The 72,089-nt window shown below is 34.7% G+C and overlaps 2 protein-coding genes and 1 long non-coding RNA gene across 5 annotated transcripts in view; all 3 read left to right on the top strand.

Annotated features, from left to right (window-relative positions):
* Positions 1-31,774: 31,774 nt before the first annotated feature.
* LOC120084605 (mitogen-activated protein kinase kinase 1-like) lies at positions 31,775-32,823 on the top strand. The gene is made up of 2 exons (XM_039040413.1): positions 31,775-32,342; positions 32,720-32,823. The coding sequence occupies exons 1-2, from the start codon at positions 31,775-31,777 to the stop codon at positions 32,821-32,823; spliced, it is 672 nt and encodes a 223-aa protein (XP_038896341.1).
* A 5,804-nt stretch (positions 32,824-38,627) lies between these two features.
* On the top strand, positions 38,628-40,556 carry LOC120086728. Its single transcript, XR_005484301.1, has 2 exons — positions 38,628-38,805; positions 39,281-40,556. It is a non-coding gene; the product is annotated as an uncharacterized LOC120086728 (long non-coding RNA).
* A 22,198-nt stretch (positions 40,557-62,754) lies between these two features.
* The window catches only part of LOC120085510 (ATP-dependent RNA helicase DEAH13), an 11,840-nt gene continuing 2,505 nt past the window's right edge, over positions 62,755-72,089 (top strand). The window contains exons 1-11 of one of the 3 annotated variants that reach the window (XM_039041522.1): positions 62,755-63,159; positions 68,844-68,901; positions 69,058-69,136; positions 69,208-69,282; positions 69,361-69,410; positions 69,506-69,566; positions 69,662-70,036; positions 70,132-70,371; positions 70,495-70,725; positions 71,194-71,307; positions 71,432-72,089. The exon at positions 71,432-72,089 is cut by the window's right edge and continues 548 nt beyond it. In XM_039041522.1, coding sequence (XP_038897450.1) covers positions 68,852-68,901; positions 69,058-69,136; positions 69,208-69,282; positions 69,361-69,410; positions 69,506-69,566; positions 69,662-70,036; positions 70,132-70,371; positions 70,495-70,725; positions 71,194-71,307; positions 71,432-72,089 — 1,933 coding nt within the window. In that variant the 5' untranslated portion in view covers positions 62,755-63,159; positions 68,844-68,851. Of the gene's footprint in view, positions 63,160-68,843; positions 68,902-69,057; positions 69,137-69,207; positions 69,283-69,360; positions 69,411-69,505; positions 69,567-69,661; positions 70,037-70,131; positions 70,372-70,494; positions 70,726-71,193; positions 71,308-71,431 lie in introns of those variants that run through there. The other 2 variants (XM_039041523.1, XM_039041525.1) reach the window with 2 other exon arrangements.

Below are 72,089 nucleotides of genomic sequence, written 5' to 3'. Positions count from 1 at the left end.
ACTGAATAAGAGGGCACTGAAATGTATGTTTATTGGCTATCCTCAGGGTGTTAAAAGATATAAACTTTGGTGCTTGGAAGAGGGCAGAAATAAATGTATTATTAGTAGAGATGTGACCTTTAATAAGCAGAGATGCCATTTTGTGTCAAAGAGCAATAGAAATAGTAGACAGTTGATCAGGTTGAGATAGAGGTTAGAATTGATTCTAAAGCACGACCATCAGTTAGTTTAGACAAATCCAGTGATCAGTCATTCAGTTCTGATCGTAGAACGCCCCAACTGCAGAGGACTTTGATTGATCAGGGAGCTTTCGGTGAAGAAAGTTCAAGTAGCAATCACCTGCAGAACTATCAGCTTACATGTGACAGGCCTCAGCAGGTGAGGCAGGCTCCTACGAGGTATGGTTATGCTGATTTAGTTGCTTACGCTCTTACTTGTGAAGTTGATAATATTGAAGCAGAGCCTCTTACTTTTGAGGAGGCAATTGTATCTAATTCGAAGGAACAATGGAAGGATGCTATGGAATTAAAGTTGTTCTCATTGCAGAAGAATCAGACATGGTCATTGGTTCCAAGGCATCCTAATCAGAAATTCATTCAGTCAAAGTGGATTTATAAAATCAAGCCAGGTATTGGAGGTGATAGCAAGCCTAGGTATAAGGCTAGACTAGTAGCCAAGGGCTACACTCAAAAGGAGGGAGTTGACTTTTATGAGATTTTCTTTCCGGTTGTGAGGTATTCGTCTATTCGATTATTTTATCTATTGCTATTCACTTTGATATGTTTGTTGAACAGATGGACGTCACCACAACTTTCCTTCATGGAGAATTGGAGGAAGTGATCTACATGGCTCAACCTAAGGGCTATGAGATGAAAGGAAAGGAAGACATGGTTTGTCGTCTTCACAAGTCCATCTATGAACCGAAGAAATCACCGAGACAGTGGTATATCAGGTTTGACACCTTTATTCTGAAGTAGAGGTTTCACAGGAGCTCATACGATGCCTGCGTGTACTGGAAACTATCTCAGAAAGATACATATATTTATCTACTTCTATATGTAGATGATATAATCCTAATGTCTAAGGGTTATTCTGAAATCTATGATCTCAAGAAACGGTTGAGTAGTGAATTTGAGATTAAAGATTTAGGAGAACTGAAAAGGATCCTAGGCATGGATGTGAAAAGAGATAGGAAGAAAGGTTTATTAATCATTTCGCAGGAAAGTTATGTGCATAAACTGCTTAAGAAGTATAATATGTCTAGTTGTAAGGCAGTTTCGACACCCTTAGCATCTCATTTTAGGCTTTCTTCGTCTCAATGTCCTGTTACTGAACAAGAAAGGTTAGGGATGTCTAATATTCCCTATTGTAATGTTGTTGGAAGTATTATGTATTTGATGATTTGTACTAGACCTGACTTGGGATATGCTAAGAATATGATAAGTAGGTTTATGTCAAATTCTGGGAAGGAGCATTGGAATGCAGTTAAATGTGTGCTTCGATATTTGAAAGGTAGTGTCAGTATATCATTGTGTTTTAGCAGGGATTGTGATAAATCAGCATTATTGGGAGGCTTCACAGATGCAGATTACACTGCAGACCTTGACAAAAGAAGGTCTCTATCAAGTCACATTTTTCGTTTGTTTGGTATTGTGGTCAGTTGGAAGGTTTCTTTACAGTCAGTTGTTGCTTTGTCTACTTGAGCCAGAGTATATTTCAGTGGGTGAAGCTATTAAAGAGGTAGTGTGGTTGAAAAGGATAGTTGATGAGTTGTTGTAGCAGGAATTCATTCCTATTGTCCGTTGTGATAGTTAGAGTGCTATTCATCTTGGGAAGAATCCATCTCATCACAAATAGTCTAAGCATATCGTTGTCAAATTTCATTTTATCAGAGAAGTTGTCGCCCAGAAAGATGTTGAACTGGTCAAGGTTCATACAGTTGAGAATTTGTTAGATATGTTAACTAAGGTTCTTCCAGCCCATAGGTTTAAATACCTATTAGATGAGCTATATATTAAATTTGGATGATATAGAGATTGAAGAATCAACTTGGCACTTAAATAATCTTGATATGAGGGAGATTTGTAGAAAATAGCAAGGAATTTAAGTGGGCTTTATTGGTTTTTTTGTGAAATTAAAGGCCCCAGTGGCATTATGGTAATTATGGGAAAATGGCATTTTTGTAATCAAACCTATCTTCTTCTTTAGGGCTGAAAAAGTCGTGAAGCTTAAGAAAAGAAAAAGAGGCAGCCATTTGTTTTTAGGGAAGACGCACGTAGCACCCGGCTTCGTAAGAGACACACGTCCAGCGAGATTGACAGGTGAGTCAACAGTAGGTGTTGTCTAGCGTGGGTTTTCATCATCCATAGGTGGATGTCCGACGGTGTGAGCGTGGGTGTCTCGCAGTGTCCGGTCGATCTGGGCGGCTACCTTGGTTTCGGTTCATCGTGGGTTTGCCGGTTGTCAGCAACAGAGAGAGACGCGCGGGTCTGCGCGTGATTTTTCCGGTCAGAGGCAGGTAGTGCACTTGATTTGGGCTGTTTTTCAGCGGGTTCTCAGTTTCAGAGGCGACGTCGAATGCGAATCTCTAGGTATCAGTGGGTATCAAAATTACAGATTAGTGATTATTGTTGATTATCTGTAATTGTAAATTCCTCATTACTCGTAATAAAATTGATTCAAGCTGGTTCTCAAAGTGGATGTAGACCAAATTGGTCGAACCACTATATATCTTGGTGTTCGTTCTTTATTGCTTTCAATTTATTCTGCTAATTGTTTGCTTCTATTTGGCCATCTAAGTTAGGTTCAAAACTCTCACAAAGTTGATTTTTTTTAACTAAAAAAAAAAATAATTATAACTTACAATGAGTGTTTTAGCTCATTAAGTTTGTGAATTCATACTTAAATGTTAAGCTTTTGTTTGATTCTGACAAAAAAAGGGTTATTGCAGAAAAAATTAATGTTTTGCAACCATTCAAAATAATTTTTGCAAAAGAATATGCTTATGAAATTAAAGTTTGTTATTTGAAAGAAACACTTGAAACCAATTTTTTTTTTTTTAGGGGGGAAGGGGGGGAAACAAGATTACCTTCACCGGTTTAGAGATCGTCGGGTTTTCCATGAATCTAATTATTGATTAATTATGAAAATAATCTTGAATTAGCTATTTCTTAAGTTGAATCGAATATAGGGAAAGCCCCAACACTCCCTATAGAAAATTAACATGCCACCAATTCCCAAATTAACTAAGCTTGTTACAAGGCCTACATAGTTAATTGCATTACTTCTTGGATTGATTAGAACATTAAGTAAGATTGGCCAAATCTAACCCAATCTTTAGGTTTTGTTATCAATCAAGGGATCCTAGAAGACCAGAAATCATGCCATAATTGAAATTAAAACATATTACTACGGACTTATGCATACTTTCAATGTAATTAAGGACATTAAAATCATGCATAGCAAAGAAAAACATACAAAAAGTTGAGTTGTCAATTCAATCTACCTATTTGCTTGCTCTAGAAACTAAATCAAAGGAAGGAAATCAATAAGAAACAATAAGGTTCAAGAAGAGTTCATAATAAATCTCATAAAGTCCAAAGAAAAACCCTACAAACCTAAAAAAACCGACGTTATGGCATCCAATCGTTCATCAAATTCGACTCATGATGACAAAATTTACAATTACAAACTAAAATTGAAGAAAATCTCATGACTTTTGGCCTAGAATGGCCAAAATGGAGCAAAATGCTTTCTAAGATGGCTTAGCTCTCCTTTCTCTTTACCTAAATCGGAAAGAAATGAATTTATACTACAATCGCAACGTAGAGATGCTGATAGTAGCGTAACTATGCTCCAGTCGCAAATTAGACCTCGAGTGTAAGGCAAGCTTAGGGTGAGCATTGCTACTCTGATGTGTTTTAGGCTGGTGCACGAGCTCGACGGAATCCTATCAATATATGAAGCGTAGCTATGCTGAGTGTAGCTTCGTTATGTTGCCCTACATCCTCACATTCTGTCTTTTAGCGTAGCAATGCACCATAAGGCTATGGTAGCGACACTGCGAGCAATATGAAGATACTGCATCTGAGCGTAACTCTATGCTTTCCAGAGGGTTGCTACACTGCACACAAGTGCATTTTTGTAATTTCTCCTCCTTTGAAGCCTGGATGCTCATTTTAACTCAAAATTGCTTCAAATTAACCTCGATTGGCTCGCAATTGTTGATTCTACCTTTTTGGTGCTCGGTACCTACAAAATAGCATAATTAACATGTAAAATCCATTAACAAGCTTTAACTAAGCCTAAGTAAATAGTACTTTTATAGCTCTATCAAACACCCCCAACTTAATTCTTACTCATCCCGAGCAAGGTAGAAACATACATTCTTACAAAAATATGCTTGCTCAAATTGCAAAGCATTGTTACTCTAGTTTCAACCGTCAATTGGGATAAGATTTACAATCAAGAACGATATCCGATTACAATCAATCAATGAATCACATTTTTTTTAAAATGATTCTAAATCTATTCATGCATGAATGAGTTTAGAGTCTTACTAATTAAGCATGCACAATCCGGAAAGGTTTTATAAGGCTCTCAAACCCTTTTTCCCCTACCTAGCTCGGTTATCAGCTTTAGACATACCAAACTTGCAAAAAAAGAGGGCAACACTAAGACAAGGGTGTCTAACTCACACAAACAAAAAGTAGAGGGTATTTCTTTTATCTAGAGGGTTATATTTCACACACCCAACTGTAGGAAACTTATCCACTCTTTTCTCACGAGGCCCTAACTTATCACGGCAGAGGCTGATCTTTTCATCTCTATCCATGCACACACTCACAATTTTTTTTTATTTGCAAGCTAGTATTGTTTTTTTTTTTTTTTACTTTTTATTTGAAACTTACCCTTTTTTAAAAGAAACTATTTTTGTTCTCCTTTTTTTTTTTTTTTAACTTCACACTAGGCTTATTTATCCACTTTGTCTCGCATTACTCTAAACCAATAAAAGTTACTCTAAAGCCAAAAGTGGGCATTTTGAGGTGACAACAGAAATCTAAACCAAATAATACAATTCTAGGTATGCAAGATTTAATTTCATACAAACAATAACTTAAAGATGCATGAGAGGTACGAAAAATTTTAAAAAGTGGGCTAAAAATCATGATCATGCTATTCAAACATTATCTCATACAAATCTAATCATAGAGAGAGTGTGTCATCAACTATTCATAATAACAAACCAAGCAAAAGAGTAAGCAAACATTTCAAGCATACAAACATAGTCTGAGCACAACGCTCAAAGACCTCAAGTTATTATAAGATACCCCACCCCCAACTAAAATGACACATTGTCCCCAATGTATCCCTAATCTATGCTCTATGAAATAAAAGAATCAAGAAAACATAAAAACTCCCCTGATAATGTTCATGTGCACGGGATGGTGGTAAGAGGGCACAATTTGATTTTATCTTCTTTCTCTTGTTAGCACCAAGGAGAGGAACCTACAAAAGAAAAAAAAAAAAGAAGCTAAACTAAGATAACAATAAAAGAAATAAAGTAAAATTTGACACCTGACTGCCTTCAGGAACCGCAAATTTTTTACGTTGGTTACTCGACGTTGTTTTTCTTTCAAGGTACGAAAAAATTCTCATATTTCCCAGACCCTTTCTTCCTTGAATCCACGAAGCTGCTTAATGGAAATGAGCTTTTGAAGTGTTCAAGGGCTCTAGAGACAGAGATATTTTTTAATTGAAAAAGTAAAAACTGACTTGATTGACTCTACTGAAAATAAGGACTCGAACTTGTAAGGTAAAGACGAGCAATAATCGAAAATAAATGAGATGCTAGAAGGAAGAACAGAATGAGGCTTAGTAGCTTTTAACTCTATTACCTGAGGCTCCTCGAGATGAAGTAGGCTCATGCTTAACCTTACATACTTGTTCTTGGCATGACAGGTATATGCATAATCTTCATCATCGGTGAAAGGATAGAATTCTCAACGAACTCGGCCTCAATAGTATAAATGTTGAGCAACTCTAGTTTGCTCTCTAGTGGGGGCATGGAATTTACAAGCTGAAGAAATGGGTCATTCTCAACTAACAATGGGGATTGAATCTCCAGATTAGATTCAATATACTCTTGCTCACATCGAGAAGAAAAATTATCACATTCATACATTAAAGGATCTAACACCATACCTTGGCTTAAAGTTTAAGGAATCAGCTGCTCGACCTGATGATCGATGTATGTTATCTTATTGCTCAACTTGGTTGGATCAAAGGATGGTTGCAACAAGGATTTCTAATGCCTATGGATTTCCTGGGAGAACTTATAAGAGTTGTTAGAAATCTCCACAACCAAATCTTCTAATAACATACCTGAACTGCCAGAAAGATAATGCACCAACGGCAAGCTCAGGCTATGCATCTCCTAAGGGGAATAGAAACCGAAAATAGGACCGCGCAAAAGCTGAGGACATGCTTTGGATGGATGACCTTGAAACGAATATATTCTACATATCTCAAGCTCTTGCAATTACCTAGTAACCAAAACTTGAACAAGAGAAGTTAATTCAATTAGTTGTCTTCTAAGCTCACTAATTTCTTTTACCTCTTGTTTTTCTTTTCGTTGAGCCACTTGCCTCGTAAGAAGTGCATAATAGATGTTCATATCATGTGCCATAATAAAAACAAGTAGACCCAAAGATATAGGAAAATATTTTTGGTGTTTTTAAAGTTTACAAGTCAAATTTAACTAAAAGAGATTAATTGGCTTTGCTCCCCAACAACGACACCAATTTGTTAGCTCAAATTTATCGTGGCCTATAAACCCTTACTAAGCAAATAATATTTATAATTCACCAAACCACTACTTCTGCTACTAGGTAACAAAAGCGGCAAGTACGAGGTCGAACCACAGGAAACCTAATAATTAAATCTCTCTTAAGCTAAATTTAACTATGGAAAGCAATAAAAACAGAGGGGATGGGAGGTTTGTTGTTCGGTTGACAGAAAAACTAAATGTAGAAATTAAAATGTGGAAAAGTAAGATAGATTGAGAAAAAGAAAGATCGAACTTATGATGGGTTTTCTATGAATCTAATCATTGGTTAATTATGAAAACAATATTGAGTTTAACTATTTCTTAAGTCTAATCGAATGCAGGAAAATCCCTAACAAACTCCCTATGGAAAATCAACATGCCGTAAATTCCTAAAGTAACTAAGTTTGTTACAAAGCCTACTTACTTAGTTAATTGCATTACGCTCTTGGATTGATTAGAATATGAAGCAAGATTGATCATAACCAAATGCATTTCCAATCTTTAGGTTTTTTTTATCAATTAGGTGATCCTAGAAAACTAGAAATCATGCTATTATCCAAACTAAAACCTATTGTTACTGAATTAAGCATGCTTTCAATGCAATTACGAACATTAAAATCATGCATAACAAAGAAAAACATACAAGAAATTGAGTTGTCAATTCAATCTACCTTTATGTTTGTTCTAAAAATTAAATCAAAGAAGGAAATCAATAAGAAACAACAAGATTCAAGAAGAGTTCATAACAAATCTCATAAAATCCAAGGAAAACCCTACAAACCTAAAAAACCAACGTTGTGGTCTTCAATCATTCATCAAATCCGACTCATGATGCCAAAATTTATAATTACGAACCAAAATTGAAGGAAATTTCATGAGTTTTGACCTAGAATGGCCAAAACTGAGCAAAATGCTTTCTAAGATGACCTAACTTTCCTGTCTCTTTACCTAAATGAAAAAGAAATAAATTTACACTACAGACGCATCATAGCAATGCTGATAGTAGCATAACTACGTTTCAGTTGGAAATTAGACATCGAGTGTAAGGCAAGAATAGGGTGAGCACTGCTACGCTTCAGTTGGAAATTAGACATTACGCTGCTTTTCATCCTCACATTCTTCCTTTCACCGTAGCGATTCAGCGTAAGGCTAGGGTAGCGACACTACGAGCGATATGAAGATACTACCTCTGAGCATAATTCTATGCTTTCCAAAGGGTTGCTATACTGCACATAGGGGCATTTCGGTAATTTTTCTTCCTTTGAAGCCCAGATGCTCATTTCTTCAAGTTCAATATAGATAGCGTAATATCTTAAATAATTGAGATTCGATATTAGAACGATGAATATTATCAAATTTATAGAAAAATAGTATAAATGTTGTATTTATACTTAAATCATATGTCTGGGCACTAAGTTAAGCTTTGAAGTTTGAAGTTAATATATTGAAGTAAGAAGTATGCATTTGGGTTGTTGAGTTGTTTCGTAGGATTTAGAGGGAGAGAGAGAGAAATAGGGAAAGATAAAGTTTTTCGATAGATGTGCGAATTTCAATCGTGAATCCTATTGAAGTTGATCAAATTCATTTATTTTACACCGACTTTGTGAAGTCGGTGGGCTAAACACCCCATAGCGTATATGTGAATTTTAGATTTTATATTTATAGGGGATTATTTATTTGCAACAATTTGTTTCATGTGTTCTAAGTATTCTTATGCTTTCTTGGTTTCTTTTAAGATAAAGAGGAGATAGATTCCATTCAGATTAATTATTAGTTGAAAAAAAGGGGAGAACAATGGTCTTCTTTTCTATACTTGCTATTCGATTCTTGAACTTTTGAAATTATAAATTTAGTCTTTAAACTTTGATATTTCTTTTAAAATTCACTGATTATATTAGACACAAAATTGAAAGTTTATGATTTTAATATATCAAAATTTATTTCTATTTAATAGCTCAATTAATTTTAAAAAATTTTGAAAATTTCAACAATTTGGTAGATACAAAATTAAGGTTCATGAACATTAGACAAAAGAAAAGTTTATACATTTATTTGATACTTTTGATAGTGTAGGCACCATTATAGATACAAGCTCAAATTTCAAGATTAAGGGATTAAATTATAATTTAATCCACTCAAAATTAGAAATAAAAAATAAAATTTTGAAAATACCCTTTAGGTTCTTAGGTTTTGTCTCTTGTTTCTTTTTAGTTTCCAGATTTCAAAATATTACTCCTTTTACCTTTGAGTTTGGAGTGAAATTTATAGATATTCATTTTTCTTGTAGAGCTCGCCTTAGGGGATGTTTATCGGTTGAGTTTTGTACGGTCGAAACACCTTTTAAACTCAATCCCAATTGCCGATGGTAAGTTCCTTCAACCCCAAACAACCATTATTAAATAATGAATCATACCAAACCAAACCATGGATTGAGTCGGTTCAGGTAACTCGAGTTATTTATTTAAATTTTTGTTTAAAATAAGTAAAATTAAATAAAGTTATGATAAATACATGTATATATAATTGTATCTAAGTAAAAATATATATTACATTTATATTTAATTTCAAATCAAATTGGAGTAAAATTGAAAACTGAAATATATAACAAAAATGTTGGAATTTAAATCAAATTTATTATTCTTAAATTTTTTTTATTGAAATATAGCTCTAATCATATAGAATACATAAAAGAAAGTGAACATACGAATTCCAAAACTTTGCTCTGCACTCGAACACACATATTTCTTAAATCTCTACTAAACAAATATGCTCTCCAAACTCAAAGTATTTAGGGAATTTTTTAGAAATAGCCTCCTAAAGTTTTCACTTTTTAAAATTAGCACATTTTTTGAAATCTGGTTAAACTAGTTTTTCTCGATCAACCACCTAGATTTAGTTAAAAAAAAAAAAAAAATCAACTTTTTCTTACTTATCGGTTGTTTTGGGTCTTCTCGGTGAAATCTCGGGTAGTATTAACACTGAGATTTTACCAATCTTTCCAATTATTATATAATCTCAAATCTTATATATTTTCAAAATTTCTCTAAATTCGATTATTTTTACCAAATCTTATATCAAATTTTTACATAATATTTCTATTTCTACGATTATCTGAATTTCTAAATTTCCAAGTGAATTTACCAATTATGATTTTTTTAGATGGATCATATGTGCATTGTGATAATATTTAAAAATTTGATAAAATCATGGTGTTAACTGCCCGAGATTTCATCGAGAAAGTCCAAAACAATCGATAAGTTAGAAAAAGTTAAATTTTTATGTAAATCTCGGTGGTCGATCTTTGGCAAGATGGATCAAGAAAAAATATTGTAACTAAAGGAGTCAATTCGCATAGCAGAAGCGAGTGATCACTTGGATCAGTGGATTCGTTTTTGGAACTAATTAAAATACAGAGAAGTATAGTACATATAGGATAAACAGTAAACTAAAACTTAAACACGCTTTCTTAATTCACAGAGAGAAAAGGGAAAAAAGAAGGCTTACCCTTGAAGATTTCTTTCTTGCCGAATTCCTCTCCGATGAACACGATCACTTCTCCTCCTCTCGAACATAATGACGTGAAAAACACCAACACTGGACATCACCAAGCGTTTTTCTTGTTATTCTCAAAGTGAGAAATTGCGATGAAGTTGTGGACTCGTCAAGGATTTTGGTGAGGGAATTGGATAACTTTTGAGAATTCTAACAGGGAAGAAGAATTGTGTAGATCAAATTTAAACTCTTTGAACTTTTACGATTTGTGTAAAAACTAACAACCCAATGCTTCTTCAGTGGTCCTTGTATGCGAGAGATGGAGGGAGTTAAAAAAATAACTCCTTTCATCACGTAAAATAACTTCCAAAGGAGTTATTTTACAATTTAATTATATTCTATTAATATAATTAAATAAAACTATATATTATATCACATATAATATATANTAACTCCTTTCATCACGTAAAATAACTTCCAAAGGAGTTATTTTACAATTTAATTATATTCTATTAATATAATTAAATAAAACTATATATTATATTACTTATAATATATAACCTATAGTTTATATGATATCTATATTCTCTCATTTAACCTATAGTTTTAATATGAACCATATTCACATTAATTTTAACCTATAGTTTTTATATGAATCACATTCATATAATTAATAGTTGAATCATATTCAAATATTTATCTATTTCATTAAACTTTATACTAAATGTATCCAAATACATTATAATGATTGTACCTCATACAATTAATTCACTTTAATTAATTTGAACCATTCAAATTAATCCAAAAATAATTGATTCTTAGTAAACCCTCAGAGCTAGTAAGGGACCTTATGAACCTACAGATTAGAGGTTTCAATGATACGAGATTAATTAATTAAACTCTTTAATTAAGTTAATCAACTTTCATTAACTATCGGTCACTCCACTAAAGATCGAAAGTTGCACACTTTGCACTATAGATATATTTTTATGTCTATTGAATATAACCAATCAACAGCAACTCGACCCTTCACAAATTGGTCATAACTACATCTAGGTCAAAATTACTCTTTTACCCCTGTAGTTATATCTAACTTCTTAAGTATCACCGATCCCTCTAACGAACAATTAGTCATAGTCCAACTATAACTAAACCCCTCTCTGGCAAGTGAGAGGTTGAGGTGCCTCATTGTTCAAGACTCAAAATTAGTCTTTAAGGGAGCAATTTATCTACTTACCCTAACAACAAGAATGAATGAATTTCTTTTTATGTAGCTGTGTTCCCAACTTTCCACTCGGACGAATCCCCAAAATTGTTGATTTTGTTTTTCTTTTTGTTTGAATAAGGACATGATAAGTTACAATGTTGAAGTTTTCTTTCCTTGTAGGAGATTGGTTTTCTCTACTTATAAAAATAACGTTACGCCTTTCTCTAATATTTGTATTCATTTGAATTAAAAAAAATTGATGGGTATTCTCTCCACCATTATTTTCTCTCCAGTAATTGCTTTTTCTTCTTTTTTTTTTATTATTTCCACTAGTGAAAATTTCAATTTTCTCATTGCTTTCTTTAGTTTCTAGATTTATTGATTATTTATTGATTTATTATTTTTTGTTTTGGTCATTTTGCAGACATTATTTTATAATAAAAGGAAGAGAGAAATTAATTTTGGATTTTGGAGATGTCTAATTGGAATCAAGTGAAGGTTTTGGACAAAGGTTCTTATGACACAATGTTCTTAGCAGTTTTGGAATCAAGTGAAGGTTTTGGACAAAGGTTCTTATGACACAATGTTCTTAGCAGTTCCAACTAAGGCACCTCTTGATTTTGTTACTCTTAAAGTAGTTTCGATAGAATATGCTTATTTACTCATGATAGAAGAAACTATTTTGCTCAATTTTAATAGATGTCCTTAAATTATTCAGCGTGTTAGGAATGGTGTATGTTTTGAAGGGGACTCTCTTGATTCTGTTACTTACAACCTTGCATTGGAGTATGTTGCAGGAGGTAGTTTGACTTAGTTAATTAGGCGATGAGAGAAATTGTCAGAGACCGAGTTTAAAAAGTATCTCAGGATGATTGTAAGAGGTTTTTGTTGTATTCATGAACGGGGGTATGTACATGGTGATATCAAACCAAATAATATTCTTGTGTTCCCTAATAATACCGACAAGGTGAAGTTGAAGATAGTTGATTTTGGGCTTTCTAGGAAATGCGATGAGTTTGAGGAAGTGGTGATACCATCTAATGCCAAGCCAAGATTTAAAGGAACATGAAATATATGTCACTAGAATCCATTCTTTTCAGTAAGCTCAACATTTTACTTGATATCTGGTCTTTGGGTTGTATTTTAATTGAAATGATTTCTGGAAAGTGAGTCCGAAGTGAATGTAGAACTCTGGGACAATTGACAAAAAAAGGTTGTGAATCAAATGGATCTACCAACAAACATTGCAGAAAAATTATCTAGAGAAGGAAGAGATTTTCTTTCAAAATGTATCGATCAAAAGTCTGAACAAAGATGGGCAGTTAATATGCTACTCAAACATCCTTATCTTAAAGAACAATTTAAAGTTGATGAGTTGCTCCCAACTTAGAGTTTGTATGATTTATCAGATATAGAAAGGTTTGAAGAAGAGGATTTGTATGGAAGTTATTTTGAGCAAAAGTCTCAAGATAAATGGATAAGTGACTTTGTCTTACTTTAAGATCTCTAAAGTCTCAAGTTATTGATGATCTAAGATTTGTCCTAGTGGAGGAATGTCCTCCAATACCAGCTCAAAATGTCGCTCGAAACGTTCAAGAGGTATACAAGCATTGGGTACGGGCAAATGAAGAGGCCTGAGCATATATCTTGACAAGCCTTTCTGAAGTCTTGTGTAATGACCGGATCCTTACATACTGTGATCCGACTACTACGACATGCATTCTTAGACTTTTCTATTATGAGATGAGTTTTGGACAAAAATCTCAAAAGAACATATCAAAGATTTTATTAATTAGGTAGAAAACTATATAAAAAGTTTATTTTACAAAACACCAAGATCCATAAAACACTAACGTAGTAATACAAAAATGCATATGCCTATAATAGTGAGTTTGATAGTTGGCTATTTGAGCGACGTCCAGTTCTGCCACCTATGCTGTGTCCTTACCTACAAAGTCTGTAAAAATAGGATGAGTATATAATATACCCAATAAGTAGTTCTCACATAAGGTAGTGACCAAATGCACAATCATATGCAACATGTCCTGAAAAACATATGATTAGGACCGAAAACATATAATAACATGTGGTGATCGGTTATGCTTCTAATGTAAATTTCTCCGCCCTGATAGAAAGATGAGGACTTAGGCAAAAACTAACCCATCTGATGATTAGCGGGTCATGCAGTCAGTAGGGCCAGAGTCGCATCCAACACCACTAACGTAAATTTTTCCGCCCTGATAAGAAGATGAGGACTTAGGCAGAAACTAGCCCATCTGATGATTAGCGGGTTATGCAGTCAGTAGGGCCAGAGTCGCATCTAACATCAACCATTAACATAAACGTAAGATTGGACTAGAGGGGTGCAACCATACATACCCTGTTAGTCCCTAGCATAATCTTGACATAGAATTGGGTCTAGAGAGGTGCAACCATACATGCCCTGTTAGCCCTAGAATAATCTTGATATAGAATTGGGTCTAGAGGGGTGCAACCATACATGCCCTGCTAGCCCTAGAAGCATAACCTTTATCTAATTAAAATTTAATCTTATGAACAAACATAATGCATGGGGTCCCATGTAATGCAACATAACAATAACATAATTGTGCAATATATTAAAGGTACACTACCATGAAACACTGGTGAGATAACTACTTACCTTGACTGCGATCCTAGTTATTCCTTATTATTCCTTATGGTTTGATCAGTAGAGCTTTCCCTCTTAAACTGAAGGAAATTTGGGCAGCACCTCACCCGAGCTTTATCTCTTTTAACCTCACAGAACTTCCTCACTCACACTTATTCTTTCACAAGATTCTTTGTTACTGAGATTTGTTTGAGAATGGTTAAATCTTTAGGCAAAGGGTCCTATTTATAGTGGTTTTCAGCTCTTCTCAGTGTGACAACTCATCCTACAAATGTCTTCTTTAAAATTACTTAGGTTTAAGAATTTCTCTTAATAAGACACCTAATTTTGGCTAACGTTTGCCTTTACGTCTTCAATCTTTGTTTGTATTCAATTTTAGGGTTCTCCATGTATAATCTATAAGATCGTGGCCAAATTCAACGCATAGTCCATGTTTCTATCCAAATCTCGCTCTATTTTTCTCAGAATCTCGCTCTCTCAAGCTTTCTCGCTGGTTTGGCTCTCGCTCTCACTGGTCTCGCTTTCGTTCTCGCTCCCGCTCCCGCTCTCTCCCACTATCTCGCTGAGAATCTCGCTCTCTTTACTCTCGCTCTCTCCAATTTTCTCTTCAATCTCGCTCTCTCCAATTTTCTCTCCAATCTCGCTAGTTTTCACGCGTGGTTGCCTTCACTGCTTGTGGATTCCACTTCCCCTTTTTAACTCTTTCAAATTTTAGGAGTATATGGGCAATTAATTCACCTCTAATTCTTCCAATGAGCAGTGCCCAAACAAAAGTTATCTACTACCCTTTGTCTCTTGAATTAGCTAGCGTCCAACTTCTAATTAATCCTCCCTAATTCTGCCCCCTTATTCATTATTTTTGGATAATTAATAAATTTATTTTTTTTTTCCAATTCTAAATTTCTACCCGCCTTTCCTATTAAGTTTATATATTTTTCATTCTTAATTAACTAAATTAGGGTTAGGGTATTACATTTACCACCCCTTTAAATTTTGTCCTACTTAACATTTGACATTTAATTTCTTGTAGTGTATGCGTACAAATTTAGGTTGTTACATCTTGGCTAAGAAGTATGAGCCCATGCTCACTGCCCGTTAGATCATGGAGTCCCTGCGGGGAATGTTCAGGCAACCATCCGCTTAACTCAGACATGACGCTCTTAAATTCATCTTCAATGTTCATATGTACGAAGGGACATTTGTTTGAGAACACGTTCTCAAAATGATGGTCCGCTTTAACGTGGCGAAGAAGAATGAGCCTGTCATCGATGAGGCCAGTCAAGTTAGCTTCATCCTAAAAACTTTACCTAAAAGTTTCATGCAGTTCCGTAGCAATGCTGTTATGAATATGATTGACTACAACTTGACCACAAGGCTACAAAGGGAATCTTTTTCCATTGGGACCAGCAGGGACACTGAAAGAGGAATTATCCCAAATACTTGGCAGAAAAGAAGAAGGCCAAGCAAGGTAAATGTGATTTACTTATTTTGGAGACTTATTTAGTGGAGAATGATGATTCAGCCTGGATAATAGATTCAAGCGCCACTAACCATATTTGTTCTTCATTTTAGGGAATTAATTCCTGGCGGCAACTGGATGCTGGGAAGATGACGATGCGTGTTGGAACTGCACACGTCGTCTCAGCTAAGGAATGGGAAGATTCCGGCTTACTTTACAAAAAAGTTATATTTCATTGGACAATGTATATGTAGTTCTTGATTTAAAGAGGAACTTAATTTTTTTAAAGTGTTTAATTGAACAAAATTGTTATGTACATTTTTCTATGAATAAAGGGTTTATTTCTAAGAATGATATGGAACTTTATTCTGCTAAGCTAGAAGACAATCTTTAAGTGCTATGATCGTTAGCAACTAAAGTTGTTCTTAATACTGAGTTGTTTAAAACTGCGATAATTCAAAATAAAAGACAGAAAAATTCTTCTAAGGAAAATGCCCATCTTTGATGTCTAAGACTTGGACACATAAATCTCAATAGGATTAAGATACTGGTCAATAATGGACTTCTAAGTGAGTTAGAAGAAACTTTTTTACCTGTATGTGAGTCATGCCTATAAGGCGAAATGACTAAAAGATCTTTTATTGGAAAAGGTCGTAGAGCCAAAGAACCCTTGGAACTTATATATTCAGACCTCTATGGTCTAATGAATGTTAAGGCAAGAGGAGGGTTTGAATATTTCATCACTTTTACTGATAATTATTCTAAATATGAATATGTATATTTAATGCAACATAAGTCTGAAGCCCTTGAAAAGTTCAAGGAGTACAAGGCTAAGGTTGCAAATGCATTAAATAAAACGATTATAACATCTCAATCTAATCGAGGTGGAGAGTATTTAGATCTAATATTCCAAGACTATTTGATAGAGCATGGAATTGTATCCCAACGCTCAGCACCTGGTACACCTCAGTAGAATGGTATATCAGAAAGGAGAAATCGAACCCTGTTCAACATGGTTCGATTTAGGATGAGTAATGCTTCCTTAAGGGTTATGTAGTACATACTGCAACTTACATTTTGAACTGCTTTCCTTTCGAAAGTGTTAATGGAACACCTATAGAATTGTGGAATGGTCGTAAAGGTAGTTTACACCATTTCAGGATTTGGGGTTGTCCAACCTATGTGCTTGAGGAAAATCTTAAGAAATTGGAATCTCTTTCAAAATTATGCCTATTTGTAAGTTACCCTAAAGGAATGAGAGGTAGTTACTTCTATGATCCTAAGGATAATAAGGTATTTATGTCGGTAAACATTACATTTTTAGAAGAGGACCACATAAGGTAGCATAAACCCCGTAGTAAAATTGTGTTGAATGAATTTTCTAGTGAAACTTCTGAACCTTCAACAAGAGTTGTTAAAGAGCACAACACCTCAAAAAGAGTTGTTGAAATTGGTTCATCTAGTAGGTCAAATCTACCTCAAGTGTTAAGGGAGTCTCGACATAGTGGGAGGGTTGCAAACACGTCTATTCGTTATAGGGGTTTAATAGAAACCCTAGCTATCGTAGCTGAAGGAGATGTTGAGTATCCATTGTCTTACAAGAAGGTAATGGAGGATGTTGACAAAGATGTATGGATCAAAGCTATAGATCTTAAAATGGAGTCTATGTACTTCAATTCAGTTTGCAATCTTGTAGATCAACCTGATAGGGTAAAACCTATAGGTTTCCAGTGGATCTACAAGAGAAAACAGGGTACTGATGGGAAGGTGCAAACCTTCAAGGCTAGACTTGTGGCAAAGGGTTATAATCAAGTTAAGGAAGTCGACTATGAGGAGACTTTCTCACCTGTTGCCATGTTGAAGTCTATTCGGATACTCCTGTTCATTATCTCATATTATGACTATGAGATTTAGCAAATAGACGTCAAGACTGCTTTTCTGAATGACAATCTTGAGGAAACCATTTTTATGGAGAAACCTGAGGGATTCATGACCCAAGGTTAGGAGCAAAAGTTTAGCAACCTGAGGGATTCATAACCCAAGGTCAAGAGTAAAATGTTTGCAAGCTTAATCGGTCCATTTATGGATTGAAGCAAGCTTCTCGATCTTGGAATATAAGATTTAATATTGTGATCAAATCTTAAGGCTTTGATCAGAATGTTGATGAGCCTTGTGTTTACAAGAAAATCATCAATAGTTTATTAGCTTTTCTGTGTTGTATGTAGACGACGATATCCTACTCATTGGGAATGATGTAGGTATGCTGACTAAAATTAAGAATGGCTAGCGATCCAATTCAAAATGAAATATTTGGGAGAGGCGCAACTTGTTATGGGCATTAAGATCTTTAGAGATCGAAAGAACAAAACACTGGCCCTGTCTTAGGCATCGTACATTGACAAGATGCTTATCAAGTTTTCGATGCAGAACACTAAGAGGGGTTTACTCCCTTTCAGGCATGGAGTTATTTTGTTTAAAAAATCGTGTCCTAAGACACCTCAAGAGGTTAAGGAAATGAGATGGATCCCCTATGCATCGGCTTTTAGTAGCTTGATGTATGCGATGTTATGCACTAAACCTAACATCTGCTATGCAATGGGGATAGTTAGTAGATATCAGTCTAATCTAGGATTTGATCATTGGACCACTGTTAAGAATATCCTCAAGTATCTTCAGAGAAGAAGGGACTATATGCTCATGTAGGGTTCTAAGGATTTATCCTTACACGATACACAGACTCTGATTTCTAAACTGATAAGGATTCTAGGAAATCCATATCAGGATTAGTGTTCACTCTTAATGAAGGGCAGTAGTTTGAAAAAGCACCGAGCAGGGGTGCGTTGCTAACTCCATTATAAGGGCTGAGTACCTGGCGGCTTGTGAAGCTGCTAAGGAAACTGTGTGGCTCAGGAAGTTTTTGACTGATCTAGAAGTGGTTTCGGACATGTCTAGGCCCATCACCCTTTATTATGATAATAGTGGTGTTGTGGCTAATTTTCGAGAGCCTAGGAGCCACAAGCGCAAGAAGCACATAGAGAGAAATTATCATCTTATTTGGGAGATTGTGCATCGAAGGGACATGATTGTCATGCAGATTGCTTTGGTGCACAACGTTGCTGATCCATTTACAAAAGCCCTTATGGCTAAGGTGTTTGAGGGTCACCTGCAGAGTATAGGTCTATAGGACATGCAACATTTGGTCTAGGGCAAGTGGAAGCTTTTGTAGGGCGTGTATTATGCCCTAGTTTACTATTTTATGTGTTTTTATATTAGTATGACTTTTATCATGTACACCTCGTTAGCTTTAGGACAAGTAGAAGGTTGTTGGGGTTGATGCACTAAATCTCATGGGTCATGTAGTTTAGAATTGTAATGTACAAACGATTAGTTATTTAATAAAATGTGAGATATTTTATTCGACACTTAATGGCATTAACCCAAAAAACCAAATTAACATCCAAGGTTATCTTCTGTAACTTAAACATGTATGTAGAGACATACAGGTAGATCATGTTTAAATGATAACCTAAATGGTCTATAGTAGATGGATAAGATTGGATACCTTATCCTGGTGAGATTACGAATACGACCCGCTTTATAGATGTTATAATTGTTGTAAAGTACTACAAATGATCTGATCCTGATCATTCAGGTGGAGACATATGAACATGGTGTTCTATACAAAAGAGCTTGTATAAGATCAGACCACGAAATGAATAGTCTCATTATATAATGCGTTAATAGTAAAGACTTACATTTCATCAGGATGACCATAGATGACATAACGTGAATCCTAAGTGAGTTGTGAACTCCTGCTTATAAAGGCAGTCCTTTGATTTGTACGGGTGAGAGTGGTCGGATCACCGACTCAATAAGCTTACCATTTTGGAGATTCGTCTGATTGAGAAGTTGGGAACACAGTTACACAAGACAGAATTAACACCTTCCCATAGATCGAGGTAAGTAGACAAATTGCTCCTTTAAGGCCTCATTCCAGGGCTTGAACAATGTGACGCCACACCCTCTCTTGGCCCGAGAGGTGTTTGGTCATCGTTGAATATTATTCATTAGAGGGATCGGTGGTACTTGAGGAGTTAGATGTAACTACAGGAGCAAAACGGTAATTTTGACCTAGTTGTACTTACGAGCAATTTGTGAAGGGTCATCGCACTATTGACTGGTTATATCCAATGGACACATAAATATATCTGTAATGTGAAAAGTGTAGCTATCCCAGTTAATGGATGTTGGATAATTTAATTAAAGGAGTTTAATTAATTATCCGAGTACTATTGGAGCTTCAATCTATAGGTTCATAAGGTCCCATTTGTAGCTCAACAGGTATTATTGAGAATTAATTTTGGATTAATTTGAATTTTTCAAATTAATTGAAGGAAAATATATGTGATATAATTTATTTGAGTTAATTATACATGATATAATTAATATAATGTATTTGATACATTATAGTTTAAAGTTTTTTTAGAGAAATTAAGTATTTGAATATGATTCAAATACTATTTATATGGATTGGATTCATATAATTAAATTTAGTATAAATGTGATTTATATTAAATGTCGTACTTATTGATAGAAATAAAAACTATAGATTATATTGTATTTGATACAATATAAAAACTATAGGTTATGTGCTATATTCGATATAACATAGGTTTAATATATATTATAATGATAAATTAGTGATTATACATATATATATATATATATATATATATATATATATATAATATATATATTATATATTATTTGTTAAATTAAATTTTAATTGAATTTGGGAGAGATTATAACTCCCTCTCTTTCAGAACTTCAGAACTTTTTCTTCCATCTCTCTGTACATATTCTTTTATTCTCTCTTTTCTTTCATAAGATTTGGATGAGTGTGGGATTCCGTTGTAAATTATTAAATGTAAAATATAAAATATATGAGTTAGGAACACTTCAAAATTAGGTATATGGCAATGTTTCTCTATAATTTCTATTTCTAATACTATTCTTGGATACTACAACAATATTGAACACTTGGGGCTTATAAATTTAGTGTGAACAGTGAACAAAGGTTGACTTTGGAGAATGATTCTAGTGAAGGAAGGCAACACTTGAATGGAGAAAATAGGAAGAGGAAGAGTATTTTGATGTAGGTTGTGGAGTGGGAAACACCATGCATAGATTTATTATCTAACTTTTGTCTATGGATTCCTAGTGATGACTTAAATTTGTGTTTATTAAACATTTTTTTTTTGTTATTGGATTGATGATTTTCTTATAATGCTAAAATACATTTTCTTCATTGCAAATTATCATTTCTTCGAGATTTATCATGTGTTTGCATATGAGATGTACTTTGTAGCATATGAAGCAAAGGAGATGAAGATTCACACGTTAGACGTTTGGATTTAATAGAATAAGGGAAGGAGGTCTCATCCAAAAAAATATGTTTAGATATAAACAATCTACCATCAGAAGACAAGCATTTATAACTCTTATGCGAGTTACTGTAATAGAACAAGAAATTTGAATATGAGATGACTTTCAAGGTGGGAATGGGTGAAGTCATTTCAGCTAAAGCAGTGGGTGATGTAAAGTTGTTTTCTAGAGATTCTTTTATCTTACTTAAGAATGTGTTCTATGTACCTAAGATGAAAAGAAATCTGATCTCCATTTCTTGTCTATTAGAAAATATGTATAGTATATCTTTTGAATGTAATGGAGTGTTTGTTTATTCAAGAGGTGTACATATTTGTTCTACAAGACTTGATAGCAACTTGTACATATTAAAACCAACTGAAGCAAGAGCCATTTTAAGTATAGAGATGTTTAAACGGCTTAGACTCATAATAAGAAGCGAAAAATTTCTCCTCAGACTTGGTCACATTAATCTCAACAAGATTGAGAGATTGGTTAAAGACGGTCATCTAAATCAGTTAAAAGAAAGTTCTCTACCTCCATGTGAATCATGTCTGAAGGGAAAAATGACTAAAAGATCTTTTTCTGACAAAGGTCTCTGTGCCAAAGAGCCTTTTGAACTTATACATTCAGACCTACGTGGTCCGATGAATGTTAAAGCTCGAAGAGGATATCAGTACTTCATCAGTTTTATTGACAATTACTCTAGATATGACTAGATTTACTTAATCAGTCACAAGTCTAAAAATCTTGAAAACTCAAAGAATTTAAGGCTGAGACTGAAAATCTGTTAAGTAAAAAAATTAAAACACTTCGATCTGATCGAGTTGGTAAGTATATGGATTTACAATTCCAGAACTATCTAGTAGATCATGGAATTCAATCCCAACTCACAGCACCTGGAACACCACAACAAAACGATGTTGTTGAAAGGAGAAATCAAACCTTGTTGGACATGGTTCGGTTTATGATGAGTTATGCTTAGTTACCTCATTCCTTTGGGGGTATGCAGTATAGACTGCAATACATATTTTAAACGTTGTTCCATCAAAAAGTGTTTCGGAAACACCGTATGAATTATAGAAAGAACGCAAATGAGTTTACGTCATTTTTCGTATCTGGGGTTGTCCAGCACACATGTTGATACAGAATCCTAAGAAATTGGAAACATGTTCGAAATTATGCCTATATATAGGATATCCCAAAGAAACAAGAGGAGGATTGTTTTATGATCCCAAAGAAGATAAAGTATTTGTATCGAAAAATGCTACGTTCTTGGAAGAGGATCATATTAAAAATCATCTACCTCACAGTAAACTAATATTACAAGAACTAACCAAAGATACTACAGAAATATCAACAAAAGTTGTTAATAGAGCTGGTCCATCAACAACGGTTGTTGTCCCATCACGTTCATCCCCAATTGGGGATGCCTCGATGTAGTGGGAGGGTTATTCAACAACCTAAACGCTACATGGGTTTAACAGAAACTCAAAACATCATACAAGATGATGGTTTAGAGGATCCATTAACCTTTAAGAAGGCAATGGAAGATGTTGACAGGGAACAATGGATAAAAGCCATGGACGATGAAATGGAATCTATGTACGTCAACTCTATCTGGGAACTTGTAGATCTCAACCACATGGGGTTACACCTATAGGTTATAAATGGATCTACAAGAGAAAACGAGACCAAAATGGCAAGGTACAAACCTATAAAGCCAGATTCATGGAAAAAGGTTTTACCCAAAGAGAGAGTTGATTATGTGCCATGATAAAATTAATAAGAATACTTTTTGTCATTGCCACATATTATGACTATGAGATATGGAAAATGGATGTTAAGACAGCTTTTCTGAATGATTATCTTGATGAAAGTATTTTTATGTCTCAATCAGAAGGGTTCATCGAAAAAGGGCAGGAACAGAAAGTCTGTAAGCTTAATCGATCCATTTATGTATTGAAACAAGCGTCCAGATCCTGGAATATAAGATTTGACATTGCGATCAAATATTATGGCTTTGAACAGAATGTTGAGGAACCTTGTGTGTACAAGAAGATAGTCAACTAAACTGTAGCATTCTTAGTTCTTTATGTTGATGATATTTTGTTCATTGGGAATAAGACAAGTTTTCTTGCTGACGTAAAGAGATGTTTAGCAACACAGTTCTAAATGAAAGATTTGGGTGATATTCAATATGTGTGTAGGAATACAGATCTTTCGGAATCGAAAGAATAGAACATTGGCATTATCTCAGACATCTTATATTGACAAGATGTTGTCAAGGAATAATATGCAAAATTCCAAGAAAGTTATGTTACCTTTTAGGCATGGAATTCATTTATCGAAGGAATAGTGTCCTAAAACACCTCAAGAAGTTGAGGAGATGAACAGAATTCCATATGCATCTGCAGTTGGGATTTTGATGTACGTTATGTTGTGTACACGCCCTGGCATATGTTTTGCAGTTGGAATCGTCAGCAGGTTCCAATCCTCTCCAGGACATAGTCATTGGACTGCTGTAAAAAACATTCTCAAGTATCTAAGGAGAACGAGGAACTATATGCTTGTGTATGGACTTAAGGATTCGATCCTTATAGGATACACTGATTCTGATTTTCAGACTGAGTAGATTCCAAGAAATCTACCTTCAGATCAGTTTTCACTTTTAACGGAGGAGCTATAGTTTGGAGAAACATTAAGACAAGTCTAGTAGCCTAAAGTAAGGAATTGTTATAGCAAGCATGAGCAGGAATGAGCAATGACTTGAGTTTCGTTCTTGAGTTCGAGCGGGGGTAGCATTCCGGTCTTGTATCGCTGACTTCACAATGGAAGTGGAATACGTGGTTGCAGGCGAAGCTGCTAAAGAAGCATTATGGCTATGCAAATTCTTGACTGATTTGGAAGTAATTCAAGATATGCACCTACCTATCACACTGTATTGTGACAATAGTGGTTCTGTTGCCAACTCAAAGGAACCCAAAAGTCACAAACGTGGAAAACACATTGAAAGAAAGTACCATCTCATCCGGGAGATAGTACATAGAGGAGATGTGATCATAAAAAAGATTGCCTCTAAAGACAACCTTGCTGGTCCATTTACTAAAGCCCTATTAGCTAAAGTGTTTGATGGCCACCTAGTTGGACTAGGACTCCGAGTAATGTAACCTAAGGTAAGTGGGAGAATGTCTATGGTATAGAGATGCCCTAGTTTATTTTATTTTCCCAATATGTTTCTCAACATTATATTATATATATTTGTTCTCATCGGAGTTTTAGTCCAAGTGGGAGATTTTTGGGAATGTCCTAGAACTCGTAGTTCGTGTTAAACATTCTATTTATCAATAATAATAAATTGTTGATTTTTCATCATATTATAAAAATCTAATAAACATATCCATGGCTATAATCTGAATACTGTAAATTTATGTAGTGATGTAAACAGAATCAAGTTGACAGTATATAGCCTAAATGGTCTAATAAGTATAGGGATGAAATTGGGTATCTCATCCTGGTAACATTATTGGATGCGGCCACTCTGTAGTTGTTACAAGAATTGTAAACCGCTACAAATGATGTGATCCACAGATCGTTCATGTTGAGACATGTGAGTGAAGGCATCCTATGCAATGAGTTTGCATATAGACTAGACCACGAAAATAGTCATTTTTCTTTATAACGACCGTTTACTGTTAAAATTGACTATTTCATTTATTACATAACCTAAGTTAACTCGATCTTAATCCTGAGCTAGCTATGAACTTCTATTTGTTCGAGATTATCCTTTGATCTACAAATGGTAAGAGTAGTTCAACAACACTGCTCAATAAGCTTCCCATTTTGGGGATAAGACCAGATGAATAGTTGGGGACATAGCCTTGCAAGATGGAATTCACTCCTACCCGATTTAGGGTTAGCAGATAGGTTGTTCTCTTAAGTACTGATTCCAGGTCTTGGACAATCGGGGCCCCACCTTCTCATGATAGAGAAAGGATTTGATTCATAGAGATTATGAATCATAATTGTTTATTAGAGAGTTAGTGGGAACTTAAGGAGCAAGATGTATTCACAGGGGTAAAACGGTTATTTTGACCTAGCTGTGATTACGAACAACCTGTGAAAGATCGATTTACTGATTATGGTTATAAAGTGAACATAATATATCTACAGCGAAGGGAGTTCAATTATAGGCTATAGTGGAGTCTCTCATTAGTTAACGAATGGGGGTTAGATCGGTCTAATGAGTTTAGCCGATTAATCTCGAATCGTTGGAGCCCATGATCTGTAGGTCCACAAGGTTCCCCTACTAGCTCATAAATGGTTAAGCTTTAGAGTAGCTTGAGAAATTAATTTGAAAACGTTCGAATTAAAATTAAACGGATTAGGAGAGAATATATTTAAATATGATTTAAATATATGAAAATGATTTTGTGCAAAAATTAATTTAATATTTGATATTAAATTAATTATTATTTTTTAATTAATTTATGAAGTTAATTTTAGAAAATTGATTTTTCAGTTGTAAAATCAAAATTTTTATTTTAAGATAAAATTGGAAAATTGGAAAACATGCACAAAATGGTTTTTCATGGTTTTCCATTATCATCTTCTTCATGCTCACACAAAAACTACTTTCTCTTCTTCATTAACTCCAAGCATGAACTTCAAGACATGCACATTTCTTCTTTGCATGTTCATCTGTAATAAATAAAGGAGAATGGAGTGATTTAGAGGCATGAATTCTACAGAAATTTTGAGAGAAAATTTCGGCTGAAGAAGAGTTCTTCAAAACTGAGTGTTGTGCGCTTCTCCTTGTGTTTTACATTGCTTCAAGTTATTCTTGAGTCCCACAACTCGGTCTAAAGCTCTAAGAGGATAGTGGAAAAAATCTTGAGGTGGTTTACGGTGATCTTTGGAGAAGACTGCAGCTGATTGATCGAGATCTTGAGGAGTTATACAAAGGTACGATCTAAAACCCTTTTATTTAGATGAGCATGCATTAGTTTCTGTTAAAATTAGTGAATTTGAATGTTTATGGATCCTTGTTACTTTTGTTGCATGTTATTACACTCTTACACAATGCTGGCTCAATAAGCCTTCCATTTCAAGGGTAAGACCGGGTAGATAGCTGGAGACATAGGGTGCAAGATGGAATTCACTCCTACCCACTTTCAGGAATAGTAGAGAGGTTGTTCCTTTAAATGCTGACTCTGGGTCTTGAACAAGGGGCCCCATCCTTTCATTGGCCCGAGAGGGACTCAGTTTGATGATCGAATCACAAACCAATTGTTCATTAGAGGATCAGTGGGACTTAAGGAACAAGAGGTAATCTCGGGGGTAAAACAACTTCTTGACCCAGCTGTTATTACGAACAACCTGTGAAAGGTCAACTTACTAATCATGGTTATATCGAGTGGACATAATATGTCTACAGTGAGAGGAGTGCAACTACAGGCTTTAGTGGAGTGACCCAGTAGTTAATGAATGAGGGTTAATTAGTTATTAATTATTAATGAAGGTGAAAAGGTGTTAAATTAATTTAATATTGGATATTAAATTAATTAGAATTAATTAAATTGTTTAATTAATTATTAATTATTAATTTTATTAGAAAAGTTAATTTTGAATTAATTTTTGTAAAATTAATAAAATTTCAATTTTAATTATTAGAATTAAAACTAAAAAGAATTTTGTTTTTGAAAATCAAAATTGAAATAAAAGGAATTGGAAATTTGGAAAATCCAAAAAGAGTTGGATTTTTCCACTCACTTCTTCAAGCACCTTACTCATACCTCATTACTTTCACTCAAATTTCTTAAGCATGAGCTATGAAACATGCAGGAAATTTAGTTGCATAAAAGTCATGCAATATAAAGTTGAAATTTTGAGTGGAATGAGCATGCAATTGTTGCATAATTCTGAGAAATTAAAGGTTGAAGAAAATTGTTCTTCAGAGTGAAACCAGAAAACTTTTCTCCTCCATTTTCCCTAATCCAAGCTTGTTTTGAGTCTCATAACTCAATCTAAGGCACCAAGTGAATAGTAGTGAAGACCAAGTGGTGGTTCACATCCAAAGGAAAGGAGGATTGCTGCTAGAGTTCGCCATTCAAAGGTTAGTGTTGAAACTCTGTTTTTAGTTTATGAGCATGCTGAGTTTGAAGCCAAAATTAATGATTTAGAATGCTTAATGATCTTGTTTGCTTCCGCTACTTACTTCCTTGATCTAACAATTGGTATCAGAACATCATTTAAGCATTCAATTCGGTTTAATTTTGGCTTGGTGGGTGTTTTTTCATAAGTTGTATGAAATTGATAAACTGATATGGTTTTTCTGAGTATTGACATTGTTTTTTCTTCAATTATATTGTAATTCTTGTAATTGGCTCTTGTTTGATGGGCCTTAATGTGTGTTTAAGTGTCTTAATTCATTTGGAGTCATTAGAGTGTTTGAGAATGAAGAAAACAGATGTGTTTTTTATTTTCCAGTGAAACTACCAGCCCAATGAAACTTCTTTGATTTTTGATCGACATCAAGATTAAGAACACTCTAAGTGCTAGATGTAAGAGAGACGACGTATGATGTTTTGATTTTTCAAAGCTTTTATAAGATTCTTCAATATATATTGTGATATATGTATTTCTTCTTCTTATTTGATTTTTTTTAAAGATTTTGTAGGTTTTTCAATATATAATATAATATATGTACTACTTATTCTTCTTCGATTTTTCGGAGCTTTGGTAGGATTTTTGATAAATACATGGATATCTATACTTCTTCTTCTTCAATTTATCCTAGCTTTTATAGGATTTTCGATTTATGTTGTGATATATTTAATTGTTTATTTGATATAAATGAGGTGTGAAAGATAGTCTTTTTTATTTGGATTTCCTATTTCATGATATATATATACGCTTATATATATGTTTTATGTTGAACATTGAGTTAATATGTGATTTATGTATTGTGGTATAACTTATAAAAGAATTCAATTCGACAATATATATTTTTAATTTATATATTGTACTGTCATATGGATACTGTTATATAAAAACTTTCGAATGGTACAACCGTCTACCTAAGTACATTTCAAATAAACTTTCAAATGTAACCACTATAGTGCCAAAAAAAACACATCTTAATCAGATGTTTTACAATGTATTTCATTATATTACAAAACTTAGTATATTTCATATATTGGTTAGATTATTTTTAAACACCCAATACAATATTTTAAGGTATATTTAAAAACAACCATAAAGATAGAAGAGAGAATACTGAAATTAGTCTCGTATATATATAAAAAAAGTGAATATTTGAAACCATAATTCTGCAATTATATGAAGAAGACGAATGGACATCCCTACAATTAAGGCCAACTAAATCGCGTTGATGAAACAACGGCCCTATAGTTAAGGAATAGAAAATCTCATTAATCATATATTCAATGAATTAAAATATAAATAGATATTTAAATAAACAACAAAAAGTAAAAAAAAAATTATAAAAAAATAAAAAATAAAAAATAAAAGTGGCTCATTAATGACCAAAAGAAAAGGTGACTCATTAATTACAAGAAAAAAAATGGATATATTTAAAAATAGAAAGAAGAGGAAATTTGTTCAAAAATGTCTCTAAAAACTTTCAATAAAAAAATTTAAATTTAAATTTAAGGATATTTATGAAATATATGACCGAAGATGAATTTTCATGTAAAAATCTCAAAAAAAAAAAAAAAAAAAAAGTGTAACCTTAAGGAAAGATATTACTTTAGAAATGGAAAAAAATCCATCTTTTTGGATTTTCCATCGGCCAAACATCTTTTGATTAGGGCAACTAATGATTCACCATATTAATTTTTAAGGTGTATCCTTGCAATGGATAAAAATTTTCTCCCATTTTAAAATTGTTGTATTTTTACTTAGGAAATAGTCAAAAATAACACTATTAAGTTTTCACTTTTCAAAACAAGCACTCTTTGAAGAACTCGTTAAACTAGATTTTCTCAGTTCATCTCGAGCAAGATCGACCACCAAGATTTAGTGAAAATTTAACTTTTTCTAATTTATCAATTGTTTTAGGCTATCATGGTGAAATGTTAGAAAGTATTAACAACGAAATTCTAATGATTTTTTCAAATATTATATAATCTTTCCAAATCTTATATATTTCAAAATTTCTCCAAATTCGATTATTTCTACCAAATCTTATATCAAATTTTTATATAATTTTTCAAATCTTTACCCTGATTTATGTTTCCATAATTATATGAATTTTCAAATTTTCAGGTAGATTTACCGATTATGATTTTTCATATGGATCTGAAGTGCGCAGTGATTTTTAAATTTTGTAAACGATCAAACTTTGCAAATAAAAAATTAAGATTTGGGAAAATATAAAGATTCTCTTGTTAATCCGCAACAAGATTTCATCAAGAAAACCCAAATATATAGAATCTGAGTGTTAATTTTATCTGAGATATACCAAGATTCTTTATATCTCCCAAATCTTACTTATTATTATTGTTTTTTAGGCGAAGTTTGATCTTTGTGCTGAAAGATTGAAAAATTAAGTAAGATTTGATATAAAATATGGAAAGATTACATTATATTTAGAAAAATTGATAGAATCTCGGTGTTAATTGGTTAGGATTTCACCAAGAAAGCCTAAAACAATAGATAAGTTAAAAAAAATTAAATTTTTATGTAAATCTTAGTGGTCAATCTCGAGCGAGAGTAGACCAAGAAAAACTATTGTAACAAGTTTTTAAAAAAGTGCTAGTTTTGAAAGATGAAAACTTGAGGAGGTTATTTCTAAAAACCCTTTTACTTTTCAAGATTTCAAGTTAGAAGCAATATTTTGGTTAGTTTATATCCAAGTGGTGGTGAACGGTTAGGGACGACGGCGGGACAAGACTGGCAACAAGGAGCGATTAGAGCTTCTTCAACAACGAGGAGCTATTTTTTACAGCGGAGATGAATGGTTAGAAATGATATTTTACCGCGGAGGAGAGATTTTTTTCACGATGTCATGTAGATGAGCTCATCCATCTTCTTATGTCCTAAATCATTTTCAAGTAAACATAACCAACGATGTTTGGTGAATGGACCAAATAGACATTAACCTCAAACTTTAAAGACTAAAAACAGATTTTTCAATTTTGAGTTTAGTTTTCACGTAAGCGTTGTAGGTTTCAAAATGTTATATTTTTACCATTGAGTTTTGAGTTTTATTTTCATTTGGTCCTTAAATTTCAAGGTTACATTATCTTTGATTTTTTTCATTAATGGTATGTTTGGTGTAGAAAGTTTGATTAAGTTGAGTTGATAAAAATTATCTGTGGGTAATAATTGTGGCATGTAGAATTGAGCTAAATTGGTAATAATTGTATGTGTTTGTGGGGCTGAGTTGAATTAGTTTAGAAAGTTTGTATTTTGTGTGAGAGAGTTGTGTCGAGTTATGAATATCGAGTGTAGTTTTTTGTTACTTAAAAAATATGCATTTATTATGTGTTATTTTTGGCATCATCATCATCATGTTTTTGTTCTTTGTTTTTTGTTTTTTGTTTCCATTATCAATTTTTTGCATAACTTTTTACTCTGCGAATGTACTTTTCCAAACTCTTAACACTCATTTGAGATGCGAACTCAATAAATAAATAAATAAAATATTTTACAATGTTCTACATGTAATTCTTGCATTTAATGCAAACAAAATACTATTATTTATACAATCAAACACCTTACAACATTCTTTAACGGTTGTGGAACATATGGATTAAACATGCACAAAAATAGGGTTGCCATTAAGGGCATATTTACGTGTTCACAATAAATAAATACACACTCTCAAAACTTAATAACTCAACTCATGCTCTAAACACTCTCTAAGTAATTCTTTATGAACAAAAAAAATTCATAATTTGAATATATAGATATAATAGATACTATGAGAGTACTAGAAATTTTTTTAACTTACTCTTGAACACAGAAATATATATTCAACCATTAATATTATAAGCCATTACTTGTCTAGACTCAATATCACGAGGATCTATGGCCAAATTTTGTTAAAAAGAAACATAATATTGTATAAATTAAATTAGTTTTGATTTCATATTTTCAAATTAGCCCAGAATCTTTTTAGCTAGCATCTAATTATCATGGAAATAAACAATAAAATTAATCGAAAAATAAACTGCTAATTATATTGTTTTCTTTTTTTTTTTTCAATATTGAAAACTTTAAATCGGAATTGTTGGAATTTTCTTTATTGAAATTGAAACACATTGTCCAAAATTAAAAGGGAAAGGGATATGATAAGTTTTCCTTTTTAATTTAGAAAAAGGATATGATAAGTTAAAATGTTTAAATTTATTTTCCTAATAGGAGGTTGATTCTCTCTACTTATAAAAATAACTCCACGCCTTATTCTAAAATTTGTGTTCATCTGAATTAAAAATTTTGGTGGCTATTCTCTCTCAACCATTATTTTTCTTTGCCGTAATCGCTTTTTTCTTTTTCTTTCTGCCGGCGAACTCGGTGAAGCACTCAGTTGAAGGTATAAACACTTATAACCCATACATTATATTTTCTTATCGCTTTCTTTAATTTCCAGATTTGTTAATCATTTTTTTTCCTTTTGGTTTTGATCATTTTGCAGACATTATTCTATAATAAAAGGAATGGAGAAATTACTTCTTGATTTTGGAGATGTCTAATTGGAATCAAGTGAAGGTTTTAGGTAAAGGTTCTCATGGTACAGTGTTCTTAGCAGTGCCAACTAGTGCACCTCTTGATTTTGTTGCTCTTAAAGTAGTTTTGGTAGAATATGCTTATTCACTCATGATAGAAGAAACTATTTTGCTCAATTTTAATGGATGTCCTGAAATTATTCAATGCGTTGGGGGTGGTATCTATTTTGAAGGGGACTCTCTTGATACTGTTACTTACAGCCTTGCACTGGAGTATGCTGCTAGAGGTAGTTTAACTGACTTGATTAGGCGACGGGAGAAATTGCCAGAGGTTGAGGTCAAAAAGTATCTCAAAATGATTTTAAGAGGTCTTTGTTGTATTCATGAGCGAGGGTATGTACATGGCGATATCAAAGTAGATAATATTCTTGTGTTCCCCGATGATACTGGCAAGGTGAAGTTGAAGATAGCTAACTTTGGGCTTTCCAAGAAATGCGATGAGTTTGAGGAAGTGATGATATCCACCAATGTCAAACCAAGATTTAGAGGAACACCAAAATACATGTCACCAGAATCCATTCTTTTCAGTAAGATCAACACTTCATGTAGCAACCCAAATTTGTGTCAAATGTTAAGCAAGACAAAATTTTATTTAAGAGGGTGGTAAATGTAATACCTTAACCCTAATTTAGAAAGCAAGAAAACAAATAAAAGATATAATCAAGAATGAAAAATATATAAATTTAATAGGAAAATCAGGTGGAAATTTAGAATTGGAAAAAAATAAGAAATTTATTAATTATCAAAAAATAATGAATAAGTGGGTAGAATCAGGGAGGATTAATTAGAAGTTGAACGCTAGCTAATTCGGGAGACAAAGGGTAGTAGATAACTTTTTGGGCACTGCTCATTAGAAGAATTGGAGGTGAATTAATTGCCCATATATGGTTAAAATTTGAAAGAGTTAAAAAGGAGAAGTGGAATCCACGTGTCACAAGTGGTGAAGGCAACCCACACGTGAAAACTAGCGAGATTGGTGGAGAGAAACCTAGAGAGAGCGAGATTTAAGAGAAATATTGGAGAGAAAACTGGGAGAGAGCAAAGTTGGAGAGAAAAGATGGAGAGAAAGAAGGAGAGAGCCACACTGACGAGATTGGAGAGAAATATTGGAGAGAAAACTGGGAGAGAGCAAAGTTGGAGAGAAAAGATTGAGAGAAAGAAGGAGAGAGCCATACTGGTGAGATTGGAGAGAGCGAGATTGGAGAGAAAATTGGAGAGAGTGAGAGTGGAGAGAGCGAGATTCTCAGCGAGAAAATGGGAGAGAGCGAGAGTCACGAGAGTAAAACCAGCGAGAAAGCTGGAGAGAGCGAGAGCCACGAGATCCCCGAGAACCAAACCAGCGAGAAAGGTGGAGAGAGCGAGATTCTGAGAATAGAGAGAGCGAGATTTGGACCGAAGCGTGGATTATGCGTTGAATTTGGCCACGATCTTATAGATTATACATGGAGAATTCTAAAATTGAATACAAATAAAGGTTGATGACGTAAGGGCAAACGTTAGCCAAAATTAGGTGTCTTATTAAGAGAAATTCTTAAATCTAAGTAATTTTAAAGAAGCCATTTGTAGAATGAGTTGTCACACAAATAAGAGCTGGAAACGGCTATAAATAGGAGGCTTTAGGCTGAAAGTTAAACGGATTCTCAAACAAAACTTAGTAGTAAAAATCGTGTGAAAATGGTGAAGTAATTCTATTAGTTAGAAGGAGGAAACGCGAGGGAAGTGCTGCCCAAATTTCCTTCATGTTTAAGAGGGAAAGCTCTACTGATTAAACCATAGGAAATAATAAGGAATAACTAGGATCGCAGTCAAGGTAAGTAGTTTATCTCACCCTCTCTTTAAGTGTTTCATGGTAGTGTACCTTTAATATGTTGTATAATTATGTTATTGTTATGTTGCATTACATGTTTAAAATACGTTTATCGACAAGAGACCCCATACATTATGTTTGTTCACAATGATGAAATAAGATTACATTTTAAAGGTTATGCTTCTAGGGCTAACAGGGCATGTATGGTTGCACCCCTCTAGACCCAATTCTATGTCAAGTTTATGCTAGGGACTAACAAGGTATGTATGGTTGCACTCCTCTAGTCCAATCTTACGTTTATGCTAATGGTTAATGTTGGATGTGACTCTGGCCCTACTGACTGCATGATCCGCTAATCATTAGATGGGTTAGTTTCCGCTTAAGTCCTCATCTTCCTACCAGGGCGGAGAAATTTACGTTAGAAGCATAACCGACCACCACATGTTATTATATGTTTTCAGGACATGTTGCATGTGATTGTGCATTTGGTCACTACCCTATATGAGAACTACTTACTGGGTATATTATATACTCATCCTATTTTACAGACTTTGTAGGTAAGGACACAGCGTAGGTGGCAGAACTGGACGTCGCTTAAATGGCTAACCATCAAGCTCACTATTATAGGCATATGCATTTTTGTATCACTACGCTAATGTTTTATGGATCCTGGTGTTTTGTAAAATAAACTTTTTTTATATAGTTTTCTACCTAATTAATAAAATCTTAGATATGTTCTTTTGATATTTTTACCAAAACTCATCTCATGAGAGAAAAGCCTAAGTATGCATGTCGTAGCGGTTGGACCATAATATGTAAGGATCCGGTCGTTACACTTCACTTGATAGTTGGTCTTTGAGTTGTGTTTTAATTGAAATGATTTCTGGAAAGCCGGTGTGGAGTGATTGTAAAACTCTGGGATAACTAGCGAAAAAGATTGTGAATCAAATGGATCTACCAGCAGACATTCTAGAAGAATTATCTAGAGAAGGAAGAGATTTTCTTTCAAAATGTATCGATCAAAAGTCTAAACAAAGATGGACGGCTAATATGCTACTCAAACATCCTTATCTTAAAGAAGAATATGAAGTTGATGAGTTGCTCCTGACTCAGAGTTTACCTGATTTATCAGATATAGAATGGTTTGAAGAAAGAGGATTTTTATAGAAGTTATTTTGAGCTAAAGTCTCAAGATAAATAGATAAGTGACTTTGACTTACTTCAAGATCTCTATTGTAGCTAAGAAAAGAAAACCGTAAAGAAAGATGGTGACATAACCTTAGCTCTAACATCATATGATCAATTGTATTATTAGAATTTTTGGATTTAGTTAAGGATTTTGTTTTGTAATTATTAATATGATATTCATTTATTGTTTATTTATGTCAATGAAATTTATGTAATTAACACGCTATTTGACCATGTATACAATTTTATAACAATGATTCTTTATTATGAAATAAATATTTAGATCTCTCATAAATTATTAAATTATATACAATTTTCTTTTTTGTCAATTAGTTCAAATTTGCTGGTTTAATTTATATCTCAATTACATTATACAAAACTTCATCTTAAGATGCAATCAATGACTTAAACCCTATTTGCAATGATCATGTTTGAACTACTTAAAAACGTTTTCGTTGTTATTCTCAACTTCAACTTTAAATTCATTGGATCAAAATTCACATTCAAAACTCTTTTGACATTTGTTTTTGAAATAATTTAAAGAATGAAGAGCGTTATGCTAATATGTTGATTTTTTCCCCTTAATAATATTGACAATAAACCGATATTCTAATTTTAATTAGTTTGAATAACTTCAAGAAATTATTAGAATTATCTTATTGTCCTAAAATTAACACGAAACAGATATAATAAATTAAAATGTTTACATTTATTTTCCTTTTAGGAAATCGGTCTTCTCTCCTTATAAAAAAAGATCACTCCTTTCTCCAATGTTTGTCATCTTTTTAATTTTTTTCCCTTTTTGAAGTTGTGTAACTCACAATGGTAAATTCGGTTCCAATGAAGATGATGTTAGGTCAAGGTTCATGTGGCACAGTGTTATTAGCAAAATCAAACAGAACCTCTTGACTATTTTGCTATTAAAATAACTCATCTTCTTCATTGTTGTGGGAAAATGAGATTTTGAAATATTTCATTAGAGTTCCAGAAATTGTTCAAACTTGATGATTTTATTATTTGTTTCCATATCTTTAAGAACATTATATTTTGTTTTGTTTGATCAATTTTTTAACGTAAGTAATTAACTATGTACTATTCTAACTACTCATGATATTGATATTCCTTAAAAAAATTGCTTTCATAAATCCCAATAGCAAGATTTTACTTCTAAAATGGTTGTTTGTTTTTTTCTTCAAATCGTTACATTATTCTTCTAGCAATGTCAGTAAATTCCTCTTCTCGTCTATTTAACAAAGGAATTTTAGGACGAGAATTTGAATTTATAATAATTTGAAATTAAAGATGTTTGGCCCAAATTTATTAAATTTATTTTTGGAAATTTGGGGGTGAAAGGTTGTTTAAGAGTAATCTAAGTTTATATAGGTTTGTTTTTTCCTCTTTCCTATATCATTTTGGTTTATACAATAAGAGCTATATTTCAATTATTTTCTTTACAGAATTCAATTTATATAATTTGTACCGTCAATCTTTATATTTTAGACATTAAGCTAGACTATTTTATGAATATTTTACCATTTGCATTGGTACCAATTTTGAGTTCATTAATAATATGTTTGGTTAATTAAAGGAAAAAAATATATCATTATTTGACCTTAAGCTTAAGAGGTTGTATTTATATCAATTTAAACCTCAAATTTAGTGGGTTGTATCAATTTTAACCTTTAACTTTAAATTTCATGAACTTAAATAAAAATTTTGACAGGTTGTATCAATTTTAACCCTAATAGAATTTACACCATTGATCAAGTTCCATTAGGACGTGTTTGTTGATTTTATGATGGGAGCACAAATAGATATTTAATGTTCTTCTTTGTTTCACATGATTTTATTTTTTAAAACTCAAGCTATTACCTCTTGGCATAAGTTTTCTTAACACCCTTCTTATTATTGGATTTTTATATCTTAGAGATGAATAGGGAAAATGTAGTTTGATTAGTTAATAAACTAATATCAATTAATCATTATTATTAATTTTAATCAATTATTAAATATAAATATGTTATTTAGACTTAATAAATTTCAATTCATACATTTACCATTGATACAATTTACCAAGTAATTTGAAGTTTATATTGATGGAATTAAAAGTAAAGTTTAAGGTTAAAAATTGGTTCAATATTGATCGAGAAAGCAACATCCTATTTGAGAACATTTAGTTATTAATTAAAGCCTAAGTTATAGTATTTTATCAATATCGTGTAAGTCCTCTTATAATTGTGACAGGAGGGGTATAAGTTCATATAAGACCATGTTTATCAATCCGTAGTAAAAATTGGTATAATCGCAATCAAATTCTATTGATAGATTAATTGTAATGGGCCAGAATCGCAAACGTACATAGATTGTTTTTTATCACATTTACTTAGAATTATGAATCTGTCACATTTACTGTCATCGTTACTGTTACTTTTGACCCCTAACAATAACAGTAACGGTAACAATAAATGTGACTGATTCATAATTCTAAATAAATGTAATCAAAATATGTCACATTTATTCATAATTCTACATAAATGTGACACATTTTGATTACGTTTACTTAGAATATGTATAAATAAATGAAAAAAATAATTAGATAAACATTGAATCTTGTAACAAAAAGAAATAAAAAAAAAACTGGTTAGATAAAACTAAATCTGCAAAGAAAAGAGATCTAGATGAGATATTTGAGGTGAGAAAAATCAAGAGAGATTATTTGTTTAAATGGAAAAATATATTAATCAAATTTGGAGATTTATTCGAAGAGAGATATTTGGAGAGAAAAACTAGGAAGGATTATTCGTTTAAATGCAAATATATATATATATATATAATCAGACTCTGCTGAAAACTAATAACTCAATAGTTGATAATTACACTGTATATATAAATGTTAATAACTCCGTCTTCAACATTTATATGTACTACGGATCAAATTGAGGGCAAATAAGGAATTAGAAAAAGCCAAATCACCTGCTCCATAACAAATTTGTTAAAATTCTTATTAAATTCTAGTTTTTTTTATTTTTCCAATTGAAACCTAAAATTCTGCTATATACTCTCATTCCTCTAAAAGAAGGGTTTACTTCCCTTAAAAAAAACTTTTCTGCACAGAAAGACTTAATTGTAGACTCATATTACATTATTATCTTATACATTCCATTTATTTCAAAAATAGTCCATCAGAACTATACATTTTCACTAATGTTGTGGTGTATTCACTATTAGGCTTCATCTACCATTTTTAAAAAACAAGATAAAATTTAAAAAAAAATAATAATAATAACCTAGTGTTTTGTGTATCCACTACAAGAAAACATGTGTATTGTACCTTTTTTCTTTTAGCAACGATTTGGAAAATGCTACAAAGATTTATAAAATTGCAGCGGTTTCTAACAACACATGACAAAATTGTTGCAGTTCATATGTATTACAACAGTTTGCTTACGATATTTTTTAAATTGTTGCGATAGATATTCAATTGGAGCGGTTTGCTATTGAGGTATTTAAAAAAAAAAAGTTACAAATATGTATATTACAATGCTTACATTGCAACATTGTTATTAATTGTTGCAATAAAGTTGATTGCGACAATTAAATTATATTTAAAGCATTGAGAATATCATAGCTTTAGATAAATTCTCGTTTTCTATTTTTTAGCCATGTTTACTATTTTTAAATTTACAAAATTATTTTAATGAGAAAAGAAATTAAAAAAGTTAAAATAAAATACATTGTTTAATATTTATTACTAAAAAAATACCTCCAAATTATTTTTAAACGTCTTTCCCTATTATTTCCCCCAAATTTCCTCTCTCATTTCTTCTTACTACACGCAAATTCTCTCCCTCTTTCTTCTTACTACACCCAAATTCTCTCTCTTGTTTCTTCTTACTTCCCCAAAATTCTCTCTCTCATTTCTTCTTCAAGTGAATCTACTGTCACCAATCTAATTCTCTCCCACACACAGTCACTTCTTCGCTTCTCCATTGGAGGTAAACCCCATACAAAATTCACTCTTTTCATTTTCATTTTCGATTTTTTGTTTTTTGGGTTTTCGTTACGGGTGCATCTAATCAGTTTATGGGTTTCGTTTTCAATTGATTCTTTTAGGGTTTGCATTTGATAGTTGTAGAATAAAACAATTTCATGATTGTTAAATGATCGGGCGAAGGGGCTTAGAGAGATGAAGTATTCAGATTTTAGGTTTGATTTTTAGTATATGGTGTTTGAATTGGAATGAGACAACCCTTCAAAACGAAGGGGGGTTTAGAGACATGTAAAAGGAAGAAACGAGTTGAAGAAAATTCGTGGGAAGAAAAGAGAACAAGAAATGGTATACGAGAACGAGAGACGCTCATCCAAATAGGGTTGACTTTGGAGAATGATTCTAGTGATAATAGTAGATCATTTTCTTCTTCCTTTTATTTCTAATTGAACGATTAGGGCTTACAAATTTAGTATGGACAGTGAACAAAGGTTGACTTTGGAGAATGATTCTAGTGAAGGACGACAACACTTGAATGGAGAAAATAGGAAGAGGAAGAGTATATTGATGTAGGTTGCGGAGTGGGAAAAGCCATACATTGATTTATTATCTAACTTTTGTCTATGGATTAATATTAATGACTTAAATTTGTGTTAATTGAACTTTTTTTTTTTGTTATCGGATTGATGATTGGGTTTCAATTATACTATAATGCTAAAATACAATTTTTCATTGCAATTTATCATTTCTTGGAGATTTATTATGTGTTTGCATATAAGATGTACTTTGTAGCACATTTACTAAAAATAGTAAAACAATTGCAAAGAGGAAGAAGAAGAGAGCATAAATGCCAAAGAAACCCTTATGTTGTCTTTCTAGATTGTTGCGATGAAATGTTTTATGTCGTACTTTTTCAATACAAATATCTCTTAATCTAGACATAATATTTTCTCTAGTTAAATCTAAGTATAAATCTAGTTAGTCTTAGAGTGATTTGGGTGTCAAACTCAGGGACATAAAACTAAATTGTGCAAAGCAGTGTTTTGATTACAAAGTAAGCGATGGAAGTGTGTACATCTAACTATTCTATTTAATCTAAGTGATTGATAGGTAAAATGGATGCGATGAAAATTGCAATGCAATATTAAGCAGTGTGCGATGAAAAAATGGATGGAACACAAATAAATGGATAGGGTTGAAAAAGATTCATCAACATTCCCCTAAGCAATGTATAAGCTAAGCGTTCATGTCAAAAACTCATAAATAATGAACTTCACCTCTCGGTTCTTGATGCCACACTACCCTATCTCTAAGATGCATGCGATGAGTTTTTATCGCGAAAGATTATCTTTATCTCTAAAGTTACTTCTTTCCTTGTCCAACAACAACACAAGCTTCGAGAATTTGTTCAGCAACAAATTTAGCAAGTCCATTACCAACATATTATGATGAGGAATTTCACCTGACATCAGACGTAGAAGCAACATGAGCAATTCCGCTTCACTTTGCAATACATTCAAGAAGTGCTTGCTCAACTAATTACTGGCCCTGCTATCCCGCCGCATCTTCAACAACTGTTACACTTCCCTGAGGAAGAAGTATTTCCTCCTCTGCCTGACGATAACAACAATATGGAAGGAAACTAAATTTGGGGGTGTTTTCTTTGTAGGTTTTGTCAATTTTCATTCAACGTTTTGTATTCTCAATCGCCTTATATATTAATCAAATTAAATGAATTGACAAGTTGATCATTGGCTACGTGTTTCTTCTTTGCATTTATCCCTTGCTTATATTTACTACCTTGATATTTTCCCCTTGCTTTGGTGCATTTTCCCAATAACCTCAACGATGATACTTGTGCTAGCCAATACTTGATTTACTATGATAAGTATTTAGTACTTAGTCTTAGGATGTTGCCTTAAGAAATATTTCTCGAAATTAATATGCGTGTAAGTTTATCTCAAACCTCTTTTACAAAAAATTTTCAAAGCAATTGCATAATTTGGTTCTCAACAATGTCCTTCTAAATTTGGAGGTGAGAGAGGTTTAAGCTAAACATGTACACAAAAAAGAAAAATATAGTAAAAAATAATAATAATAAGAATTTGCGTTGAGATTGAAGCCTGCTCATAGTTGGATGTCCGCATGACACCCGTTGGGGCAAGCCAAAATGAAAATGGGAATCATGATTAATGCAAAAAGTATTTGTCGTAACGCCGCTGCCTATACTAAAAAGAAAAAAAAAACTTGCTAAGGCATGATTTAAGTCTGAGAAGGGTGCCTTGCTCGTAGTTGGATGTTCGCATGACACTCGTGGGGGCAAGCTAAAATGAAGGTGAGATGCTTGAATCAGCGCATAAATAATTCGGAGTAAAGAAAAATCAAGAAGCTTTTTTTTTAACTTGAAAAACGAAAATATTAGATAGCCTTGAAAATAAATAAGGGATTTTTTAAGAATAAGTTTGCCGCATCTAAGGTTTAGAAATATTTTCAGAAGAAGGAAAATAAAGCTAAGGAGAAACACGAATCTAATAAATCTTGAATTAAGAAGCGCTTTGAGAGGTCTGATTGACGCGTCAAAGTAAGTTGAGATATATTAAGATTTTAAGTATATGTTTGAGGATAAGCATTATTTTAAATGCGGGGGTGTTATAACTTGTAGAAGTACAAGTTATTCTACTCTTTTATTGAGAACAATTAAGAAAATCAAAGGAAAATACGTCAACTTGAGAAAGAATCAATGCAAATAAATATATTTTGCGATTGTGAGATTACAAAACTAACAATTCTTGAAAAAGTATGAAATATGTCATTGTTGAACGCAAGATGAGTGAAAAGAAAATCAAAACAAGCGACAGTTGAAAAAGCATCAGTCCAAACACCAACTCTGCAACGCATAGCACCACGCGACGAAACAAAACACGACAAAAAGAAAACGACAAATGCGTGGGCAGTGGAAGTCAAGTCAACAGAGCAAGTTGGTGGCCGATGTGATAGGTTCATTGCACCACTAATGGATCTCTAGCATGTAGCAGGTGGCACAGTAGGGCATGGAATTTAATATGAGGCAGATCATCATTAGAAAAAGGCAATGATCTTTACCTTTTGGTGCCTACAAATAACCTACCCAAGAAGTTGAAAGTAGCTTCATCCATCGAGAGATGGGAAATTCTACCAAAAAATTCGTCCTAATCTTCCATAACCACCATTCCTCCAAGCTTCTCCAGTGAGAATTTTGAGTGAGAGCTCAATAATTGTCCAGGAAGGAAGAGGGAGTTCCTCCAGATCATTTGCAGTCAGTATTAAGCAGTCATCACTAAGAGCCTTAAGGAGTAAGAGGTTGTCACCTACGACTTGATTTCTTCATTTCCCTTTTATTCCTTGCATCAGTTGTTCTTTTATATTTGTATTAAATGTAGTGATTGAAGAAGACTATTCATAATATGAATACAATTCCTTCCATGATTCACACATCTTTGTTCTCTTCCACAAACATGAATAGCTAAATCATCCATGGGTGAGGGAGAGTAGTTAACATTTTTTACTAAGTCGTGCATAAGTAGGTGTGCTTTCTTAGACTTATTTATGGGATTCTACTCACTCAAATACCTAATCTTCTTCTGAACTCTGATGTCCCTAGACTTTTTCCCTCTGCTCTGTCATTCAGCTACAGATTTTATTAGGGAAAACATGTTCCTGACCCGGTTCACACTGATGTTCCTGTAACTAAAAGTGGTCCAATTAGGAAGTTTCTTCTGACTCCATGTGGGAAAAAGGTGATGCATGTGCTAGTGTTTGAATCAAAAGATCTTGGTGTTTTGGCTCAGAATTTATTGCGATGGATGATATGTTGAATTTACTGTGTAGTGCTTTGGATGGTACTGATCATGGTGGAACTCTAGTGCACAGGATGACAATGTGGATGCTTGATGTTGTCCCTATTAATCAAATTTCCTCCAGTCGTCTTTTTTAACTGTGGCAAAAAAGGGGAGTAGCTAAATAAAAAAAAACAAAAGGAAGAAAAAGAAGATTTTGTTGTATATCTTTAAGAATAACTGTGGTTTGTCTTTCACAATGTTATGATTTGTTAATGACATTGTCATCTTGCTTGTATGTTTATGCTGGTTAATTATGTTATTTTTTTTGTCAATGCTTAAAAAAAATCTGCCAAAGGGGGAGTTTGTTAGATTTTGTATGGTTGACAATATTTGTTTAAGCATCACAGATGTTATGAGATGTGTCTCCGCATTGTTGGTTTCAGGAAGAGGAATGTCTACGACAATGCTGATTCTGCAAGATACATTCCTTATTGGTGGTTTGTTTTCGTTGCTCTTATTTAAAGGGTTCTCTATCTTTTCCAAATGGGTTAACCGTATTATTCTTTTGGTGAAAAGCTTGATATGTGTATTCGACTGACAATATAGTGTATTGACGAATCTATGTTTTCGTGTTCTAAAGACATTCTCTATTTTTCTCACATCGATGGTAAGAAGATCTGTTGAGAAGGGATTCTCATGCCAAGATTTTTTGAGAAATAATTCTTAAGCTTAGGGAGAGCCTAAGTCATTTGAGCAAATGGGACTTTGCTTTTAGAGTGAGAGATACAACATAAGTGAGAAGAAGTCTCACGTCTTAAGGGGAACTAAAACCTGTTAGAGAAGCAGTCTCGATCTTAGGGGAGCCTAAAATTTGTTTCACTAATTATTCAACTTAGGGGAAACCTAAGACACCGTAAGAAGGAATCTCACACATAGGGGAAGCCTTGGTTATTAGTTGAGTGATAAAATTGTGCGTTAGTCACTGTAATCATACATCTATTAGAAATAAGTACTACATTGTAATTGCTTATCATTGATATTAGTAAAATTATCTTTCTCAGGCACTCTGTCCCCTAGATGTAGGTGATTTACATCGAATTTGATTACCAATCACTAGTGTTATATTTTCATTTTTCTACATTTCTTTATAATTGTCTTATGATTTGCTATAACATAAGTCGTGACATTGTTAACTTGCAGTAGATACCCTTTTATACAAACTCTTTGTGGTCAGATCTTATACAAACTCTTTGTATAAGACGCCCCCGCTCGCATGTCCCCACACGAATGATCAGGATCAGACCATCTATGGCAAGTCATAACATTTGTAACCATTCCACAAAGTGGGCCGCATCTGTAGAGTTACTAGGATAAGGTTTCCCTCTTATATCCATATACTACAGACCATTTTGTTTATCACTTAAAACATGATCCACTTGTATGTCACCATATACATGCTTAAGTTATATAATGACAACCAGAGATTTTAGTTTATTGTGGTAAAGCAAATAAAATATCCAATGTGCAAAGTCAAGTAGTGAAACAAATATCATATATTACACATCACAAGCGTTCGTACAAACTGTTTACAAACTACAGAACACGAGACTTTAGGGCATCATCCCCAATAGGCACAACCTAACAAGAAAACTTATTTCTTGATGGGTAATGACCATCAAGAGAAAGCAATACTTGACGGGCATGGACCATCAACGAATCTAACCGTGAAAACAAATATTAAATTTATGTGGGATTTAGATCTTTGGTGCACGGATGTGGTCTTTCTTGATGATTAAGAAAACATCATTCATTGATGGGCAATGACTATCAAAGAAAAGCTCAATTATTTAAATTAAACAACGTTGTTTTGGCTCTCTTAATAATACCTAAAACCCCCAAATCTGATCATTATTCTACACGAAGAAACACTCGACGTGAAGATCGATGGAAACCTCCAAATATTGCCGTGAAGATCGACGTTTAAACTCCTAAAATACCTGATGGAGTGCAAGCGTACACATCAAATTATAATATAGTAAAACGGCCAAGAGACCGAGTATCATCCTCTGGGAAATTGGTTTGACTCTTTTAGCTATTCAAAGTTCCATCTAATTTTATTTAGGGGATCGAACTGTGATGAGAAACTAATTAATCTAATCCTAAAAAGCAAGAAAAGATAACATCGGGGTGAAACTAGACAAAGACACGTTCTAGGGTATGATTTTGTTAAATGAATTAACCAAATAAATTATTTTTATGTTAGATTGATTTCATAAAAATTATAGACCTAGGAGTCTATGTCCAGGTATCCTCTTTCGAGTTCAACCCTTTCTAATAACTAACCATTGTCTCGAATCTCTTCTGTCGCTTGATTATTTACAACATTAAGTTTCTCCATAAACAATCTCTATTAATCTCCTATCACTCTCGTGCATACTTGACTAATAGTTTGACATGCTAAATCTAACCCAACGCCCTCTCTCTCAAGCAAAACATTAAGTAAAGAACATTCAAACAATGGCCAATTGTTCAAAAGCATTAAGAACAAACATGTTAAAATAATTATGCAGAAATTCAATCTAAGAAATAACCAATTTAGTTTAAGCAATCCATAAAACTAGATCAAAACCCTAGAAACACAAATCAGTCATTCATGGTTACAATAAAAATATAGACCATTCATAAGGTTTCCAAACACAAAGGAATAGAAAATAAAAGAGGGAAGAAATTGCAAGCTGTGTTCTTGACTCTCGTCCTCGAATCCGGAATCGCAACCTAATGAACTCCGGCTGACCCGCAGTAATCTCCTTTTCTTTTCCTCAACTCGGACTAATGTAAGTGAAAGCGGGGGAATGTGCCTGTGTTCACCGCCCGACTCCCAGATGTTGCCTCTGTCCAGAATTATACTCCCCAAGGAGGCCTCGCTGTAATATCGAATTATGCTCTCAAAATCAGCCCTAAAATGCCTCCTCATTCAAGTTCAGTGCATCTCTGCTTTTATAAACAATAGTCGCAGCATTGCAACGCTGGCGCTAAAATCAGCGTAGCGCACATTAACCAATTTTGCAGCATTGCAACGCTGCTCTGTTTCTACATGTGCTCAGGTCTCCAGTGTTGTTACGCTACCCTGCCTCTAATTTTCACCTTTTCTTCACATTTTCACCCTTGATCATTGCCCTAGGTCAAAGTTTTGACTTTTTGGGGTATTTTGGCCATTAATCCTAAAAAATTGCTTGCTCCAGTCCAATTGCTCGTTTTTCTACAATCAAACATAAAAAGCATCAAAGATCTCATATTAAGCATAGAACCAACTAAATTCTAAGCCCAAAGAATGCACTTTTGGAGTGTGTATCAATACCCTACATTGTTTTGGCTCCCTTACCAATACCTAAACCCCCAAATCGATTGCGCGAAACCGTATCCCATCGACTACTTTTGTGAAGATCGATGTCCAAATATTTCCGCCTTAAAGATTGGAGCCCAGATCTTGTTATCGTGAAGAACAACGCCCAAATCTTATCGTGGCTATCAACGACGCATGAAACTGGCCTACTATTGATCGATTGCTGCCGTGACGATTGACTCTTGCCCAAAATCACGATTTTTGCCTAATACCAGTGATGCTTGATTGCCGCCGTGACTTGCTGTGATGCTTGATTTGATCTAATCTGTAAGTTGCTAAACCAATTTCGATATGTGGCGTATGGTTCTATTTTTCGAATTTTTTTGTTGTGTTTGTTGTTTGATTTTTAGTTTATGATATTACTTTGCAAGAGATTAAATTAGATTTCTTTTTCTTTTTTTTTTTTTGAAATACACAATGGATATTTGTTTCAAATTTATAATGAATATGCTAATAGAGTCTTGCTTTCTTTAACAAAATAATGAACAAATTGATAACACATGAATTTAATTTAAAATTTAGTGAAAGTACAAGAACCAATTAAAATGTAACAAAATTCAAAATACAAGGACTAAAATGATATTTTGTCGGATAAAATATAGATTTCTAAAGAAGTCAGATTGAGGTACACAATATCCTCAAGTACTTGATATGATGTTGGTAAAATATTATATGATGGGCTTTAAATTAAAGAAGTTGCAAGAATCGATGTCCAATGCTCCAAAAAGTACCTATTGACCCCTCATATCCTATTGTATATTTCTAAAAAAAAATGCCTCCAAAAACTTCCTTGTATTAGTATAAGGTGGGTTGTCACATAGGTTTGCTTATCTATGGATCAACTATCCTCCAATTATGGTAGTCACTCTTGAATGAACTCGTTTTACAAGAGATCCTTGAGTAGAAGCGGATCGTCCAAATTTTATTTTTATTGAAAACTAAATTTACAGTAAACATACAAGATATGCATTCATAAATAAATTACAACATGCTTTTTACAAAGAAAAAGAGTTCAAGAGATATCACCTTTGAAGAACCTTTCTTCGTGTAATTCCCTTGAACAGTCACGAGCCTCGAACTCAGCAACTTCTTGAAGACCTTCTTCAAGAACTTCACGAAAAAAAACGGAGACACTACCACAGTGAGCCTTTGGTATTCTCAGGGTGAGAACTTAGGAGTAGTGAACTCTTACTATTTTGGTTAGGAGGGATTATTTGAGTTTGGAGGAAGAAGAAGATTGAGAGAACACAGAACGTTTCTGTGAAATTCTATTGTATAGCAATCTGTTCTATCGTGTAGGTGCTATGTTGTGTAGTAAGAAGAAGAAAACTTATTTTTCTTTTAATCATTTTTGCCACAAAACCTAATAACCACCCATTAAGGTGGTGGATAGAAAATAGAAATTTATTATTCAAAATAATAAAATAATATAAATAAATATTATAACTAACTTATCATATTATATTTATATTAAACCATATGTTATATCAAATATAACACATAACCTATAGTTTTAATATTGTATCACATACAATATAAACTATAGTTTCTTTTCTCTATTTTATGGCATTTAATATAAATAATATTTATATTAAATTTAACAACTACGAACACATTCATAGAAAATATATTTGAATCTCATTCAAATATTTATTTCTTCTAATTAAACTATAATATATCAAATACATTATAACAAGTATATCATATATAATTGAAACAATTTAATTATATCATATATAATTAAATTCACTCTTATTAATTTGAACAATTCAAATTAACCCAAAAACTAATTCTCAACTAAATCCTTTTGAGTTACCAAGGGGACTTTATGGACCTGTAACTTGAAGCTCCAACGGTATATGAATAATTAATTAAATCCTTTAATTACATTATCCACCATCTGTTAACTGTCGGGCACTCTACTAAAGACCGACAATTGCATTCTTCGCACTACAGATATATTTCTGTATCCATTGGATATAACCAATCAACAGTACGATGATCCTTCACAAATTGCTCGTAAGTATAGTTAGGCCAAATTACCATTTTGCCTCTGTAGTTACATCTAACTTAAGTACCATTGATCCTTCTAACGAACAATAGATCATAGTCCCACTATGTGAAGCCCGAATTTCCATTTTCCCTACTTAAGCAGGTGTTAAAAGGAATTAACTAAGTGAAAGTCAAATCCTATGTTGAAATGAAGGAAATTTCTAAGTGTTGAATAGATTTTCCTTGAGTAGTTTTGAGTTAAGCATTAATTGATGAAATTTTGGCTAAGTGTAAGGTCAAAAAAGGACCCATGCGTGAAGGGTTAGGAGACATTAACGCATAAGTTGAGAAGACAACCATGCGTTTGTAAGCTTGGACGCATGATTGGCCAAAATATTGGCAAGAGGCATTGCCAAAAGTTGTCATGCATTGGAAGCTAAGGAGAAAATGACAAAGTGTTGGACTATGCGTTGATATAGTGCCATGCGTTGGCCATAAAGTTTTGAGAGGTTACTTGGGCATGGAGAGAGAGATTGAAGTAGGGCTAAAAATAACGCATGCGGCAGCCACTGCCTTTGGAGATTAGATCAATGCATGGGGTGTGACGGCTACGATGGATGCGTTGGACACGATGGTATGCGTCCATGCAGCCGAAGGAGATGCGTTGGTAGGTTGCGGTGGTGCGAGGGCATGCGGTGATGCGAGGGCATGCGATGACGCGGTGCAAAGCATGCGTCGATGGATGGCATGCGGCGATAGAGGCATGCAGTGATGCGAGGGCATGCGATGACGCGGTGCAAAGCATGCGTCGATGGATGGCATGCGGCGATAGAGGCATGCGGCGATGAAGGTGGACACGATGGATGCGTTGGACGCAAAAGTATGCGGCCAATGGTTTGCGGCCGAAGGGATGAGTTGATGACATGCACGCGCTACTATGCGTTGATGTCATGCGACCGTACTATGCGTTAATGACATGCGCGCGGTGCTATGCGTTGATGTCATGCAACGGAGCTATGCGTTGATGACATGCGGCGGTGCTATGCGTTGATGTCATGTGATAGTGCTATGCGTTGGTGGTCTGCGGTAGCCTTGCTATGCGAGAGTGTGCGACCGAGGGCGTGCGGTGATGTGGCCTACGGTATGCGGCTGATGGTATACGTGTATGCGACCAAAGGGATGCGTTGATAGTATGCGATGGCATGCGGTGATGAATGCGATGGATACGACGGATGCGATGGCCTTGATAAGGTATAAGCTATGCGATGTAACAAGCTAAGATGGACGTATAGTGATTTTTCCCTTGCGTTTTTAAGGCTTGCGGTAACAAGGAAAATGAGATGGGTTGCGTTGGTTATAAGAGATGTGATGGTGTTGAGTTGAGAACCAAGTTGACCCAAGGGTTGCTATGTGAAACCCAAAGCCCATTTTCCCTTTATAGCAGAAAATAAAAGGAATTAACTAAGAGTTAAATTTTAGGACAGGAGTAGGAAGATCCCTAAGTGATGCAAAGAATTTAAGTACTTTGGAAATAAACCATAACTAGTGAAGATGTGGCTAAGTATAACCATGCTGTGAAAATAACTAACTATTGGACTAGGCATTGTCATGCGTTGGCCATAAAATTATGAGAGATTACCTGGGCAAAAGGAGAGGTTGAAGTAGGGCCAAGAATAATGCATACGACAGTCGCTGCTCTTGGAGGTTAAATCAACGCATAGGGTTCGACGACTGCATTGGATGCGTTGGACATGAGGATATGCGTCCATACGACTGAAGGCATGCAGCTGAAAGAGATGTGTTGGAAGGTTGCGGTGGCACGAGGGTAGGCAGTGCAAAGGGCATGCGGTGACGCCAGGGTATGTGATGACGCGGTGCGAGGCATGCGCTGGAGGGTGGCATGCGCGTTGGACGCGATGGATGCGTTGGACTATGTGGCCGATGGTTTACGATAAAAGGTATGCGTTGATACCATGCGACCGTCCTATGTGTTAATGCCATGCAACCGTCCTATGCGTTGATGCCATGCGGCCGTGCTATGCATTGGAAGTAGACGATGGCATGCACGATGGATACGTTGGACGCGGCGACTTTGATAAGGCAAAGGCCATGCGATGGGAAGAGCTAGGATGGACGCATAGTGGTTTTCTCTTGTGATTGTTAAGGCTTGCGGTGACAAAGTAACTGAGTTGGGTTGCGTTGTAGAAGATGCAATGGTGTTGAGTTGAAAACCAAGTGGAGCCAAGGGTTGCTATGCGTTAATGATAAACCATGCGTTGGTGATACACTATGCGTTGATGGCATACTATGCATTGATAGTATACTATGCATTGATATCTGAGGCTAGCAGTATGCGTTGAAAAGGGGTGTTGGTCGTCATCCTAGTTGAACACATATTGAGTTGGATGGACGCATATGAAGGATGAGCACATATAGAGAATGAACGCATATGGAGGACGTCATCATACATGTAGCTTGCTAGGAAGGAGTCTTAGGCCTTAAGGAAATGAGGTGGGTGCACGAGTAGACATGCAAAGTTAAGCCTCACGCGTTGGCTATGAGGGAAAAAGACACTTAAGATTGCGTTGATCAAAATTTGTGTTGATGGTGTAAGGTGAAGGCACCTCAAGCAGGAGGTGGAGAAGGCTGGAAGTTAGCAGATGCTAAGGAAAACACTTGGATGTGGCCAAGGGAGGAGGTGTCGGACAAAGAAGAGTGTTGAGCGCCTATAAAAAGGGGAGAATGCCTCACTTCGACCTACACGTCAATTAAGTACTTAAAGATCACAAAGAGAGGGAAAATAAGATAAGGGAAAGCAGGTTTCGGTCGGAGGTGGAAGCAAATGCGCAAAGGGAGCAGAACTATACGGACAGACGCATAGGCTAACTTCAAACAAGAAGTTCTTCCAAACTACTCGTGCAAATCAAGTGATTCCTGAACCAAAAGCTTCTAAATTAATTGTAGTTTTAGTGTGAGGCTTGTCTCAAGAAATTCTAATTTTAAAGATGTCAAAATCAAGGAAAACCAAGAGATGCTCACCAGTGAGGAGACAGTTAGGCCAGGAGAAATAAACGTGCGACTTGGAACTTTCGCCAAAGAATTTGAAGGCAAAACTTTAAGGTATTATAGTTAAGACATTTTCACACATTTTTGAAGGAGGAAATATCTTGAGATAAGGCCTAAAAGCATTAGTAATCTAAGCTTAAACATGAAATAGGATCCAACGGTGGAACAAGGGAAACCAGGTGAACTGTGAAGAAAGTTGTCAACAACTCATGTGAGTGGTTTCTTCCTTTGTTCTTTTGAGCATATTGTGAATTAATATGTTGTAGGTTATACTATGAGATATGTATGACGTTGGGATAGTCAGGGGGTCTAAGGACCTTGAACCTGAGCCCAGAATGAATCCTTACAGGATGGTCAGGGGACCGAGGAGTCTAGTGCCTGAGCCAGTGGGACGAAAAACCTTGAAATGGGATGGTCAAAGGGCCAACGGGCCTAACCTTTGAGCCCATAAAAGGGAGAACTATGTGCACATAGGTTGATATTGTAGTTATGATATGTTAACCATCTACCATGTGTGTAGGTGGGTTTGTGAAAGCTTCATGATATGGTGGAGGTTCGCTTGGGAACCTCAGGATTTCATTTATGGAAGATTTGTATTTGTGTTACCACTTACTGAGCTTTGTAAAAGCTCATGATTTGTTTCTGTGTTTATCTTACAGGTAGTTGACGAGTCCAGGTTGCAGTGTTGGTAAAGATCTGCCACAAGTTTAGAAATAGTACGAAATGAGATTGGTTGTCGGGATAAGGTTTCCATGTAAAAGTAACTTGAATTTGTAAACTAGTTTCTAATAAAAGCTTGTAATATTTTCCACTGCAGACATACTAAAAGAAACTAGCAGATTAGCCAAAGTATTATCAGTTAATATCATGCCTCACCTCGGGCTCAAGAGCACGGGCTCGGGGCAGGGTGTGATAACTTGGTATTAAAGCATAAGATTTTGGGAAAAAGGGGTAACTAGAGAAGAGTATAGTAATACTATAGTAAGTCTAAATATGTGATTTATTATAGGAATCATGCCAAGTCTAAATATGTGATTTATTATAGGAATCATGCCACATGGTAGACCGTGCAAGCAACCGGTGAGGACTCTAGATGCTAACTCGAAGATAATAGGAGAAGATCAGGGCGGATCGAGTCATCCACAGGCGGAGGCTGGAGATGATGACCAAATGATGGGAAAATTTGCTTGGCGTCTGGCCGAAAACTTAGGAGGGGTGACAATAGACCCCGAAAAACGATTTAGTATTGAATGGTTGAAGGCCTTAGGAGCCTCGAACTTTGAAGGAACCACGAACCCAGCCGATGCGGAAGCCTGGTTTGTGATGATAGAAAAATGTTTCAGGGTAATGCGATGCCCTGAAGATAGAAAAGTAGCCCTAGCCACTTTCCTACTCCAGAAAATAGCTGAGGATTGGTGGCGCGTATTTGAAGATAGAAGAAGGGGAAAGGAAGAAGTCACCTGGGAGGAATTTGGAAAAGCCTTCCATGAACAATTCTATCCTCAAACGTTTCGCGATGCAAAACGAAATTAATTTCTAAAGCTCGTACAAGGCTCACTATCGGTAGCCGAGTATGAACAAAAATACACTGAACTTAGCAAATACGCCACCAGTATAATACTAGATGAAATTGAAAGAAGTAGAAGATTGAGGAGGGACTACGAGGTGAAATACGAACGCACGTAACTGCCAGCACTGATAGGCAGGACTTTCCAAAATTGTAGAGACAGCGTTACGTGTGGAAGCTAGCCTAGGATCGCTAGCAATAACAGAACCTGTGGGGGAGCGAGGAAAGAGCCAGAAATACTCCTTGGGGGTCCTGGATAAAAAGATAAATAAAACCAACTCTGGAAAACATAAGGCAACAAAAGAGCTTACTCTAGAAGAAGCATACAAACCCAACGAATCTGTAGCCAGCACCCGAAGGCCGTGGTGTTCAAATTGTAAAAGATATCACTTTGGGCGCTGCTATGAAGGGGAAAATGTATGCTATAACTACGGAGAAGTTGGTCACTACAAACAGAACTGCCCTCAGTTAGGAAAGGAGGTCATAGGCAAGGAAAAAGCCCCCGAAGAGTAAATAGATATGTACTATTTTCTATTATAGATGTTGTATAGAAATTTCTCTTTGTAAATATGTTGTTATGATTAATAAATATATGTTAACAAAGTGTGTTGTATGATGAAATGTTTGTTAACTAGATGGGATCAAGTCAAGAAAAGAACCCGTTGTGCAATAAATATGGGAAATATCACCCTGGGGAATGCCTGAAAGGAACGAATAAATGCTGTATCTGTAGATGTGCAGGGCATAAAGGGAAGCAATACCCAGAGTTTCAACGTTTCCTCAGTCACCGAGACCCAACTTTTGATGTGACTAAAGACTACCCCTGTCGTAGGCGCCATAAGAGTGATTGGAAAGATCAGGAAGGGAGGGAAGGTTTGTGCTTAAAATGTGAACAACCCGGTCACAAGTACAAATACTGCCAACCAATGATCCTGCCAGTAGCTCAGGAGGAAACCAACCTTGGAAGGACTACTGGTTTTGAAGGAAATAGTACTCGGAAAGGGAACCAATGTAAACTTTGATTAAACTTGTGTAATGTAATAAGGTTGAAAAGGATGCGATAAATAAATAAAAGATGTTTATATTATTGCCTTAAATTTCGAGGACGAAATTTTCTTAAGGGGGAAGTAAATGTGAAACCTAGAGCCCATTTTCCCTTTATAGTAGAAAATAAAAGGAATTAACTAAGAGTTAAATTCTAGGACAAGAGTAGGAAGATCCCTAAGTGATGCAAATAATTTAAGTACTTTGGAAATAAACCATAACTAGTGAAAATGTGGCTAAGTATAACCATGCTGTGAAAATAACTAACTATTGGACTAGGCATTGCCATGCGTTGACCATAAAATTTTGAGAGATTACTTGGGCAAAGGGCTTAAGTAGGGCCAAGAATAACGCATGTGGCAGCCATTACTCTTGGAGGTTAGATCAATGCATAGGGTTCGACGGCTGCGTTGGATGTGTTGGACACGAGGATATGCGTCCATACGGCTGAAGGCATGCAGCTGAAAGAGATGCGTTGGAAGGTTACGATGGCGCGAGGGCAGGCGGTGCAAAGGGCATGCAGTGACGTAAGGGTATGCAATGATGCGGTGAGAGGCATGTGCTGGAGGATGGCATGCGGCGATAGAGGCGGATGCGATGGTCGCGTTGGGCGCAATGGATGTGTTGGACTATGCGGCCGATGGTTTACGGTAAAAGGTATGCATTGATACCATGCGACCGTCCTATGCGTTGATGCCATGCGTCATGATATGCGTTGGAAGTAGACGATGGCATGCATGATGGATACATTGACAGCGACGACTTTGTTAAGGCATAGGCCATGCGATGGGAAGAGCTAGGATGGACGCATAGTGGTTTGCTCTTGCGATTGTTAAGGCTTGCGGTGACAAAGTAACTGAGTTGGGTTGCGTTGTAGAAGATGCGATGGTGTTGAGTTGAAAACAAAGTGGAGTCAAGGGTTGCTATGCGTTGGTGATACACTATTCGTTGATGGCATACTATGCATTGATATCCAAGGCTAGCAGTATGCGTTGAAAAGGGGTGTTGGTCATCATTCTAGTTGAACGCATATTGAGTTGGATGGACGCATATGAAGGATGAGCGTATATGGATAATGAACGCATATGGAGGACGTCATCAGACATGTGGCTTGTTAGGAAGAAGTCTTAGGCCTTAAGGAAATGAGGTGGGTGCACGAGTAGACATGCAAAGTTAAGCCTCACACATTGGCTATGGGGGAGAAAGACACTTAAGGTTGCGTTGATCAAAAGTTGTGTTGATGGTGTGAGGTGAAGACACCTTAAGCAGGAGGTGGAAAAGTCTGGAAGTTGGCAGATGCTAAGGAAAACACTTGGATGTGGCCAAGAGAGGAGGTGTCGAACAAAAAAGAGTGTTGAGTGCCTATAAAAAAGGGAGAATGCCTCACTTTGACCTACACATCAATTAAGTACTTAAAGATCACAAAGAGAGGGAAAAATAAGAGAAGGGAAAGCAGGTTTCGGTCGGAGGTGCAAGCAAAGGCGCAAAGGGAGCAGAACTGTACGGACAGATGCATAGGCTAACTTCAAACAAGAAGTTCTTCCAAACTACTCGTGCAAATCAGGTGATTCTTGAACAAAAAGCTTCTAAATTAAGTGTAGTTCAGTGTGAGGGTTGACTCAATGAAATTCTAATTTTAAGGCTGTCAAAATCAAGTAAAACCAAGAGATGCTCACCAGTGAGAAGACAGTCGGGCCAGGAGAAATAAACGTGTGACTCAAAACTTTCGCCAAAGAATTTGAAGGCGAAACTTTAAGGTATTATATTTAAGAAATTACCACACATTTTTTAAGAAGGAAATATCTTGAGATAAGGCCCGAAAGTGTTAGTAATCTAAGCTTAAACATGAAATAGGATCCAATGGTGGAACAAAGGAAACCAGGTGAATTGCGAAGAAAGTTGTCAACAACTCACTGTGAGTGGTTTCTTCCTTTGTTCTTTTGAGCATATTGTGAATTAATATGCTGTAGGTTATGCTATGAGATATGTATGACATTGGGATAGTCAGGGGGTCTAAGGACCTAGAACCTGAGGACAGAATGAATCCTTACAGGATGGTCAAGGGACCGAGGAGTCTAGTGCCTGAGCCAGTGGGACGAAAAACCTTGAAATGGGATGGTCAGAGAGCCGATGGGCCTAACCTCTGAGCCCATAAAAGGGAGAACTATGTACACATAGGTTGATATTGTAGTTATGATATGTTAACCATCTACCGTGTGTGTAGGTGAGTTTGTGAAAGCTTCATGATATGGTGGAGGTTCGCTTGGGAACCTCATGATTTTATTTGTGGAAGATTTGTATTTGTGTTACCACTCACTGAGCTTTGTAAAAGCTCATGGTTTGTCTTTGTGTTTTTCTTGTAGGTAGCTGACGAGTCCAGGTTGCGGTGTTGGTAAAGGTCTGCAACAAGTTTAGAAATAGTACGAAATGAAATTGGTTGTCGGGATAAGGTTTCCATGTAAATGTAACTTGAATTTGTAAACTAGTTTCTAATAAAAACATGTAATATTTTCTGCTACAGACATAGTGAAAGAAACTAGCAGATTAGCCAAAGTATTATCAGTTAATATCATGCCTCACCTTGGTCTTAGGAGCGTGGGCTCAGGGCGGGGTGTGACATGCTATGCGTTGGTGATATGCTATGTGTTGGTGATATGCTATGCATTGGATATCCGAGGCTAGTAGTATGCGTTGAAAGGGGTGTTGGTCATCATCTTAGTTGAATGCATATTGAGTTTGATGGACGCATATGAAGGACATCATCCGGACATATGGCTTGTTGGGAAGAAATCTTAAGCCTTAAGCAAATGAGGTGGATGCATAAGAAGACATGCAAAGTTGAGGGCTATGCGTTGGTAAAAGGGGAGCAAGACACCTTGGGTTGCACTGATGCAAGATTGCGTTGATAGTGTAAAGAAGAGACATTTGGACATGCGGCCAAGTAGAAGGTGTCGGCCTTAGAGCAATTTTGGATGCCTATAAATAGGGCCAAAGACTTCAGATGGGAACTCAAATTCTCTTCAAAGGACATAAAGAAGAATGTATTAGGAGGAGACTATGCGTTGGTAGCAAGACCATGCGTTGGTCAACAGGTTCCAAGAGGGGAGATGTTGTCGGATAGAAAGGACAGGAAGTAGCATCAAATTGGGACGAGGAGTTCTCCCAGAATACTCATGCGTTTAGAGTGATTCCAAATCCATACGAAAGCTATGAGAGTCTAGTTTTCATGGTGGGGCTGCCGGAGAAGAAGCTCCAAGGAATCAAGCTGGAAAAAGAGAACAAGACAGAGGAGTCGAGCTGTCGGGTAAGCTAGGCCAGTCTTGATGTTTTGAAGATTCCGGCAAAACCACCAGGACTTATGAGCTAATATTTTGAGGTAATATGCTTGAGATATTTTAGAGCATATTTGTAGAAGGAAGTATCTCGAGATAAAGCATATAAATATGAGTAATCTAAGCTTTTATTTGAATTTGGAATTTAGGGTTCAAGAGGAGCCCGAGAGGAAATCAAGGAACTTCTAGAGAGAAAGGTTCCTAAACGACCAAGGTGAGTGGTAATTTCCTTTAAGTCTTAAAGCATATCTTTTAGAGTAAATTGTATATGCTTATGTTATGAATGAGTATCTAGCATGAGAATGAGATTATGTGATCGGGATGGTTAGGGGGTCAATAGACCTAGTGCCTGAGCCTGTAAGCAAAACCTCACGGGATGGTCAGGAGACCAAGAGGTCTAGTTCCTAAGCCTGTGGGAGGATCCTCGTATGGGATGGTCAGAGGGCCGACGGGCCTAGCTTCTGAGCCCATGAGCGAGGAGCTATGTGCACATAGGAGACAAAGGAAACGTAAAGAGTAAGCGTTGTATTTAGTAACAGTTATCTATCTATCGTGTGTAGGTAGACAACATACTCATTCTAAGTAGTTATCAGTTTAGTTATCTACTATGCGCGTAGATAGAGTTGAGACCAGACTCATTTGAAGTGGAGGTTTGAATGTAACCTCGTATCTATGATATGCTTGTTATTTATGAGTTGAAATAGATTCTAGAAGTTACTTACCACTCACTGAGCTTTGTGAAGCTCATTCTGTTATTTCATGTTTTTCTTCCCAGGTAGCAAAAGGTGAGAAGTTCCAGGGTGCTGCTAAGGTCAAGGTCTGCCACATGCCACAGTTACACTTCCGGAGGATTTTACAATTGTTGTTGTAAACTTTGTAGTTAAGTCTTGGAGTTGTATAAGTATTACATTGTTGTAATATAAAATGGGTCTACTTAATCGGTTGTTGTTATCTCCTTGACTTAACCAGTTGATTGTTGAATTTGTTCATTGGTATCAAAGTTATTTCTGTAAGAGTTATTAGGCAGTAAGTGTCAACAAAAGGGTTGATAACTGCTACAGTCACATCTTTTCCTAGGCTCACTAGTCTGGGGCAGGGTGTGACACACTATGACTAAACCCCTCTCGGGCTAAGAGAGGGTGTGGCGTCACATTGTTCAAGACCCAGAATCAGCCCTTAAGGGAGCAATTTATCTACTTATCCTTGCTCTTATACACATCTAGATGTGTATAAGATCAACCCTTAAGGGAGCAATTTATCTACTTATCCTTGCTTCGGGGAAGGAGTGAATTCCATCTTGTGTAGTTGTATTCCCAACTACCCAATCAGACGAATCCTCAAAATGGTAGGCTTATTGAGTCGGCGATCTGGCCACTCTCACCCATACAAATCAAAGGATCACCCTCGTAGGCAGGAATTCACAACTCACTCAGAATTCAGGTCATATTTCCTATGGTCATCCTGGTGAAATGTAAGTCTCTATTATGAATGGTGTTATATAATGAGACTAAACATTTCGTGGTCCGGTCTTATACAAACTCTTTTGTATAGAATATCGCCGCTCGCGTGTCTAATACATGAATGATCAGGATCATATCATTTGTAGCACTTTACAACAATTGTAACACCTACAAAGTAGACCATACTCGTAGTGTCCCCAGGATAAGGTACCTAACCTTATCCATATACTACAGACAATTTAGGTTATCACTTAAACATGATCCACCTGTATGTCTCCACATACATGTTTAAGTTACAACGATAACCTTGGATGTTAGTTTGTTTGTTTGTGGTTAATGCAACTAAAATATCACATATTGTATAGACAGAGTGAATAAAATATCATATATTATTAATCACATAAAGAGTTTGTTCATACAAAGTTTACAAACTATAGGATCCTATGAGATAATATATAATAAAATATTATATATTATTAATAACATTTAGGCATCAACCCCAACAATTTTTATGCTTTGCTTTTTTAGGATGACTTATATAGATTGATTAATTTAGTTATGGAATGACTATCTTGCAGTTATGGTAGTCACTTATATGTAAGCATAATTAGTTCAAATCTATATTGAATAGATATAACCCTAGGATCATTCATGCTAAATTTTCAAGAATAACATATTAGATTCCACTGCAAAATTGACAGCAATTATAAGGCGACTATTGTCTTTCTCAACCAAAACTCTGAATACCTTAAGTAGAATCTCTCTCTAGATGAGATTAAAAAGAGACCAAGTGCTTATTGTTTTTGTATATTGGGAACCATAGCCCTAAGGTCTCTTTATATACTAGTTCAATTAGGGTTCCCATTAAACTCTAATTAACTAGGAATGTGCTTCTACCCATTAAGTTCATACTCAATTAGGAATTTATCGCTTTTAATTAATTAGATCACATAATATGGTCCAATTTAGTAAATAACCTAATGGGATAAATTATTAATCTACATACATAGCCCATACTTTAAATATACGTATTATGATTTAAATATCTCTAACATTATATACTTTATTTTTTTTAATAACTTATATAGGTTGATTCATTTAGTTATGGAATGACTATCCTAAAGTTATGGTAGTCACTTAGATGATTTTTTTTCTTATAAAACATTAGTTCTACGTGCTATGTAATATATTTTGATCTCGTTAAATCTACCATTAAAATTTAATCATATATGCTTTTATATGTCTAGGGATGGGGTAATTGTATTATGTTGATAACTTTAGGAGTGGAATGATTATTCTATAGTTATGGTAGTCACTTATATATTCAGAGGTAGGTTAAGTATATTATATTGTTAACTTTAGAAGTGGCATGACTATCCTCATTTAAAGTTAAGGTGAAGACTATGGTCAATACGTAAGTATTTAATAGTTATTTCACATTATGTATATTACGTAAACATTCTGATATCTAGCGTGTTTGTTTTTTTAGGGCCATAAGGTTGTTTTATGCTCTGACAAATTCGAGACCTTGACCTCTTACTTGGGTCTCTATTAAGGTAAACATTTCAATTTTGATTAAATGATAATACACGTTTTATTAAAATATTTGTTTTTTATAACGTGAGTCAAAATATATATGTACATATAGTGTGCTTATCAACCAGGTAGTTTAAAGTGTGGGTACTATATTATGAGGTTCAAGTGTGACATGGAAATCACAGGAGCAAAATAATTAAAGACGCGGTATGCATTTTCTTAGACTATCTTCTTTAACTATAATATTTACACTTAGTATAATTTTTTAATAAATTAATTTGATGGATTTTTGTTATATGATACCTCAATAATTTAGTACATATGGAAGATGATATGAAATATGATGTCAATTTTGGGTTAGGTATTATATGATCAGATTTTTAATTACTGATTGTTTGTAGAAACGTTGTTTTACTGGTTGATTAATGAAAATTATTTGGTTGATTTACTGGATAGTAAGTTTATTAAATATGTTACTTGTTTCAATGAAATGGTCTAATGATATCAATTTAGATATGTGTTATTGAAAATTTGGCGTTATGTATAGTTGGTGGATTGCAAGATATTTGTGTAGTTGTTAGTGTTGAAGGAGTTGTGTAGTTATTGATTTGGTTTTGTAACTGTTGGTATTAGGAAGAATGATACTCTTTGTAATTTGTCTGGTTCAATATGTAAAGTTGTTGTTTTGTAGGAGTTGTTTGAATTTGTTGGTTTGTAGTTGTGGTACAAACTATATGTAAGTGATTTGATGTATTTTCTTATTTGTGTATAAAGTAAAGGTTAGGAACAATGAGCGTAAATGTAAATTTAAGATTAAAAGCTTGTTTGGGATCGATTACAAGTTGCATATGAGGAGTCCCAATGACCTTGATTTTTTTTTTTCAAATTGGTATATTTGACAGGCAAAAAATGTCAATAAAAGTATATAGTTGACACTTAAAAACTGTCAATAAAAATGTTTTCTTGACAATAAAAAAAAAGTCAATAAAAATGGTTTTCTTGACGTTCTTAAAAAATAGTTGATACACAAAAAATGTCAATATTACCTTACTTTGACGTTGGAAACATATCAACAAAAAATGTTTTCTTGACTTTTTTCTATATAATTGATGGGCAAAAAACGTCACAATACCTTTTCTCGATGGTTCATCATAGAAAGTGTTTTTGATGACTTTTTTTTTTAAAACATTTTTTGTCCATCAACAAATGTCAAATTATAGTAGTGCATAGAAGTTTGAATGGTAAAATGAATATGTATTAAAAAATAATTGCAAATAAAATTAGAAAGGTACAAATTCTCTTCAATTTCTTTTTTAGCTCTACGATATGTATTTATCTATGGTTAAATTAGAAAAAATATATACTTATGATCTATGAAGTATATTGCATATATATGAGGGGCTGTTTGGGACACTGAGATGATATAGGATGTGGAGAATTCTGATGTCGGGAGAGTTCTGATATCTGGAGAGTTCTGATTGAGTATGAACGATCGAGTATGTTCAAGCACTAAAATGATATACGATACATGGAAGGAAAATGACGGTGAGATACGAAACACGTTCCGAAAATGAGCCCACAAACAATTAAAATGAGTGAGATAGGATAATGGGTCTCCAAACACTGAGATTATATAGGATGTGGGAATATACCGTCTCATGTTGGGCCCCAAACACTGAGATGATTATTTGAAATGTTGCTTAAAATTTAATTGAAATAAATTAAATTTATCGTGGACAAAATAATATTTTTAAAATCTAAACTTTTTGGATTAAAGTTTTTTAATAAACTTTTCACAGTTTTATAATTCATCATTTCTTAAGCCATGTTTTTTTAGGGTATTCATGGGTTGGATTGAGTTGGGTTGAAGAACTTTTTAGACCTAATCCAATTGTTCAAACCCAAATAACCTTTATTAGAAAATGAACTCAACTCAATCCAACCATCAAACATTTAGGTTGGATTAGTTCGGGTTACTCTAGTCATTTATTGAAATTTTTATTATAAAAAAAAGTTTAATACGTAAAAATATGATTTAATTATTTTCATATATTGGTTTAAGAATAAAACTCAATTTCAATTTATTTAATGAAAATTTTATTTCCAAAGTATTAAAAAAAATTATTTTTTAGAAATTGTTGAAGAATTACTTATCTAAAAATAATAAAATTAAATAAAACTAAAATAAATATATGTATGTAGAATTATATCATAAGTAAAAAAGCTATACATTTTAAAGTTAATATATAATATGTTCAAGTTAATTCGGTCTGGTTTGAATTATTTTAGGTGAATCAATCTAATCTATAAACTTTTTATTTATTTGAACCCAATCAAATCCAAATGAATTGATAACCCAATCAAAACTACATAGATTGGATTAGATTGATCCGTTTTTTCGAGTCATTAAGTTTTTTGAACACTCCTGCTATTTTATTTTTTCAAGTTTTTCTCGCATCTAAGATGAAAGACGGTCAATTAGCCTTGAGATCTGACATAAATATTTAACTTTCATCAAGTATCACAGACACTTAAAATATACATTTAAATAGAGGAAATTTTTACATATAGAAAAAATATAAAATTATTTATAGAAATAATAAAAAAAATACTGATAGATTTTTATCGATTTTTATTACCGATAGTGTTTAAAATTTTACAATTTTATATAAATAATTTTCCATATTTTTCTATTTTTGAAATGAGCATATATAATATCATGTCTACTAAACCTATCCAAATAGGCGTAGAGATGATTTTCCTAGATTGCAATTATTTTAGAAAGACAGAGAAAATAAGGAGAAAAGAAAAAGAAAAGGGAAAAAAAGAAAAAAAACTTAGGCTTCATCTTCTTTCTTCCCTTCCCTCACCCTTGCTACCGCCGACCACCCCTCCCCCTGTACTGTTCAACTGTGCGACGCACCTCCTTCTCCTTAGCACAAGCGGTGGCGCGAGGTCGGCCAGCATCACGAAGCTCGCCCTTACCCTCTCGACGGCGCTACCTGCTTCTCCTTAGCACAAGCGGTCCCGCATCCAATCCCGGCCCGCAAGTGTCATCTTCCTCCTGCGAGCTCCGGCGTTGGCCTGCACATCGATTGGCCTCAAACCGGTTTACCAACCAGCGAAGGTTGCAGCCATTTTTGGTAAGGTTCAGTAGGTTCTAACGTGCTTTAAAACCTTTCAAACTCGATTAAAATATCTTAAATGAGTCTTTAACCTGTGGAAGCTTTTAATTTGTAGTCTTGGACTGTTTCGAAGTTATCATTTAATGTTTGTAGTCGACTTTTGGATAAGAATATCCCTTTGAAAACTCTCTCAGTTTCGATTAAGTTTGTTGAAAAGACTTCTAACCTCTAATCTTGTCTTTATTTTTAGGCTTCTAGGAAATTGTAGTTTGTTCAAGGAATTGGATTTTTGAATTGAGAACAAGTAGTTTCTATATTATATTTTGATAAATTATGTTTTGATTATTGATACTTGACAATGTTTGAAAGGATGTTTTATTTGAATTGAAAATTGTTATAATTGTTTCTTATGTTTTAAATTGTTTTTGCTAAACGAAGAGTATGTGGATTGTTTTGAATGATTTTTAAATTTTTTTTATTAATACAATAGGCTATCTAGATATGCTGCTTTATATTTTTTGGGATCATATGCTTATTATGTAGTTACTAAGTTTGGCATTGACGGTATTCTCATCTGATTGAAACTTATTTGTTGAAAGACACATCATTGTAGTTTGGCATTCCTTTGGAATGAATTTCCCTCTCATGTGTGCATTACACTCAAATTACCTCACACTTAAGTTGTCACACCCCTCCTCAAATTGCACTCTTAATCTAAGAAGTGATTTGAAGACAGCAATTGTCAACATCTTATGACAACTACTGCCCAACATACTCTGTAAACCAATTCCTTGAGCATCGGTTAACCTGATATACAGTTCATAACTTATACTCAAAATATGCATAACTTCCACACCAACTTATTCACTCAGGTGTTGCTATGTAGAGAAATTCATATTTATTTACATAACAGACATATCGATATTAAACGTTTATATTTACAACCCTTAACTCAAAATTCTACCCTGAACCCCATGACATGTATAGACAAACTCAGGGTTTAATAGACCCGGTGAACCACCTAAGGTTCCACTTCATGAAGAATCCTGAATAGTGACTGACTGACAGATCTAACCACCTAACCACCTAACCACCCATGTGTTGAAAATCATTCATGAAAACTGTTATTAAAAGCATTTATTAAAACTTGTCACTCACTGCCTTAAGCTTCTTATCCAAGGGGTCTATAAGTCTCTCCTACTTGTGCCTATCTTGTAATAAGAAGAGGTCCCTAGGTTAGTATCATTAGATCCTTTTTGAGCTTAACATAACACTCAACTTTTCATTATCACATACATAAATCTTATTGCATCATGACTGAGTTTCTCGCATTCACTTATCATTGAGCCATGTTGGCTAAAGACGGACTACCCTCTCTATTGGATGCTCAATGGTCATGAAGACACAATCCTGTGCCTATTCGTCAATCAAGCTCTGCATGCCGTACTTCACGCCTATGAGTGTTGTTGCATACCTTGGTAAGCCAGTTGCCAGTTGTCAGCTACTTGCTTACTCTTTGTATGTAGCTGCTAGCTTATTCATCCATAGCATGATTTCAAATTTCAATCTTTTAAATCTCATAACTCTATTTCCAACCATCAATTGACTAAATTCCTTTTCATGAATTTGCTCAAAACTTCTTAGTTGTTTACCTTAGAATTTGAACGTCAAATCCTCTTTGATTCAGTTGAAAGTCCTCAAGTCTCTTCAAACTTGCTCGACAATGCCTTAGCACCTTCAGAGCTTCACAGGCACTCATACTTCTTCTTAGGTGTAAGCAAAATTTGGCAAAACTGATTTCTTCCTTGCTAGCCTTATTTATACTTGAGCTTGCATGTGAGCTAATCTCAACTAAACGCCACCTGACATGCTAATCCTTAACTTAGCATCTCTAAGGTTTCCACTTAGTCTACTAATCGGTGTTTAAGCTGAATGCTTAGTTTAATTTTTATCGCATAGAGCTTGCGATCACTTAGACCCTATACGCATACTCCTAGCCGTAATCGCATCGCCTCGTCTTAGGTGTTTTAACACACCTCTTCATATCAACTGAGTGACCCATCATCGTATCTGTCCATGGCAGTCTTGCTTGCCAACTTCTAAACTTCACGGCCGCTGATTCTCTTGCGCCTATCCTTTCACCTGTCTCTTATACACATCTAGATGTGTATAAGAGACAGTGTCTAGGCAACTTAGCTATTTGCATACCGCCTATACTAGCCTTCTCCACCTTAGGTGAAGTTGGTCGCATACTTCTCTCACCAGCCTCAACTAAACATCAAACTCGACAGCACTCCAACTTAGCTATTTGCATGCCGCCTATACTAGCCTTCTCCACCTTAGGTGAAGTTGGTCGCATACTTCTCTCACCAGCCTCAACTAAACATCAAACTCGACAGCACTCCAACTTAGCTATTTGCATGCCGCCTATACTAGCCTTCTCCACCTTAGGTGAAGTTGGTTGCATACTTCTCTCACTAGCTTCGATTAAATATCAAACTCGAAAGCTAACTTAACTTCCTTCATGACCTTCCACATACTTCATGGGCTATACTTTGGCATAGCTTCCCTTCCTTAAATACTTAGATACATAGCATTTTGGAAGGGTTGGTTGCATACGTTGACATGACTTTGTCACATGGACCTTCAGTTTTCCTTATAAGTGTGAACTCTTCTTCAATTCACCTGAGAGTTCAACACTTCATACTTAGAATATTTTCTACCTTCAAAATGCCCGAGGGCCACCTTTTAACACTTAGAAATTTTCTTCTCCCTTAACATCGCATACATGCTCTTACACTTCATATTATTACAAATATTACAATTATAATTAGTTGTTTTGAATGTTCAGGTCAATTTCTAGTCAACATTTCATTTATGATTTGATTTAATGAATGATTGGTTTTACTGACGGGTAACACATGCCTTTCTATACCAAACAATGTTTCTTCCCACTCTGATATTTGAAAGTATTGGTTGATTTAAAGTATTAATCGATTGAAAGTTCTTTTTCTTTTTTTTTGGTTTAAAAAAATTTAAAGTCTTGAGAGCCTTGTTTATTGAAAGTGTTGGTAGTTTTTCCCCCTGAAAGTCTCCGGAAGTTTTGTTTATTTAAAGTATTGAATGACTGGCAGTTTAAATTTGGAAATTGTAGTTCGAAAGTTTTGGTTGAATAAACATTTTGTTCAATTGATATGTTTGATTTTGAAGCGCTGTTTTTAACTAAGTTTTTATTGTTTGAAAGTTTGACCATTTCTTTAAAAAGTTTTCCTATGATTTATATTTTGTTCTGGAAAAAAAAAAAAAGAATTCTAAAAGTTGATGTGGGATTTTCTTATCGAGTATTTTTGTACTATTTTTTCTTTTCCAAAATGTTTTTAGATGAAGGATCAAGTGACTGTTATGAAAGGAGTGAAGTTCTGCATGTTGGGATAAGACATTGGAAGATGTTCTTAAGGAGTTGATAGTTTTTCTTAGGATTTTTTTCATGGTAAGAAATGAATTTCGCTTAATTGTGTAAGTTCTTATAGTTATTATGCTTTCGCATCATAATACGGGCTTGGCGTGCATCTGATTCGGTCAACAATAAGGTACAAAGTGGATTTTTTAAATGGGCTTGTTATAATAGTTGTATTTGAAAATACGGTCTGTTACATGTTTTTTCTTTTCGTGGCTTTTGAGTTCTAAGGTTTGAAGGTGGGTCTTTTGTGTGTATGACCCCAGAGGAAAAAGTTTTGGGGGGAGACAGGGAGCCCTTTTTTGGCTCTGTAGTGAGAGTTGGTGTTTAGCAGTGAATTCTGGTGTTACTAGATTCCTGTCTGAGAAGTTGGGTGGTAGTAGAGTTATGAGGTTGATGAGAAATTTTCACAGAATTATTGGCAATGCAACCTCTTAGATCCTCCTTTGGTAAATGATAGTTTTACTTGATCTGGTGGCAGAGAGAGGGTGGTGTACCGTAGATGAGATAGAATTCTTTTCACAAAGGGGTGGGTAGAGAGTTTTTTTGGAGATAAGATAGTTCTGGCTAGAATTACTTCGAATCTATGGCCTATCATCTTGAATTTTGGGATATTGACGTAGGTTCTGTGCCCTTTTAGATTTGAAAACATGTGGTTGTCTCATCCTTCCTTCAAATCCTCTTTTGCTTTTTGGTGAAGTATTAGGGTTGAAGAAAAGTGCGAAGGTTTTCACTTTTTGAGGAAGCTTAGGTCTCTCAAAGAAGCCATAAGAATTGAATTTCTCCTGTTTTGGCTATATTAGGATGAAGAAAGCTGAAATTGTGGAAAGAGTCAAGGTGCTAGACAGTTTGGAGGAGGAAGGGGCTTTATCATCTGTCCAGAAGGAAGAAAGGGTTGCTCTTAAGGTAGATCTAGAGAGTAGAGAGCGTGATTCAAAGGAATGATAAAAGTTGGTGGAAGGGGATGCTAACATGCCTTTCTATTAAACTTTGCTGGAGGCAGAAGGAAGTAGAGCGCTTAATTGATTTCTTGGTTAAGGACGATAGGAAAGTTGTAGAGCAGGAGAGAGATTGAGGAGGACATCATCTTTTTTTTCTTGTGCCTCTACGCTCCTCCCACACCTTTAAGTTTTAAATGAGTTTAGAGAGAAAACTGCAAGATAATTTAGGACATGTTTGATATCTTGAGTTTTAGGTATATTAGATTGATTGACTATTTACTTCCAATGTGAATTGAATTGTTGTTGTTTTTTTGGTAAGATACTCTTTTCATTGATTTTATTAATTTAGAGAAACTTAATTTCATATTTTAAAACCTTGCAAATTTTCTAAAAGGCACCCGCACCTCAATTGAAGTTGATAATAAGGGGGATTGATACAAAGGAGTTAGATGTAGAACAATGATAAGTAAGGTGATATTTAGCTTAGTCATGCAAATCCCCTCTGATTTATTCTTGTTTCTTCTTGTTTCCTCTTCTTTTTCGTGATAAGGAACGTAGTAGTATTACTTAGAGAGAACAAAACAACCTAGGGTCTGGGGAAGAGGAATCTCTCACCAAAGAATCTAAGGGAGGGCGAGGAATATTCAATTGTCATGTCAATGGTTATGAAAGACTCCAGTTACCAAAGATTTTTTTGTGACAAACACCCTCAAGAGGAGGTGAGCTGTACATTTCTACAAAAACAACATTTTTGACATCAATGAGAAAGAACATTGATAAGTCAATTATCCACCTGAGATACCAATGTCGGTTGAAAAGCCTAAGCCACCCTCAAACAACAAACAAGGCAGTGGAGGTAAAGATGATCAATTGACTCCCCATTTGTGAGACATAAACAACAAACTGAAGGAGAGAGGGCCAGGGCCCTTCATTACCTTTTGAAATAGGTCATGAGTGTTCAAAACCTCCTATTAAGCCATTCTTTGGATTCTGAACCTCCAAATTAAAAGGTGATAAGAGAAAACTTTAACTTTGGTTGTTTTCGAGAGTTTCATAAAAGCTGACTTCAAAAAGAAACTCCCCCAACCTCAAGAGACCACACAGAGAAATTCTAGTTCATCTTGAGTTATCTTACAACCACTAGAGAATATTTTATACACTAGCTCTCTTTATGACAGTTGTTATTTTCATTTTCAGTATCTACTACTTTTTATGAGGTTGGTATGCTAATATGACTTTTGGCCATGACGTTTCTTTTATGAAACCTTATTTTCATCATTTGAAGTTTGGTCATTTTTGTGCAGTGCAGTAAATGGAAGACCTTGTCATTGATCAGCTAGATTGTGGAAAAGGTTCATGGAGGTAGAAATATTTATGTCAATTTTTAATTAGTTGTTACTAATTTTTTTATGGGAAGGAAAACTAATTATATCCTTTTTAGCATTACTTGAATATGGGTTCTTCCTAAATCCTATTTATAGTTAACTTAAAGGCCTTTATTTTCATTGCATTTGGCAGTTTGGACGGTGGTGGCAGCAATCAAGTAATGTTGTATGGAAGTAAAAAGAGTGATAAGAAGAGAAAAAATATGAATAAGGTAATGTGACAATGTTGCCATTTTCATATGTTTTATTAAAATGTTGAGATCAAACCTTTTCATGTGTACAGGGATGTAAAGGAATTCAGCTAAATAAAAAACCAAAGTTGAGCAAGTCACAGAAAAGAAAGATGATGAAGTTGGAGGTAGGAGCATATGCAGGTTGAGCTTTACTTTTTCTTCTCTTTTTACTTCACTGAATTATTTTGGTTTTATCTGGTCAGGAGGAGAAGGAAAAATCACTTCTATTGTCGAAAAGCTTGGAGACATTAGAGTATTCCATCACTAATTTCTTTGATAGCATTTTTTTAATTTTTTAATGGGTAAACATTGTAAAATTTCTCACTATTATAATCACTCCTAATGCAGGAAATATAAGATTTCGGATGATGCAGTTCTTCTTTTGCGATCTTCTGTTAATATTGGTAAGGTTGGTAACATCGAATCATTAACTAATTAGATAACTTATTCAATTCCCTTCAGATTCTATTTTGCTAAGTTAGTTGGTGTGGATAATGGATGTAGAATGAAACAAGATTGGAAAAACGTAGCAGAGATATACAGTTTTCTAAAGTAGGAATAGAGGTTCCAAGGAATGACCAGCCTTTGGATAAAACTTTCCTTGATATATCTCAACATGAAAGTCATCTCGGATCTCTTGATATTTCTCCACGGCATCAACTTTCTGCCAAGGCTGATGAGGATCCCCCTTTCATAGCAGAAAGAGAAGCGTCGGATTCCTTTCAAGATCTGGACAAGGATACCATAATCCCAAATCATGGAAAATCCCTTTCTTCCTTGCCAGATAAAGTTGAAAATATTTGTGCATTTTTACAAGATGGAAGAGATCTATCTTATACCATGTGCACGGATAGTGATTTAAAAGGACCTGAGATAATGGTATGTTATGTGAAACCTCACTTGTTCAATTATATGTATTGGATTGTTATTGCCTTATTGTCTAGGAGCTGATTGTGGGTCTAAATGGTTTGAAGGATAAAGAGGACGAAATACCAAGGGTAGAGATTTGTACAACATCTGATCCACTTCCAGAAATGAGGCTTTTCTCTAGACCAATTGTGGTGCCAGTATTGAGGCCACGTGAGGTTGAAGACAAACGAAAAGATCTCCCAATAGTCATGATGGAACAAGAGATAATGGAAGCTATCAATGAGAACCCCATTGTTATAATATGTGGAGAGACTGGTTGTGGGAAAACTACTCAAGTTCCTCAGGTTTTTTCATATTTCTCATTCATGGTTGATTTTTTACTGGCTCTTCCTGTAGGGACGTTTTAATTCATCATCTTTTCTTGCAAGCTTACATTTTCACAATTTTTCCTTTCATTACAATCTCAGTTTTTATATGAAGCTGGCTTTGGTTCATTACAATCTAGTCATCAGAGAGGTGCCATTGGGGTGACTCAACCTCGACGTGTTGCTGTTCTTGCCACTGCTAAGCGTGTTGCATACGAGCTTGGTGTTCATCTAGGCAAAGAGGTTGGCTTTCAAGTAAGATATGACAAGAAAATTGGAGATAGTAGCTCAATCAAGTTCATGACTGATGGAATTTTACTTCGCGAAGTTCAGGTATTCCTTTTGATATATGATTTTTTCCCCTATTGTATTTGTAGGTTAAATAACATCTCATGCAATAATCTTTTTTGTTTCTTCATTTTGACTTCTCTGTTCAATATGATTGAGTCCGGTGTTGTCATGCTTACAATTAAATTTGTTTTTGTCGATTTATTGACTTATTAGTTATTAGTTATGATCCACTACAGGCTTCTCTTTCTGCCACATTTTTGTAGCATAGTGGACTGTTTAGTTTTGCATTTGGATATTATATGAGACAATACCATTGGTTCCAATTGTGAGTTGATTTCCTCTGCAATCAACATTATGTTTTAGAAGTAGAATTAATTTCTCGTCTTTGCTTAAGTGGCCTGTCATACGTTGTTTCCACTTCTTTGATTTATTTTGTGAATTAGCTATAATTTTTTCCAATGATTTATCTATGCAACGGCTATTGAAGGCAAGTTATATTTTATGCTGCAGCATGATTTTTTATTGAAGCGTTACTCTGTTCTAATTCTCGACGAGGCACATGAGAGGAGTATGAACACTGACATATTAATTGGAATGCTGTCACGTGTTGTTAAGCTTCGTCAGGTAAAACCTAACCTTTATTATTTGTTAGTACATGCCAATCTTCTTTTCATTATTTTCTTTTATTATTATTGTTGTTTTTTGCCCAACTTCATCTGATCTAACTTATCTTATTTGCTCGATTCAGGATTTGCATATGAAGCAACGACAAATGATGCTTTCAGGAGGAAAAATTAGTCCTGAGAATATGATTTTTCCATTGAAGTTGGTGCTTATGAGTGCTACCTTGCGAGTGGAAGATTTCATATCTGGGGGAAGGTTGTTTCATGTTTCACCTCCCATTATAGAAGTTCCCACCAGACAATATCCCGTAACTGTACATTTCTCAAAGAGAACAGATATAGCTGATTATATCGGTCAAGCATATAAAAAGGTTCTGGCAATTCACAAAAAGCTTCCACCTGGAGGTATACTTGTCTTTGTTACTGGACAGAGAGAAGTCGAAAATTTGTGCAAGAAGCTACGGGAAGCCTCAAAGAAGATGATCAAGAAAACATCTGAAAGAAATGGTGGAAATAACAATGGCATTGTTGAGACGAATTCCAGTCAAAATTTGGATATGAAGGAGATTAATGAAGCATTTGAAGATCATGAATTTTCAAATGAACAAACAGATCGATTTAGCTCTTTTGATAAGGATGAGTTTGATATAAATGATGATGTGTCTGATGCTCCATACAATTCAGAAACAGATAGCGAGTTGGAATTTAATGAAGATGCAATGTCAGATGAGGATGGCAACCTTACTGATGCTATAATAGAAGATGCAAGTATGGCTTCTCTCA

This window comes from Benincasa hispida, chromosome 9, assembly GCF_009727055.1.
Source record: "Benincasa hispida cultivar B227 chromosome 9, ASM972705v1, whole genome shotgun sequence".
NCBI classification, from domain to species: domain Eukaryota; kingdom Viridiplantae; phylum Streptophyta; class Magnoliopsida; order Cucurbitales; family Cucurbitaceae; genus Benincasa; species Benincasa hispida.
The sequence above is the reverse complement of the archived record's forward strand: the minus strand, read 5'-3'. Positions and strand labels throughout refer to the sequence as shown.

Bases quoted from the DNA above. Each gene is read 5' to 3' on its own strand.
- LOC120084605 (XM_039040413.1), top strand. From the start codon at position 31,775: ATGTCTAATTGGAATCAAGTGAAGGTTTTAGGTAAAGGTTCTCATGGT. The intron at 32,343-32,719 runs GTAAGATCAACA...AATTTGAAAGAG, and splicing joins ACCAGAATCCATTCTTTTCA to TTAAAAAGGAGAAGTGGAAT.